Raw genomic sequence first — 60948 nt, forward strand, 5'->3', positions numbered from 1 at the left:
AGGAGTTTTTGTTTTTCTATAGTGGCTAAAATTTGGCTTGGAAAGGCATTTGGAGAGGCTGTTGGAGATGCTCTATATTTAGCCAAAGTATTTCACTTGTGACTAACAATTCTTTATTTTTATGGCATATCACAAATTGGTATTTTGAGTTGTGGTAAAGTTAATCGTCAAGTAAATAGCTTGATTAAGATCGAGTCTATAAGTTAAAAACTAATAAGTACTAGCTAGATGGCAGCCACATGATTATGTACTTGGCTCGCTATATATGGGTTTAAATCCTAAACTTAGTATTTGTTCACAAATTTTTAGCTAACTTATATACATATAAATGAGATAATACCAACATGCTAATTATAGAATGTTTGTGATGTTGTCAAACTTTTCTTTGTTTTTCTTAATTTGTCACGGCACAAACCCATTATGAGGCATATAAACCAAGTTTGTCGGCCTTGGTACAAATTTGGGACACGTTGCATATTTTCTATTTTATTCAGCTTAAGCTGGCTTCAGTCAAAGCAAAATTCAACGAGGTAGCGTGTACTTTGCCAGTTTGATGTAGACGCACTTTTTTTATTCAAACCCAAACAAGTTGGATAAAACAAGCAGGAAATAGGCGGCTAAAACAAGCAGGAAGTACAGGTGGCAGATGAGTTCCGCTGTTTGTTTGTTCACACAATTTAGGCGTCTTGTGAGCTGTGAACGCGCATGTCCTACAGCATACGCAGATAATACACTCCCTTGGTTTTCGTTTAATGAGCGGATTATTGTTACTACCTTACCTACTAGTGTGTTCTAAGATAAATACTCTCTCCCTCCGTTAAAAAAATATAAGAATTTAAGACTTGATCATATATTTCCTAGTATAATGTATCTGGACATACCATGAAACGTCACATCCAGTACTAGATTCTTATATTTTTTACGGATGGGGTACATTTTTAGGCTCAAAATTTTGTCCCAGAATAAGTACAATCTTACGGTACTATATTCGCTTTATATTATAAGTTGTTTTATTTTTTTCCTATTTAAACTTTTTTAAGTTTGATCAAATTTATAAAAAAATATATTAGTATTTTTAACCCTGAAACAAATATATTCAATGTTAGATTTAACAAAACTAATTTGATATTTTAGATGTTGCTAATTTTTTTATTTAATCTTAGTAAAAAGTCAAACGACTTATAATATGAAACCGAGAAAGTATTATTTATCTCATCAATCACATCTAACTTAAATTTCTCTCATTCTACCCTTAACTACCTACTCACTTCCTATCATCTTTTATTTATTAGGGTACACCTAGGTAATTTTTCCTCGCTCTTAATTTCTCCTCTTACTCCTAAAACTAAGCAGGTACTCCCTCCATCCAAAAAAAAGGCAATCAAGTACTACGATGTGACATATTTTCAATAAATTTAAACATAGAGTATGTCTTTTGTTGCAGCATAGTACTCAGTTGTTTTTTTTTTACGGAGGGAATACATATTATCCAATATGAGTCAGACTAAATATTTTGGATATGTGTAAGGGTGTGTTCGGCACCCAATGTTCCCAACCCCTCTCATTCGTTTTTCGCGCGTATACTTTTCAAACTGCTAAACGATGTATTTTTACAAAAACTTTCTATACGAAAGTTGCTTAAAAAAAATCAAATTAATCCATTTTTTTAAAAAAAAACTAATACTTAATTAATCATGTGCTAATGGATTGCTCCGTTTTCTTATTTCCGTACTATGATGGGGTGCCGAACTGAGCCTTAAGTGTCGTTGGTAGTGTGAGTTCTGTACTTCTGTGTCGTGGATGTTATTATCCAAATAAAATTGCCTACTATGATTATTTTTCAAAGATGACATGTCACTGCTTTTATATTTAACTGAAGTAGTGACACGATCCAAGCGAAAAACAAAACATAACACAGTGTCTTTTATTATGCGTTATTTTATTTCATTGAACATTTGAACCGTAGCGACTAGCGAATTCACTCGATCGAATGACCTGCTGGATCCTATATTCCTATAGAGTGAGAGCTACTGCTGCTTAAAGCTTTGCATCGCTTTAACTAGGCAAACCTTTAACTATGACTAGAGACTAGGGACTATTACTAATTATTATTAAGATCATAAAAAGGGACTCATCGTGCTGTTCTGGCAGCAGTTTTGCTTTTGCTTCTCTTCATGTTCTTTTGGCGTTTCTCCCAGCTCTGCGGCGAGATCTCAGTCAGTTCCACGATTTGGCAGTTTGATTCTGTGCAATGGATTATAAATTGCTATGCGCACAACGTTGTGGTACAAAGAGATCCAACCATTAGATCTCTCTATGATTTTTTTTATCTTATTCCTTTTCTTTTCTCTTTAATTTTGGCATGTTGGACACTGCTTAAAAAGATTTATATTGTTAAAAAAAATTGGTTTTGAATGTTGACTTAATTGGAAATGTATATATGATTTACTGGCAAATGTAGCTTGGGGTTCGAGTGGACTAATTGCCTTTCTTTTTTCCTTTTTCTTTTTTTACAAAAGGCACAAAGGTTTTGCTTTTTGTAGAAAGCATAGAAAGTTTTGCCGGATGACGGCATACAGTGTTCAATGCAAATTGTAGCACACAGGCCGACCATTTCACACATTGGGCCAAAACTGATTATTGTGTTTATTTGGATCTGATGGTGGGCAACTGGACCTAGCTGTGCAAATCAGGAAACTGATATCTGGGCCTGTTTGGTACAGCTCCAACTCCTAAATATAACTCCAAGAGTTGAGTCTGGAGTGAAGCTGTAGAGCTGCCTAAACCCAGCTCCACAAGTCTAGTACATTTTGTGAGAGAGCTCCACCCAACTGTTTGGCTGAGCTCCAGCTCCAGGAAGAGTGGAGCTGGAGCTGGAGCTGTGCCAAATAGGCCCAGAGAAGAGTCGGATGACATAATACATGTGTGTACAACAGATGAAAAGAAAAACACAATCCTTACTTATTTTTACACGCGCGTAGGACATGGAAAACTAAACAACATACGAAAAACCCGGAAACCTTACTTATCTTTTAATTAGGCATAGATATAGATTTTTCCTTTTCTCTTTAATTTTAGCATCTAGTATCCTGCTAAAATATATATTTTAAAAAAAGGTTTGGAATGTCAGGTTAATTGGAAATGCATTTACGATTTTCAGGGATGAAGCTTGAGGTAGGAGGGGACTCGTTGCCTTCTTCCTCTAGCTGCCCTTCCCTGTTCTCGTTGGAGATCCACTGGGTGGTTTCCTTTTCCCCAGCCTCCACACTGAATCCGCCATTGCTTTCGGTTGTCATTTAAGTTAATTATGTATGTACTTGTACCCATGAATCTCATCATATATGGAAATGATAGGCAACTTATGTTTTGTCATTATAAATGGTTGGGACAATTTTTAAATCAATAGTCTTTCCATGTTCTCAGAAGATGTTGGGAGCCGTTGACCCATTTGTTAGTGTTAGTGAAAAACTATTTCTGAAAAGATAGTAACCTTATCTTGCTGTGGACCTTCAATGGCGGCAAATGGCATTGCCGCCATGTGCAATCTACTAACCATGTAGCACAATGCCATGTTCTAGGAAGGAAGATAATGACAATAATGCAGGTCTGGTTGTTCTCAAAAGAGAACCTTGGTTGGCAATTTGGTATAATTGGTTTTCATAATACATTAGTACTAACTATGCTAGAGAAGATACTCGGTCTATCTGGGATACTTCCATCGATCCTTAGTTGTTTCAACTTTTTTAAAAGTAAGATCATTATATTGCATAATGACCTAGCTTTTGGAAGAAAGCCAAACAAAAAGAATACCCACATTCATATACCACACCGATCCGCTGGGATTTCCATCTTACAAAAACACGATTTTTGCAACATAAAAAGGCATACTTTTATATTTAGGCATTAACATAGAAGAAAAAAACCAACCTTTTCCTACTAAAGAGCCATAAACCCTTGGAAAACTGGAGCAGACTAAATACACAAGCATATAGAAAAAAGATCATCAGGTGGTCTGTCCACCGGTTTCCGTTCTCTCACCTTAATTAGCATCCTATCACATTAGCTTTGCAACATGTTGTTTACCTCCTCTCTTTGCAAGCTCTTCTTTTTCGAAACAAACGGTATCGGACAGTGTGATACTCCTATCTCATATTAATATAGTAGAAAAAAATATAAGCCTATAATACTGTGAATCTGTAATTAGGAATGAAAAGAAAAACAAACACACCACCACATGCTGACAACACCACTGTGCGTGTGACCAGACACCGCTAGACCTACAAAGTAGCTGCCCAGCAAACTGTCCAAACAACTAAGAAACACGGTGACCTCTCAGACACCATCAGCGAGAAGGGTTGTAGAGGAGAGTGTGAGAGAGAAAAAGATACATTCATCCTCAACGGACCTGAGAAACGTTAACCCATCTCAACTGCTTTGCAAGCTTTCCACTTCTGCTTCTCCATGAACATCATCTAGTTGTTTCAACTAGCACTACTAATCTAGAAAGTTTAACAAGATACTTACTGCTACAATCTACAGCATATTTGCTTAATTTTGTTAAGCAGTAGGATTGTCATTCAGTTGTCACCCTTTTTTGACAAGTCAGCATATGAACAAATGAACTTAACCAAGAGCTGTCTAGTTCACATGGAATTATTAGAAAAATTGGAATCTTCTGATAACTACTTTGTTCTTCATGTGAATGACATATGATTGAGAAAAATAATTTGCATGGGATTTTATTTTGCAAATGTCATCGGCATAAAGGGACAATAGATGAACAATAGCGTCTCCTGCTATTCTGGAATCAGTTTCGTCATTTTACTGTCATGCTCTATTCTTTGGGCTGAACTTATCTTCAGAGTACCGCAACCAGTGGCGGACCCAGGATTTTTGTCCTGGGTGTGCCCATGCTAGCTATCAAGAGAGGCAAATCAAACACTATATGCACATAATGACACAAATATAGTCTTAAATTTAGGAAAGTATTGGTGTATCCTGAGGGTGAATTGAAGAACAAAATAACACAACTCACTTTGTTCAGTTACTTTCCCTCCCTGTTCTAAGGTTTCCCATCACCATTAGAAATGTGAAGCATAGGGCATGGCCTGATGAAGTAGAATCTAATGGTGCTTTGCTAAAGAAAGAAAAAGAATACCCATATTCTTCTTCGTATTCTAATCTGATTGATTCAACTTGATCTCAGCGTACAAATCACAAAAACATGTATTCAATTTTTGAAGTTTGTACTCTCATTGATTTCACTTGTTAGCTCATTCTAGTTTTCAATTTTCAATCAATCTATGTCTCCATCTGTTAAGAAAAAAAAATCAGAGAGACAAAGAACTGAAGAAGTTTGAGTATACTTGGACATGGACAGATAATGAGTGGAACTGGACCAGGTGATTTAGTCAGCGCCTAGTCCAGTGACCGGCAGCCTCTGCCACCGGTGCTCGCTGTCCGGCCGCAGCGCCACGACGCTCAAACCGTCCATGCGTCGTGCTTGCCATGAGGCTGCCGATCAATGATACAGTGCCACAGCGCGCCACGCTGTCGCAGCGCCACCAACGCCTGCTCCAAACCCTACCGCATGAGTGCTAGCCAAAGGGGAACAAGTTAACAACATCATCTTCTGGTGGGCTGTGCAACAACTAGACTTTTACTTCTTGGGCTTTTGCTTAGTTTCAGCCCACTGATGCATATTGCCTACTAAATCTTTTCCGAATTTTCTGGGTATGCCGGTGCATACCCGGCACCAGCAACTAGCTCCTTTTCTGTTCAGAATGAATTATTTTCAGTGTCCTATGAAAAATAAAAAAAATACATAATTAAAATTTATGTACAAATATTTTTCTATGTATAAATGGTGGTGGGTCTAATGCACACGTATGTATGCACGTGGCTTGCACGAGCGTGCCCTCTGGCTCACTTGTGTGAGGAGAATCCGAATCGGGAAAGCCCACAAGTTTTCTCTCTCTACCCTTCAAATAAAGCCCATGAGCAGGAAGTCCGAACCGAATCAAGGCCATGACCATGCGACCCACTTGCGAAAATGCAGTTTTTTTTTCTACTTGAAATAAAATTTACACAGAAAAAAATTGTACATAGAAACTTTGTAGAATAAATTAAAGTAGAAACATTATACATAGAAACATACGTGTAAATACAAAAGTATGGAAACTTTATACGTGAAAAAAAGTAAAACTTTATTCATAGAAATATTAGATATACAAACTTTATACTTAGAAATATTCAAATTGCAAAGAGAAAAAAAAGACAAACACCTATTGCGCCATGGGGCCATATATACTGCTTTGTTCTGTGAGACAAGCATGTTTGATGTTGCTTGTTTCAGCCCAAAATCCGCATGCACGAGAAAAAAAGAAATCAGACCGAGGCCAAAAGAGGTAAATAGGTGTATTCACCCTTGTGGCCTGTAATTTGCCATTAGCCTTTTTGTGTTCAATTTGCCTGGCATTATGATTTTAGCTTGTTCAAGGAAGTTCATCGTTCTAAATAGAGCATACAATCCTAACTCTGAACGAGAACCCAATTGTTCGGTTTCAAATATTGAAATTGTTGTTCTAGCTACTATCACCACCTAAGCATATAGTTATGATGGACCATTTTAAAATTATAGCTTTTCATTGTTTAACCTGTGTAATAGCTGAACCGGAATTTGATTGCCACCACAATCAAGTATATGTTCTAAACAATTAGATTATTGCAGAAATTTATGAATCATTATTTTGATCGATCTGATGTACTCATGTTGTGTGTTCTGCTAATTCATCCCTGACATCCATTGGCTAAGAAGGCACACAAGAGTATACTCTACACGATTAGATTAGTCCAGAATTTGCACAAGAGATACATCCGATTCCCGAATGATTCATCTCCTACCAATATTCGTGCACATAGAAGATAACAACAAATTTAACATGCCAACTCAACCGTACGTTCATAAAACATCCTACTACCTCTGTCCCAGAATGCATAGTAGAAAAAGCCGGACCGGAGACTGACCCGGTGAGCTCGTCGGTTCACCGGTTCACTGGTCGAACCGCCGGTCACCGGTTGGACCGCCGGTTCATTGTTAATTATTTTTTGAAGTCATAGTCGACTTTAAATGGTAAATAAAGTAATTATTCTCTTCTCAGCAGCAAGTTCCTCTTGCACGGTTGGCTAGGTGAGAACGTTTAAGTCATGCATGCCCCTTGCACGAGCTCTGGGGTTCGATTCCCCAACAGCCCAACCAAAAAATTAATTTTTCCCACATAGCTAGCACGGTTCACGGTCTGACCGCTCTGGTTTTAGGACGGTTCAATAGAAAACCGCCGGTCCAACGGCTTTTTAGCGGTTTACATACCTGGGCGGTCTTTTCTCGAAACCGAACCGTGCTATTTGTTGGTTCCGGTTTTTACTGGTTCAACCGCCGGGCCGGTCCAGTTTTTTATACTAGGCCAGAATGTAGCTATTTCTAGGTTGTTTGGATGGATTAAGGTTTTGGGTGTTATGACCATAGTGCCCTTCTTTGATGGAATCATGAATATGCTGGCACAAGGACACGCAGCTATTCCCCTGGCACCTGCATGGACACGCAGCTATTCCCCTGGCACCTGCATATCCAGAATAAAAAATGGGACTAACTTTTAAAATTCAAACCAAAGAAGTCTGGTGCCTATCTCCTCGTCTCCTCCATGGACTAGGGATATGTGGTGTGTCAGTGCTGTAGGATGCAATGCACTGGATGTCAGCAGGGGTAAAACAGGTATAACAGCCTCTCACCTACCTAGAAATAGCTTTCTTTTGGACAAATTTGAATTCTAAAAATAGCTACATTCTGAGACGGAGAGAGTACCTAGAATGCACAGCTGCAGTCATAACATATGTGTGGTGAAGTGATATGATGGACTAATTAAGGGCAAAACGTGTAAGACTGGAGAGTGATGCGTTCCCAGAATTGACAAAGGTTACTGCTTGCAGCAGAACATGCCATGTTGAATCTCGTCGCCTACCAAGCCTAGTTTCTCTGTGAGTAGATACTCCCTCCGTCCAATAAAAAAACAAACCGTGGGTTTTCGTGCCAACATTTAACTGTCCGTTTTATATGAAAATTTTTTATAATTAGTATTTTCATTGTTGTTAGATGATAAAACATGATTAATTCTTTATGCATGACTTATCTTTTTAATTTTTTTCATAATTTTTTCAAATAAGACGGACGGTCAAACGTTGGACACGGAAACCAGGGTTTATCTTTTTTTGGGACGGAGGGAGTACATCTATTCAGCACTCGAATCTGGGCCTTGTTTACTTATAGAAAAATTTTGGGTTTAGGCTGTGTTTAGATCCAAAGTTTGGATCCAAACTTCAATCCTTTTCCATCACATCAATCTGTCATACACACACAACTTTTCAGTCACATCATCTCCAATTTCAACCAAAATCCAAACTTTGCGCTGAACTAAACACAACCTTAGTTAACATGGGATATACGGACAAATATTTAAAGTATTAAACGTAGTTTAATAACAAAATAAATTATAGATTCTGCCAGGAAATTGCGAGACGAATTTATTAAGTCTAATTAATCCATCATTAGTAAATGTTTAATGTAGCACCATATTGTCAGATCATAGCGCAATTGGGCTTAAAAGATTCGTCTCACAATTTACACGTAAATTGTGTAATTATTTTTTTTCTATATTTAATACTCCATATATGCGTCAAACATTCAATGTGATGGGTGAAAAGTTTTTGTTTTGGAAACTAACCCAGGCCTTAGTGTTAGTTTCGTACTCTAAGTTGTGGTCTCCTGCTTAAGGTCTGCTGGAAACCCCTGCGCTCTAGTGGCCTATTTTCTTTTTTTAAGAAAAATCTCAGTAGTCAGTACATATCATATACACGGCTAAATGTGCTTGTTAAGTTGCTAATCTGATTTCATATGGACATATCGCTCGAATAGTCATATGATAATTACTTGCGTGATAGTATATCACACTAATAAGTATTCGTGATCAGTGATGTTCCCTATTTTTTTTTGCCGGGAGACCAGTGCAATTCCCTTTTAGCTTGACATATATTTCCTCCATATATGAATTCATATTCCCTCACTATTTATGTTCATACTCAAATCCAGTACTATCCCCTGTTTTCCAGAAAAAAAAAAAGATAAAGGATAAGGGACGAACTATCCATCCATAGCTCCATGCCAAGTGATCCACCTTCCGCAACGCCTGGTGTCCATCATCACAAATTCGATTAAGCAAATCAAACACTGAACTTGTTGGGCAAAAATCAAATATCAAGCAAGCATTTGCACTTGCTAGTTGGATAATCCTAGCCACAGTTGGTTCTTCAGATTGTATGTGTATGGAGCCATGGAGGTTAAGGTTTTCAAGAATCTGAACCAAGGCTCGACAAATGTGATTACACACTGCGATCACTGGAGGACATGAAAGCACTTGACAGAGTAAAGTGTTGAATTTAAGATCCTCATAATCAGTCTGAACTGAAGGCAGCACTACGAGCAATCACCTCTCCTCAAGCTTTGCAGCAGCTTTAGGTAGCCATGGTAATCTGGGTTTATATACCTAAAGGGGATATTATCAAGACAGCATGTGAGAAACTTTTGTTAATGATAGAACAAGGAATTTCATTTTTTGGTTGCGAGGAACAAAAGAAGGATATAATATGCACGTGATACCCATGACGAAAGAGAAAGTCAATAATCACAAGGTTGCAATTTGGCTTGAAAAAATGTGTCCTCCGGATAATATTTGCAGCATGTGGTACAGGGATTAATCTGAAGCTATCAACCTCTCCATCTGCAAGAGTTGGTAGAAGATTCATTAAATATTTTCATGCTAGAGTACCATTTGTAGGGAACAGAGAAGTATAGCATATGGTTAGGGTCAAGTTTTTGTTCTGCCAAATGGGAATGTTTACCTTCATTATTAGGAACAAAATCTGGAGGAAGTTTAAGGTCATAGCAGAAGAGAACATCCCTTTTGTATCTAAACCCTTCAATATCCATGTAAGAGATCGCTCCAACAGAGGTAGCACTAGCAAACATGGTAATTATGAGTTAGACTATGGGTACTTGCACGGCAAACACGATGAAGATCACAGAGAAATTTATAATTTTTCAGGCAACAGCGGTCATATTACTTGCTTGAAATGGATCTTGGGATTCCTGCTTCCTCTTCACATTCCTTGATAACATTCTCTTCACAGGAGATTCCATATGGCTAAAAGTTTTCAAGGGGAATCAGTGTACCAATCAATGTAAGTTAATAGCTAGCTATTCAGTTTCACAACAGAGAAACAACATGTCAGAGCGAAGCACTGAGCCACACATTTGAGACTAACACATCCCTACTTGTTTGATTGAATTGACTTTTTGACATACAAGACAGATTAAAACCCTTTAGAGAAACTTTATATGAACCCTAAAGAGGCCACCTGTTCATGCAGCCTACATCATTATAAATAATAAGAAGTATGATATTACAATTTATTGTCCCAAAAGCCAGCTGAAATTTCTCATCTAAGCTTTACCAAGAACATCAGATTAGCAGGTATATAATTGCCAAGATGCCCCAAAACGTTAGGAGCAAAAGAATCATATGGACAAGAGTTTAAGGCCATTTGAGGCACATCATTTGCACGTAAAACAAAATCCAGCAAGAACATGGATGTTTATGTTGCCCAAAGTATGCTGAAACTTTCTTTTCCATATATCTGATGTAGCTGGTTATGACCACAACGTTCAGAACATAATGAAATTTTATCATAGATTATTTTTTATTTGGAGATTACATGCATTATAAATATTATAGTGGAAAATGAAGTTTGATCGCTGACCCAGTGGTACAACTGGTGACCAGTGACCACTAACCAGACACTTCAGCCAATTCAATCTTAGGCTGGATCTGACAATAATCAAATAGAAGCTTAAAATGTTACGGTCTGATATATGCACAGTTCCCCTTTAATTGTTTACGAAGAAATGAAAGCATCAAAAGGTCCTATGCAATTGTTTTAAAGTTTCATAATTTACTAAAACAAGATGATAATTGAAAAATAACTACTGCTAATAAGATGGACCAAAAAAACAGAGTGATGGAAATGCACACCAGGCCACCAGCAACAAGATGATCAAGCATTCCTGGAAAGGTCTGTTTCGTATCACTTCTCTTAGCAATCCAAAGAAATTTCTGGCTCTCCTTCTCAACATACCCATTCATATGAACTCCATAAGCCTGCCATATATACATAACATCTCATCGATAAGGATTGAGCACTTAGACCATGTCAATTATCAAAAAACAAAAAAGCCAGTAAATTGCCACATGGCAGATATGATTAGCAGTGAGCAGCTATTTGGGATGTAGAACACTTCCCTACAATTCACTAACATATGCAGATAGGTGACACTACTGGCATATAATAGATTTCCTTTTAAAAATAAGGAAGCATGACAGAGAACCTTTATACCAAAGAAGGGAGCAGCAGCACGTTCCAGAGAGAAGTAAACAGGCATGCCATAAGATGATGTTATTGGATAGAGCTGTTAGATTGCAAAATATTATTAGAACGAGATTATAAAGAGAAAATGTGAAGTCCCCAATAAGGCCTAATAAAACAACAAGAATATTTAAAAGACAACTGTGGCAATTCAACTGAAAAATGCAGGATCCAACATTCAACAAATCAATAAATGCATCAGAATTTAAAATCAAGCGTGTTCATAAAAGAATCAAATGACCTGGATACTGAATTGTGGAGAGTACCTCATTTCGAATACCTGGAATCAGATCTCCTAGGCTTCTTATGACACTTCCAACAGCATTTGTTCGTTCATCTGGAGTCCTTAGAGATAAATGGAGAGTCACATGTTCAACATTATTGTTTCCATTGCTGCCCGAGGCAATGGTAAAAACATCACGGAAGTCTCTTAGATGTTCGACAAAACTGAAATTGGCATGAATGAGATAAGAACCTTGTAAAACCAATCTCACCCTAAAATATACACTGAATCATGAATATTGTAATTGTGATAAGTAGTAAAATATCATCATAGTCCACACTGCCAATGCAGAGACTGAATCCCAAATAATAAAACTTTGTGCTCGTCATGGTATGAGCTTACCTCATACAGACAAGAATATCGAAATTTCAATACAAAACATACATTTACACTTACTATGTGGACAAAAATAACTAGACACAGAAAGATGCGAAATTTGTACAAGTATGCAACTTAAATCTTGAAAAAAGATGCAGCCAGTTCAAATAAACGAGCCATAATCAGATAGTGTGACTGACCACATTATTTAAACAATAATGCAGATCAACCATAATATTTTAGGCTGCAATGAGACTAGTTACGATTACGCATGTTCCGCAGTATCTGTCATATTTATACCCTCATTTTCAGGGATATTTATATCCTGTTTGGCTCGGTTGATCATAAGCTGAAAAAGCAGAGTTCTATCCGATCAAGGATTATACTGACATGGAGTTGACTGAATGGCTGTTCCTCACGATTCGCAAAATTTGGAAGACAGAATTCGAATTATGAACACATTAGTCTCAAATTGGAAATAATAACTGCACTCACCCTTGGTGGATATACCCCACAACCTGATCCTCCACCATGAACTCCACGAACACCCCCTTCTTGTCCTGCGAAACCCCAACTAAAAATCCACACCTGAGGCGTTCAAGCGCGCGCGGTTGACACGGTAGGGGCAAGAAACTCACCATTCCACGGTTGCAGGTGTCGACCTTCCGGAAGTACCCGGAGAGGTCGGACTCGTCGCCCCGCCGGTCGTCGGCGGCGACGCGGAGGGCGTCCTCCCAGCCGAAGCTCGCCGCGGCAGCCGGTGGCGCAGCGGCGGAGAAGGAGACGGTGGACGAGAACGGGAGGTGGCGGCGTGCTAGGAGTCGGAGGTGGGAGGGGGAGCTCCGGCGAGCGGCGGCGGAGGCGGCGGCGGAGAAGGAGGAGGCGGCCGTAGCGGCCATATCGCCGGCAGTTGGCTCGCTTTGTTCAGACGGGAGAAAAATGTCAAATAGAAGAGAGAGGGGGATATACATACTCCCTCCAAATAGTGAATAGCTGCCAACTATTTTGTACTAGTAATGTTTCAAAAATGAAATTTGAAGTTTGAATTTGATCAATCGGCAGCAAGCAGCGACGGTGAAAATAAGAAATGAAGCGTCAAGTACTACGAGACATTGCCTTCTGGCCCAGTCATCTTGCTGCAAAAATTTTGACAATTTGATCCTTTACAAAAGCTAATTTCGAAAATGAACCGCGCCAAAAACTTATTCCAAATCTGAACCGGACCTTCAGCGCCAACTAACTTGGCGCTGTAGTAGGACATGTCAGCACCAGGTCAACTGGCGCTGAATGCCGTTCCATCGTGGATGGCTCTCCGAGTCGATCGTCCGACGTGTCAATTCTCAGCGCCACCCGACTCGGCGCTGAGATGGCATAGTTCAGCGCCAGTCGGTTTGGCGCTGACCTTTGAGTCATTTAGGCCCACACGGGCCGGCCGAGAGAGGTAACCTTTCTCATTTCACTTTCCTCCTCAGGCAAAGCAAGCAGCGACGGCGAATCCCCTCCAAGCCCTAATACTCCTCGATTTGTTGGGGAACCAAGGGGATTGGGAGGGGATAAGTGGTGGAGGTTGTGGTGTAAGGTAATACCCTCGAAACCATCTGATTTTCTTTGCAATTTGTGATTTCGTTGGGTGAAGAAAGAGGGTTTGAAGGGATGGGATGAGGGTGTAATTGATTCATCGGTTAATTGAGTTGGAGAGGACAATTTAGAGGGGAGTATGATGCATTGGTAAGGAACCCTAGTTGGAATGAGGGATTTGGTTTAGGGTTTAGTGGTTTGGTTAGGGTTTTGGATTAGGGTTTGGTAATAGGTTATGGTTAGTGATTGGTTAGGGTTTTGTAAGGGGTTGTTTTTAACATTGCCATGAAGTTCATAGAGAATTCGTACGACTGACCGTAGTGTAATAGTGCTTGTTGTGTTATTTAATTTGAAATGGTTGTACTAATAGACGTGATTATTTTCAATGGTGGTCGGAATTTGTAGATGGAGAGAGTTGTTCGTGTGCACTATGGTGGAAGTGTGAAAGAGTCGAGTCATGGTGGTAGTCAGTTCGAAGGGATGTCAGTGAAGACCATTGTTTTTCCATCTAAGCCTAGCTTTGAAGAGCTCGTGTGTCGTACGAAGGATATTTTGGGTTGGTGCGACGAGGTGGTTTGCATGCAAGGTAGATATGATGAAGGGGGAGGGCCAATTTCACATAAGCAAATGCTAGAGTTGAACGGTGAGACCGAATGGGAAGCATACGTTGAGATAGCGAAGAACTCACAATTCAAGTCTCTTGAAGTGGTTGCAACTAAAGAAGTTAGAGAAGTACGTAAGGGTTGTATAACGAGCCCCCGAGGTAGATGAGCCACATTTGTACTATGAGCCTAGCAACGAAGCAATGGGCAATGATGAATATGAATCAAAGAGTGGTTTGTCCACGAGGGCGTCAGGTGGAACCGTTGTGCCCGATAGTGAGAGGGAGGAGACAGAAGACTTCGGAACGGATGAACCGACGAGAAATGATGGAAGAGTAGAGGGAGATAATGACAAGTGCACCCGGTTTTCTTATCATTTTAGTTCGTTACAATCTACAACTAAACTATTCCCTTCCTGAAGTTTGCTCAACACATGCACATTTATGACATACTCCACTTCCAGTCCGCTGCAGGTACCATGTCGACTCAGGTCGCCACCTTAGCTACCCGAAAACCTTTAGGTGCTTCAACTGCGGTATAGGTAGAAGGAGCTGGTACGGAAAAACCTTCTGTATAAAGTTCGAAATGGTGAATTGAGGTAGGCGAACTAGAGGCTGAGCTTCATCGCCTTCGCTCCAGCTTCAACATCCTCCAAGCCTTTGCCACTGCCATCGTCGCCATCCTCATATGTATCATCGCCGTCACTACTTCTCGCTTCGCTTGATGGGACCGGCAGCAAGTCTGGCACTACTTTACTTTTGTGCATCCTTCTAATGCAACTACCGTAGTTCTAGGGCTAATGGTTCTCTCGTTGCAACCACTATAATGGTACTGCATGATTTGCCCTCCTAGTTCTGACTAAGGCCTAAAGACTATTGTAAAGACCTCTTAATGTATGCCTGTTATGTGTATGGACCTCCTAAAACCTCGTTATGTACTTAAGTAATGCTTCTATTGCCCTCAATGCTTTGCTTTCTTCTTCTTTTCATTTCGCAACGATGCTTTCCACACTCCTATTGCATCAAGTGCTCTGCCTTCTGACTGTTGTAATCTGACTGGTTTTTTATATATCTCTAGAAACCAGGACAAAAGGCAATATATTTGTAATCTCTCAACCAAGGCTCAGCGCCAAATCGTCTGGCACTAACATTCGCCGGCTCAGCGCCAAATACGTTGGCGCTGAAATGTCCGACAGAAGCACATCTCAAGTTTCCCACTTCAACGCCAAATAAGGCGGCGCTGCTGTTGGTCATCTCCACGTCAACTCCGGTGGCGCTGAGGTTCGCCACGACATCCTACCAACTCGGCCACCCATCCACAGTGGCATGGCATTCAGCGCCAATTGACCTGGCACTGATGTGCCTGACTTCAGCGCCAGGTCATTAGGCGCTGAGCCTCCGATTTATTTTTGGAATAAGTTTTTGGTATGGTTTATTTTCAAAATTAGCTTTTGTAAAGGGTCAAATTATCAAAATTACTTTTCAAGAGCTTGTCTTCTTTCTCTATTCACCGGCCCTAGTAATTAGTTGCTAATTAAGGCCCTTTAATTGAGCTTATGATTATTATAATCTGAATTATTATGAGTAAGTTGAAACAAACAGATAGCTTATTATGATAGATTATTATAATCTATAAGCCATATTACTATAATCTGATAATTCACTCTAAATGTGCTTTTTTAAGATAATTAGCTAGGTTCGTAGTACTAGAATGCCTCTCATCCTGTACTAGATTCTTATATTTTAAGACGGAGGGAGTAGCTAATGACTAACACATAATCCAAAGAAACAAACAGCTAATAACTTATTCTGTGTTGGCTTATTATAATCCAGTTTATAGTAATCTCGCTCAATAATTTAGATTACAATAATCTTAAGCTGAGACAAACAGGACCTAAGTGTATACGATTAGTATTAGGTTCAGATTTGGGGCCCTGTACACGTGCACATGTTGCACTGCCCAATGTACGGGACTGCCACTAACAGAATTGAAATAACTTTAGATACTATATATAGTTTTAGTTTAAAAAAATAACCTTGGTGTTTTGTAGTAAACCAAGCCGATTAATGTTTATCATTTGGCAAAATTTGGTTCCGCACCATATATGGTGCAGTTTAACAAAAATGCTATCGCGTGATCGGTAGCGCGCAACTAGCTGGCGCGATCGATTCGTTTTTCCTGTTTTACGCATCTGGCCGACAGGATTGTTTCCGCTTTCCTTGTTTTGATTGGCGTTAACAACTTTATATTTAGTGTTTTAGTGTTTCCCTCCAACACAAGTGAACGGCGCACGTGAGGACTAGAGCGAAGCCACCTCCGTCCGCCTCGTTTGTCGCCGCCGCCTCCTATCTCCACTGCGCCGAGCTCCCCCTCCGGCCATGGACGTCCTCCTGCAGTCGGCAGCCACACCCTCCAGCCATTAGCCACCTCCTCCGTCCGCCTCGGTTGCCGCCGCCGCCTTCTCTGCTTGTGGTGATTTGTGGTTGAACTGTGAGTCTGGACGGATAAATGGGTATGCCCGCAGGCATATGGCGCCCGCGGGCAATGGGCATGGGCAGTGTCCCGTGCCCGTCATGTAGTAACGGGCATACCCACGGGTATGAATTACCTCGCGGGCACGGGTATGGACAGTTACTACCCGTACCCGTCGTGCCCGACTGCCATCCTTAGCCGGGCCGATTTAGTGCCTCCCCCCTCCCCAAAAAAAATGCATTGAATATTTTCCTTTTTTAACTTATATTTCAAATTCATCTAAAAAGTTTCTATATGAAAAGTTTGTGTACAAACTTTCTATACGAAAGTTTACATGTATAAAATTTTTATATAGATTTTCTATTTTTTGCAAAATGTTTCTGGGTGGAAATTTTTAATTGTTTGTATAATATTACAAAGTAGATTTTTAATATTTTTTATATAGAATATCTAACAAGAATTTTTGGTCTAGTTAAACAGATACATAGACCTTAATTGCGATCTAATTTGTAAGGGTGTATTGTATATGTGCTAATGACAAAATAGATAAAGCGTTGTGATAGTCAGTTGGGCGTGCGTGATGCACATGGGCCTACCTTATTTGTGTGGGCCGTAGGAATGTGACCGACCACTTCCTAGGAATATCCTCCACTACCCCTAAAAGTTTACATATCTGTCGAGAAATAACTAAACATGAAGGTAGCAAATGCAACATGCCAACTAGAAATGAGGTTATCGGAAGAAGTGAAGGATAAAAGGAGCCAGTGTGCCGCTGCTCGCTTGAGCTTGTGAAAAATTCTCCTTTCACACGTAGCCTATTGGCATATCCTTTCAAATTAATGCCCAAAGTGGTTTGGATTTTCTAGCTCTTTTGCCTCAACAAGGTGGAAATTTCACAACTACCCTAATCTTCTTCCTCTGCAATCCCTCTGCCCCGTACACCAGTGTAACCCATTAAACCCAGTCCGTGCGCCGTGGCACGTCAAACTTTATACATATGCGTAAAAGAAGTTCATATACGAACTTTATACATACAGTTTGAAAAGCGTTACAAATTCAGTGGTAAATACTTTAAAGTACTTAAATATCTCTAGTACGATACTAGTAGTATTACTTCGTGCCTCGTTAGTATGCAGATCTAGTTTGTGCCTCATCGATGGCTTTGGCTTGCGCCTCATCGACAACTCAAGCTCATTCCTGTTCAGTGATTCTAGCTTGCTTTTCATTGGTGGCCCTAGGCCCTAGCCCGTGCCTCTTCGATAGCTTTGATCTCTATTCTTGTTGCTTCACTTGCGGGATAGTTTCATGCATGCGTCCTTCTCATCGCTCTGTTCTGAGCGGTCGAGACATCTGCTCCTAGCAGGACGACGGTTTGTTCTGTTTTCTAGAGTCCAATTAAGAAAAAATAAATAAAATTTTAAATATTTAAAAATTTTGCATTATGTTGTGATCTTTGCTTGAGTTATTGAAATATCACTTAAAAACAAAACTATGAATAATTAAATCTCGAAGCATAACATGGAAATTCGATCACATAATTTAAAAATCTCAGGTAAAACAAAGTTAATGCAAAGAGAGAAACTAAATACCTAATTTCTAATCCAATTAAACTACAAACATATGATCAAAGATATTTAAAAGACCAAGAATTTATATACCTATTTAATTCCCTAATCCCGGGTACTAATTGGATGCACAAACCAGATAATGGGTTAATCAATGTAACAATTCAAATACCATCTAATAAGTGGAAAAATTAAATTAATCTCAATACAACAAATATTATTACAGTAAATATTAGGGAGAATTGCAAATATACCACTACTTTATCCCCTAACTCGAAATAGCCATTAAAAAAACACAAACTGCAAATTTGCCATTGGAATAACTTCCAATTACCATTGTTTGCTTTGATCTAGTATAATTAAGAGGATATAAGTAATTAATAGAAACAAAGGGAAAAATCAAGGCAACAATAAGACCGGTTTGCCCTTGGCCAAGGATCAATCGATCCGCTCCTGCCTCTATCCCGGGGACAACACTCATTCATTACACTTGAGAAGCTCTAGATCCTCAAATCTCATCTCTTCTTCTAACTCGAGAGCAAATCATCTGAAAATCGGTCACAATAGGTAGGAGATGGCAATGGAAGAGTTATAGTAGATGGATTTTGGGGGTTAGGGCAACAAGGCGAAGGCAACATCTCATTACTCTTGGCATATCGGTGTGCTTAGCCAGTCTCATAGGTGAATCCGGTAAATCTCTCAAGAAGCTTGTGGGAGGCCGGTGTGATTGTGAAGGTTTCGGGGTTCACCTTTCGGGGTGGAGAAGAACCACCAAGAAGAGAGCACCCATGGACTTCGTGATGATGTGAGGTAGCAAAACTCTTGTCTAGAGTGCTCTGACAAGATTAGTGGAGATTGACGACTCTCTGATACCTCGCGCAAAAACTAGTTGTGTCTTTTGTGCTTGCAAATTCCTATCTTGCTCTTAGTTTTTCATTTGCTATTCTTATTCCTTCCAATACTTAATTTGATATATAATTGTAAGGACTTTCAACAAGGTTGCAAAACCTTGGCTACACTTTTGAAACTATACATATAGGTCGGTGAACCTAGACATGGTTGTATTATTTAAACATATACATCTACCATTTCTATAATGTATAATATATATTCATTTACATATCCCGCAGCAAAACACGTTATCAACTAGTATTTATAATGCTAGAAACATTAACTTGTCAAACCCATGGTTGGTGGCACAAAATTAGCGAAGGCTATTGTTGGGGACAGCTTAACTGTATCACCGAATCATTTTTTTTTCAGATAATTGTAGACGATTATATTTCTGCCTCTACATCGATATCATCGATATGAGATCTTCAATTTCCACTGGTGGAGAAACCATTTATACTCCCGGTTGGTAACCCTTCTTTAGTCCCGGTTTTCCAACCGGGACTAACAATCCGGGACTAAAGATGACTATCTTTAGTCCCGGTTGAAATAACCTGGACTAAAGATGGATCTTTAATCCCGGTTGGTGTTACCAACCGGGACTAAAGGGAGAGTAGCGGCAGTCCCATTTAGGTCTCCTTTTCTTTTTTTTTCATTGTTTTTTAGCCAGAGTTTAATCCCTATATTTTCTTCCAAATCGAGTGGGATGCATATTCCCAAATCAAAGTAACATTCACATCACAAATCTTAAGTTACTTGTACACACAAATCAAATACATCACAAATCTTAAAAAAATTACACACAAACCAAATACATCACATATTATACATCTCAGATCCATACAACAAATCACAAAATTATACATATCAGTGAATCACAAATTGTCAAAAAAAAAGAAAAAAATAATGGATGCCGGTAGCGCCGCCTGCCGCGCTCGCTACTCGGCCCGTGCACGGCGCCTACTGCGTGCGGCCCCGCCGGGCGCGGCCCCGCTGGGCACAGGAAGGGAGGAGGGGGAGGAGGCGGCCCTCGCTGGGCATCGGATGGGAAGGGAGGAGGGGGAGGAGAGGGCCAGGATGGGAGGAGGAAGGGGAGGAGGAGGAGAGGGAGATGGATCTGAGGAGAGGAGAGGATGGGAAGGGAGGAGGGGGAGGAGAGGGCTGGGATGGGAGGAGGAAGAGGAGAGGAGAGGCCGGTGAGAGGATAGGGAATAGGGATTATATACTACACGTGAGAGTAAAGATCTAGGAGATCTTTAGTCCTGGTTGGTAATACCAACCGAGCGCCCCTCTGACAAGGGACTGACAGGGGATGAATCGGGACTAAAGATGATCTTTAGTCCTGGTTGGTGGACTAAAGATCGTAGAATGGCTGTGGGGTTTTAAACCGGGACTAAAGATCCTCTTTAGTCCCGGTTCTTTTTGTAACCGGGACTATTGTGGTTTTGGGGTGACCGAGCAAAGATCAGTTTTCTAGTAGTGTTCATCGGATATGTTGTCCTTCTACTTGTAATATAATACTACAACCATATCTACATTTCTCAAGTGGCTGATAACCAGCCAGCCTATTGGTCCACTTGTCACAGCTAAACATTTAGATAAATGCGGTAGGAAAGAAAAGTTAAGCCTTGCTACAAAAAATTCAGCTTCCATAAGCTTCCAACTGTACAGCTCTTTGCAACAAACATTGGGACTTCTAGAACCGATCAAATATATATAAATCAAAACTAAAAATAAGTCCAGTTAAAGAATCCAGATCCATAGATTTCTAGATTCTAGCCCTTTAGGCCATTCCCAACCCAAGAAATTAGATATAGTTTCCATAAACTCTACATCATCAAGAAACTAGTAATAGATACTACTCTTCCAATGCAAACATCACTATTCCATACTTAACTTTAATGCTACTTATTTCACATGATGTTTTGGATGTTATGTAGAAACCATGTCTCATGCAAGACATGGTTTCCTTCTCTTTTCTCATTTATTCACTTGTCACATTATTTTTTATCTTAGGTAGTAGCTTATTTAATGCTATAAATATCATCTTAGTTATTGGGTTGAGAATGGCCTTAAAAGAACACCACACTCCCAGAGGTATTCAACTATCCCAAGAAAACTCAGAATTATTAAGGAGGGAAAAAAAAGCATCCAATAAAAATGAGCAGCAGGCTCCTCGGCTACATCACCGTGTAGCACAAAGTCAACCGACCACTACAATTCCTCCATTTTTTTTTCATGTTATCTTCATATATTGTGAATCAAGGGGTCTAAGTGTACTTTCTCCCTCCCCAAATATAAATTAGTGTCTAGCTCCCTTTCTTAGAGAGATCAAATATGGAGTGAATTAATAATACCCTTATTAAATGAAATATGGTAGGGAAATGAGAGAATGGTTGGAGGTTAAGACATAAACAAAATAAATAAGGGATGATTGATACGACACGTCGACACGTAGGGAAGCGGCGGGGCTTTTAACTATTTGCCACTCTTACGAGTGGTGCTTAACAATTTGCCACTAGGCCCACATGTCATAGACACATGAGGGTCCACATATTATAGACACGATGTGACAAATCGTTAATTGACATGTCACAAGAGTGACAAATAGTTAAATTTCCCGGAAGCGGATCCTCTGCCTTTGTCTCCGAAGTCATGACCGTGTAGTTCGCGTTGTATCCACCGTTCAACCAATCCGGCGGCTCTTATTTGCTTGATGTGCTTACTGCCTGGCTGGCCCATCAGCTCTGTAGAACCACACGATGTTTTGTTGCCAGAGTTTTTTTTAAGATAAAAGGTATCACGGAATATAACACTCCAATTCTTTTTTTTTCTGTTCTTGTTCTTCCCTTCTCCGTTGCAAAAGAAGCATGCAGTCAACTGAAGATCCAATTTTTACCATAGACCAATTTCTGTATGGTGAAGGAAGAAAAGACTAGTAGAGAGCATTATAGATCGAGCAGTAAAATAAGACTACTCCATGCTTGTTATTTGTGATACCTTAAATATTGCAGGTTCAAATTGCTGAAGATTTTTGCACTGCAAAGTTATTTTAGTTTTTTATTTTTTTGAAAACTACTATTTATTTAGTTATGGAGCTCGTGTTCCAAATTTCCAATGCATCGTCTTTATTTTTGCCAATCATACGGTCTAGTCACATTTGCTATTGTTTAAAGTTTGTATGAAACTCAGCTAATACTTTGTATGGAATGGAGTCGTGCGAAACTCGGTCCTTATTTTGGACTTTCTGAATGGACTTTCACTTTTGAGTGGTAGTTATGTATTCAGTTTTGTGCTTAAATTGAAGTTCACTCCTCGTCTGCTAGCGGTTTTAAAAACGTCTACGCGAAAAATAAGGGAGAAGAGCTTGGAATAGTTAGGTCCCGAACACAGCCAACAACGTACAGCAAAAGGCCATCGTGAGTTGATGGGCTGGCTTGGCCTACTTCGGCAATCAGCAAAGGCACGTAAATAAGAGTCGTTGGATTAGCTCAACGGCTGATATTACCCAACTGCACGGCCGTGACTTTGTAGCCAAAGTCAGATGATCCGCTTTCGACACTTAGTGGTATATTTGGTAGAGCTCTAGCTCTAACTCCATCTTTTCTAGAGCTCAAGTCAACAAAAAATAGATTCAACTCTACTAAAAAGAAAGCAGAGCGGGCCACAATAACCTAAAAAATGAACTAAAGAGGTGGAGTGAATCCAAAGGCCGCCCACATGCCACAGCTTAACTCCAAATTCCGCTCTAGGACTGAGGAGCTGGATCATACCACCTATATATTTGTGGACATACAAAGGATAAATATTTTGCTAAGGACATCCCGACTATATGGTTTTATTGGATATATAGAGTGTCTTCCCACAAAAATTACATCGTGCGATGTCATATAACTAAAACTGCAAAGCCGGAATGTTCTGTAGTAAAATTTACTTATAGAATATTATGAATTATCGAGGGCAAGGTTTGAAAGTTTACAATTCCCATGACTTCTTCACCTGCAATCAGTACTTTAAAAAAAAACTTATCAACTTTCTAATATCTTTTTTCCGAGACCCTTCTAATATTAAATTCCACCTACTTTCTTAATACTTTATAATATTTAATTAACTCAAGTAATTGTTAGAAACTCAACATCTATAACCAATCGTCGTCCATCAGAAACATAGAGCACACACAATACCGTTTTAACATTCACTACTAAAAAACCGCTTTTGCAAACGGGCCAGAGCGATCTTCGCATGCGGTTGCGCCAACCGCATGCGCCAAATCGTCTGCGAAAATACAAATCTTTGCATGCGGCCAGGGCACCCACATGCGAAAATTGGATTTTCGCATGCGGTCGCTTATACCGGCCGCATGCGAAAATAAATTCAGCAAACAAAAAAAAATAAAATCCAAACCCCCAAAAAAATAAAAATCCAAAAAATCCCAAACCCTAGCCCACCGTCCATGCCGCACGCCGTCGCCGGTGGCGGATCCGTTGCCCCCCCTCCCCCCCCGGCCGTCGTCGCCCCTGTCGGATCCGTCGGCGGAAGCACCGGATCCGTCGCCCCAGCCGCCCGCCGTCGTCGCCGCCGCTGCTTCCGTCTCCCCCGCAGCCCGCCATCGTCGCTCCCGCCGGATCCGTCTCCCCAGCCACCCGCCGTCGTCGCCCCCGCCGGATCTGTCGGCGGTGGCACCGGATGCGTCACCCTAGCCTCCCGGCGTCGTCGCCGGCGGCGGATCCGTCGCCCCCGCCACCCGCCATCGTCGGCGGCACCGGATCCGCACAGTGTGGCGGCGCCACCCGAGGCGGCCAAGCCGCCCCTGCCGCGGCGGCGTTGAGGAAGAGGGAGGGTCGCCTCATCATCGTCGGTGAGGAGGGGATGGCGGGCCGCCGAGCTGAGGCCGCCAGCCGCCGCCGTACCCGCGCCGCCCGCTGCCGCCGCCGCTGTAGCCGCTCCCTATGGCCGCGGATCCGGCCCTCCCGAGGGCGGCGCCGCCGGATCCGCCAACCGCGTCGATGCCATTGCCATCCGCCGCCCGGCCGCTCTGAGAGAGGGAGAGGGAGAGAAAGAGAGAGGGAGAGAGAGGAGAGAAAGAGAGAAGGGAGAGTAATAAATTAATAGAGAGAGAGAGAGGAGATGAGGTAGAAAAATTTTGAAGTGGTGGGAGGGAAAAAAGAGTGAAGGGAGATAAAAAAATGGGGTGGTATTTTTTGCATGCGGACCACTTAAGGAGCCGCATGCGAAAATGCAGACCACTTAAGGAGCCGCATGCAAAAATAGTTATTAAAAAATAATTTAAAAATATGAGAACTTGGAATCAATTTTTTTAATACTAAATGAACTCAAATGAAAACGTTGCCAAAAACAAAGTTGTAGAACTCGTTGAGATCTACCAATTTTCTTTTGGTCATTTCTCCATCCGAGTTTGATTGAATAATATAAAATTTGAACTTTATAATATAAGAAATTCAAATAATTCTTTTACATAGTAAATGATTTCAAATAAAAAAGTTGTCAACAACAAAGTTGTATAACTTATCAAGATCTGTAACTTTTGTATTGGTCATTTTTCTATACTTTTGTATTGGTCATTTTTCCATATGACTTTGTTTGAACAGTTTGAATTTGAATTTCAAAATATGATAACTTCAAACAACATTTTCAAATACAAAATAATTTCAACTGAAAAAGTCATCAATAACAAAGTTGTATAACTCATCAAGATCTATAACTTCTATTTTGGTCATTTCTTCATCCGATAAAGTGATTTGTAAGATTTTTCACAAAATATACATCTCTTATATAGTTTTTAAAAACTATAGAAGAGATGTACATTTTGTGAACGATCTTACAAATCACTTTATCGGATGAAGAAATGACCAAAATAGAAGTTATAGATCTTGATGAGTTATACAACTTTGTTATTGATGACTTTTTCAGATGAAATTATTTACTGCTTCAAAATATTATTTGAAGTTTTGAAATTTAAATTTTTAATTGATAAAACAAAGTCACAAGAAAAAATAGCCAATATAATACCAGTAAGAACACAATAACATGATAGAGCATGATTTTAGAAACATTTAGGGAAAAAAATCATCCAATTTGGAGTTCATATGAGTGAGATACACTAGTTTCAAATTTTTCAATTTTTATTTTCGCATACGGCTTCTTAAGTGGCCCGTATGGAAAAATTGATTTTTCCATGCGGCCGCTTAAGTGAGCCGCATGCAAAAGCTCATTTTTGCATGCAGCCATCTTAAGAAACCCGTATGGGAAAATCGATTTTTTCATAAGGGCCACTTAAGCAGCTGTATGGGAAAATGACCCTCGATTTTTGCAGACGCCATTAGTTATGGTCCGTATGGAAAAATGATGGGGCCTCGTATAGAAAAATCACTTTTGTAGTAGTGATTCCAGGAAATTATGATCATAGAATGATATGCAATAAATACAATTTCTGACGAAAGCTGAACTTATGCTAAACATATCTTAAAAAAATTTCATGTTTCAAACACGAGTTGAACAATGTATAAAGAAAGTAGCGTCCGGGCGTGGAGCTTCGGCAAATGTCGCAATCCTACTTCTTCTTTCTTTCTTTAATGCATAGTAGAGCTTCTGGTTCACTTCAAAACAAAAAGTGGCTTTGCATGTAGACTTTGGGAAAGTGAGCATAAGGTCAAACCTATTAGAAAATTTCCTTTAGTACATCTACCTCTCTCAATTAATTTTTATATATTTCTCTTATAATATATCCAAACAGTTATTTTTTTCTGCATTTTGCAAGTTGCAAATCTAAAAACACAAACGTTCCTACCCAAATTAAAGCTCACGTTTGTCAATTCAATGTTCACTAAAATATAATGTGGGTCGCATGCAAGATTTTTTCCCTTATACCACCCATACGATGAACACATAGTTTTTTTCATCACCTATAGTTAATTTGACATATAATATTTTTCATCCACTAGCTCTCTACAGCTTATATATATGTGTGTGGAAGTCTATTTGACTTGTAATATAACTCCATCTCCCATGCCTCTTATGCCACTAGATCTCCATCTCCGACGATGTTTTCCTCATAGCTCCTGCATTCGAATTTCCATTTCAGCATCCAATTGGAAGGTATTATCTCTAATGGTTCTAGCCTTTCAAGAAAACAAAATAGCTATAAACTAGATTTCATCTTGAGCATTGTGTTCCTCCTTTTTCTCAAATTACATCTTTTTTTTTCTAGAGAACATTAAAAAAAAACAACTTTCATATGGTACCATTTCTCTAGAGAGAATCTCTGTTCTTTACTTTTCATAGAGAAAAACTTTTCTCTCAGTATTAAGGACTAAGTAGTCTTTTATCTCTTGTTTAATGCCTTTGGCTAGCTAAAAACTATACTTATTTAGGGACAGAGGAAGTAATCTGTTTTGGCTGTTGAAAAAACTAATGCGCTTACTATCTTGCAGCATTCCATCGCTTGTCCTTTTTTCACCAAATCAGTGCCAAACAATAATGGAATTACAGCCGATGGCTTAGCTAGTTGCTCCTACGGTCGGCATAGCCATGAATAGTTTGTTGAAGCAAGCAGCTTACCCCTTCAACATCCGTAGGAGTGTGCAGGATCTCATCACGCATACGGATGATCTGGTCGCCAGGAGACACGACATTGCTCGACAGATCGAGGCTGCTGATCGGGACGGCGGAATGATCCCAACCCATGAAGCACGGCAATGGCTGGACAGAGTGGAGAGTGCCAGGCTCTCTGCAGACACGATCCGTGGACGCTATGAGCATAGATGCAGAATGTTCGGCGGCTGCTCCCTCAATCTCTGGTCCAACTACAGAATCAGCAAGCGTGCAGCGGAGAGGCTCGCGATTGTGAGATCGTACGAGGTTGTTCTGAGCCCGATCACAATCGATCCCCCCGCACTCGCTGCGGTGAACATCCCGATCGAGTCTGTCCAGATTCATAGCCAGGAGAGTATACTCGAGGAGGCGCTCCGGTGCATCACCGAGGGGCCATCGGCGATAATCGGGATATGCGGTCCGGGTGGAGTCGGCAAAACACACCTCCTAAAGAGAATCAACAACAACTTTGTCGGAGACTCTACCTTTCGTCTCGTCATCTTTGTCACAGCGACAAGAGGGTGTTCGGTGCAGACGATCCAGACTCAGATCATGGAGAGGATCAACTTGAATCGAGACGGTGATTCGGTCACACGGGCCAACAGGATAGTGCGATTTCTCAAGGCGAAAAGCTTCCTCCTATTAGTGGATGACCTCTGGGGAGGAGAGCTGGAGATGGGATCAGTTGGTATCCCATATCCCCTTAAGAACGAAGGCCAACTTAAGCAGAAAGTGGTAATCACAACAAGGTCTCCAACCATATGCGAACTGATGAATGTGACGACACATGTAAAGGTGGAGGTGTTAGAGGACGACGAAGCACGCGAGCTGTTTATGGAATATAATGGTCACAAGGGTCTCTATTCTGATCCCCACATCGGAGATCTTGCCAAAGAACTCGTGAAGGAACTGAAAGGTGTTGCATCACAGTTGATACATTTCGGCAAGGAAATGCGCGGGAGAAAAGATCCGAAGCGGTGGGAAGATGCCATTTTTGTAGTGAAGACATCAGATACTACTCACCTGCAGGATGAGGACCAATTATCTCTGGTAAGTGTGCTGTGAACTCTTATCTTGGTTAAGGATTTTTATGTTTGGAGAACTATTCTCTATGTCCTTAAAATAAATCAAACTCCCACATCCCCAATACAACTTTAGTAGTGAGGAAACAAAAAAAACTACAGTAACCTTCATTAATAAAAAGTAGGTGGGTTGATAGTTAAAAAGTATTGAAGGGATAAAACTTCATGTTTCGTGGACTGGGGATAGGTAAGAAGCTAGCAAGTGATTTATTTTGGGACAGATCGAAGTATATTTTACATTATTGAATATTCTTCCATCCTCCAAATCAATTTTGGTATCTTGAGGTACTTAGGGGCTGTTCAGATTGTAACCTAAATAAACCTTACCAAATTTTGGCAATTTGACAATATTGCCAAGTTTTGGCAGGATTTGTTGTGTATTACCAAAGTTTGATAAAAAAAATAAATAGATGCACATCTTTGACAACTTTATTTTAAAAATGGTATGGTTTAAAATGGTATTAATCTAAATAACCACTTAGTACCTGGAGGTAAACAAAATGTGGTACCTTCCGGTACTTTCTCAAGATGATAAAATCATTCTTATACTTAGAGCAGCTTTACGGTTCTTGAGGAGGTACCATGAGATACCAAAAATTTAGTATAAAATTTGATACCTCATAGTATACAAGTACCCAGAGGTACTAAATTTACAATAGAAAAAGTGATACCTCATGATATACTTATGTTTCTAGTGAGCACTCGTTAATTAGCCTCCCCCGGTACAGCCTGGTCATCCGATCCTTTGTGTTTTTATTGGCTAATTGGCTACCATGTCATCACCAAATTGGCAAAACCATTACCATGTTAGCACTATGACCAAGTTATACTGGACCCGCGGCTAGTAATTTTTAGATGGTTTGAAGAGTTAAAGGGTTGAATCACATCAAGTTTTAAATCTTAAGGAGGAAATGTCAGAAACCGACAAATAGCCAAACAATAAACTGTGACCTATCATAGCTACATGAGCATTGAAAAATGATCACCAGACCCTGTCCACACACAGGCAAGGAAAGAGACTCCTATCGAAACAAAGCGTTAAAAAGAGAAGGAACGACATAACTCTTTACTGGAGTTCAACTGTAATTTGTCTTTGATATTTTGACTTAATCTTAGCTTAGCTCCAATCCTTAACATTAACTCAATTCTGTTCATTTTGCTTTCAAGAAAGGAACAATTGTGAGGAATCTCAAGGTGGCAACCGAGAATATGCTTGCGAGGAGCAACGAAGTCCGCCAAAAGATTGAGATTGCAGAGCGAAATGGCAAGACACCAACGAATGGGGTGATCTCGTGGCTACGTAGAGTGGATAGCATCACATCTTCTGCAGAAATAATATGTGGGCAACACCAACTGAACTTAGATGTTAGCCAGAGTGCGGCTGAGAAGCTTCATGAGGTCCAAGAATGCCTTGACAATCAGCCCAGCGATATTGTTGTCGATGTTCTCCAAACCCCTACCGAATACATCCCAATCCAGTCTTTTGAACTGCGAAGCCAAAACATTGTTCTTCAGGATGCTCTCCGGTACATTGCGGATGATTCAGTGGAAATGATTGGAATACGGGGTGCAGCTGGGGTGGGCAAAACACATATTCTAAAGAAGATCAACAACTCATTCCATGAACATTCTGACTTTCAGTTTGTCATTTTCGTCACGGCCTCAAGAAACATCAGGGAACAGATTGCAAGGAGGCTGGGGATAAACCAAGACGACCGTGACGCAAAACTTGTTACCAGGATTTCGAAATTCCTTGAGAAAAGAAGTTTCCTTCTGTTGGTGGATGACCTCAGGGAGATTCTTGACCCAAAAGAAGCAGGCATCCCATTTCCCCTTAGAAACTCAAGTGAAATTAGACAGAAAGTGGTATTTACTACAAGATCAGAACATATATGAGGTCAAATGGCAGTGAGCAAAAAGATAAAAGTGACTTGTTTAGAGCAAGATGAGGCAATCTATTTATTTAGACAAAATGTTGATATGGGGATTCTTCACTCTAGCCCTCGTATTGAAGAACTCGCTAATACTCTTGCTAAAGAACTGAGTGGCCTACCATTGGCCTTGATAACTACAGCAAGAGCAATGTCCTCAAGACATCATCCAACAGGATGGGAGGATGCAATTCGTGAGATGCATGATTTGTTCCGTCATAAGGATAATCCCTTAAACATGGAAAAGGGTGTTTACCAACCGATAAAGTTCAGTTATGACAGTCTGAGAAATGATACATTGAAACAATGTTTCTTGACATGCTCAATGTGGCCAGTGGATCAGAATATTCGAAAGGATGAACTCGTTCAGTGTTGGATGGGTCTAGGTCTAGTGGATGAGCCTAATATACGATCTTCATACAACGAAGCATATAAGCTAATTTGCGACCTTGAAGCTGCATGTTTATTAGAAAGTGGTCCAAACAATGATGTTAAAATGCAAAATGTGATCCGTGATACCGCTCTTTGGATATCTCATGGCAAGTGGGTTGTTCACACTGGAAGGGTAAGCTCAGGTCCCTTCAGAAATGCAGGACATTTTCCAAACATTTTCGAAATATCGCCTCCAGAAATTCTAGTGGAACCATCACCAGCAAACTGGGATCTATTCAATAACTTTCATTGGGACAAGGCTATGTGTGTCTCTTTGATGTGCAATAGCATGACAAAACTTCCTACCGTTAGCATTGATCAGGATCTTTCAGAACTCAAAATATTATGTCTTCAACAGAATTCATTGGATGCAAATATTGCTAGAGTTATTCAGAGATTCATTGCAGTTACATACCTTGATTTGAGCTGGAACAAACTCGAGAATATACCAGAAGAACTATGCTCCTTAACAAATTTGGAGTACCTCAATTTGTCATACAACTTTTCAATATCTGAAGTGCCCAAGTGTCTTGGATTCCTCATTAAACTCAAATTCTTGTATCTGCAAGGTACCAACATAAAGACAATACCAGACGGGGTCATATCTAGTCTGACAGAATTGCAAGTGCTAGACTTGTTGAATATGTATTTCGGAGAAGGAATAACGATGTCTCCAGTGGAGTATGTCCCAACAATATTACCTGAGTTGGGTGCCATAAATAACTTGAAAGAAGTCGATATTGTTATTGAAGGCTCTTTCCAGTATGAATTACTAAGCCACTGCTGTAACCTCCCGTTAAGGCTAGTTGCTCTACGGAAAATGGAACAGTCATGTGCATTGTTCCGGCTGTCGGAAAGTATTTTTCAAGACAACTTGCTTGGAACTACTTTAAATTACCTGGAGGTTTCAGATAGCGACATGAACGTAATAGAAATTTTCAGAGGCGCTGAAGCACCGAATTATTGTTTTGAGGCTCTCAAGAAGATCGAGTTGTTTAATCTAAAAATGTTAAAACATATAAAGTGCTTCCGACTAAGTCCACATGATATGTTTCCCAGCCTCTCTGTTTTGAGGGTGTCCTTCTGCGACCGGCTAAAAAACATCTCTTGTACAATGTATTTGTCCAAACTTCAACATTTAGAGGTAAGTTACTGCAACAGTATCACGCAAGCCTTTGGGCACAACATGAACAAGTCAACGGTTCCGACATTCCCATGCCTACGGTATCTAAGCTTTGCATACCTGGATGGGTTGGAGAGGATTTGTGATTCTGATGTGACGTTCCCACAGTTAGAGACCCTGAAATTTACAGGTTGTCCAAATTTGATGAGCCTTCCATTCAACAAGGGAACAGTACCCCTGAATCTGAGGGAGCTACAATTGGAAGATGTGAAATTATGGAAAAACTTGATATGGGAAGAAGAAGGTATCCTAGATTTGCTGGAACCCTATCTTAAAATCAAGGTTAGTCCACCTACCACTTGTCTTAGGCACAAAACATCGTAACTAGATTAATATTTTCCCTACATGTGTGTAGACTACAAATTTTTCATACATAAAAAACATGTATTTTTTTAAAAAGATAATGTGTCTGTTCTTTTTATGTTTGTGCTAAGCCAGTAAAATATAACTTCTATAACAGAGAGCAAAATAAAGGCTATATGTATGGATAAATCCTTAGTATCATGGTTCACTATTTGGAAATGCCAAGATAATTCAGGGGAACCAAAATTTAGGAAACAATTCTCTGAATTTGAACAGTTCCCTTTAAATTATATGACATGGCATAGTCCAAAGTGAAAATTATTTCAATCGATCCTGATGTAGAATAAAAGTACGTAATAAACTCGGTGCAAAGTGAAACGAGGTACAATCTATGCAGTGCAAAGTGCAATTTACTAAAAAAAAATATAGCTACAAGCACATCTTACCCATACTCACCAGTAAACCTGACATGTGGAGAATTTCAAAATTTTCGGTCCAAAAATGTGAGCCCTGTGTACGATCACACCTTTCTACTGTATACAATCCTGTGGACTGTGGTCAATAAAATTAACAAGGTTTAAAAAGTTTCGAGAGATGCAAAAAAAAAACATGTTTCACAATTTACCTTTTTATAGTATTGCAAGCTAGACTTGCAGCAACCACAGGCATTTCCAATTTTCCTGTCTCACCCTGCAAAAAAAAAAAAAGAAAAAAAAAAAGAGAAACTCTGTGTATTGATCAAGAGGGTGTACAGATAAAATGCAAATTCATTCTAGCCAACGTCTGCTGCTGTTTATGGTATCTGAAACTGGTAATCTTTTTCATAAGAGTATCTATCTGTTTGCAATTGTACCTTCAAGTGTTGAGTTTGACTCCTGCTACAATCTTCTCAATTTGATGCAGGAGTTGCCCACTGAAGAGGAATTAACCAAAGCACTTCAATCTATGCTTCCGTTCTATCCATGAAGTTCTCATTAGCATGGGGGCCCAGCACCAGGCCAGCACTGTGTACGTTAGTTACTGTTGAGAACATGAGATGTTGCCTCGTTGGGAGTAATTCTACGGTCCTTGAGGAGATACCATGAGGTACCAAAATTTTAGTGTAAATTTTGGTATCTCATGGTACCTCATAATACTTAAGTACCATGAGGTACCAAATTTACAATAGAAAAAATAGTACTTCATGGTACCTCCTCAAGGACCATAAAATTGCTCATTAAGTGTATCTAGTATACAGCCATCGGTGTAAAATGGGATATACTTCTAGCATGGAGATTAGATTAATGACTAATTACCTGTCGATTTTATTATCTCTACTGTATTCACTATGTTCTGATATTTTTCACAAACGCGCAAAAGCTTTACACATCAATATATTAGAAGAAGAGTAGCATACAACTGTGACACGCTGAGGCGATCACCGGGAGGTCGAAGAATAGCATACGCTATTTTCTGATATACTGTACTTTAATCAAGTGACCACTGCCTGAACGTTTCACCTCAAAGCATAGAGGTAAAGAAACACTCATTTTAAAAGCCAATATCTTAAGCGCGTGTTTGATTTGTGGACGGAGAGGGATGGGTTAGGTCCATCCCTGATTTTTTGGATGGGATGATCCTATTTTCTGTTTAGTTTGAGGGATGAAGTGAGTCCTATTCTTTGTTTGGTTTGAGGAATATAAAGGGATGGAACGATCCCTTTTCGATATATCCGCCAGTTTTCTCACGAATAAATATATGCATAATATTTCCTTTTGATCCAGTCCAACCCAATTAAACACCTAAAACACGAGATGGCCCCAGCCCAACCCACCAAATCCGTCGAACCAAACACACGCTAAGTTATTCGTTATAGATGGTTGAGCTTCTAAAAAATAGCACTGGAATTTGCAATTCAATCGGATCAACATGATGAACATTGGCTGGGTTAGGATTTTCTGTAGAGTTGACTCGGCTTGAAACAACCGGCTTATATAAGAGCAAAATCAATTGTTTTCCACTTCATATTGCTGGAGCAAGTAAATTGCAAGGCTGAAATAGGAATCAAGAAGTGAAATACTGAAATTCTCAGATCCAGTAACTATACTAAGTTCGTAATAAATAAACTACTCCTAAAACACTAGTAGTGGATACGTACGTTCTCACGGCGATCGCCGGCCGGATGGGGAGAAGTCGAGGGAGTCGTCCCGGTCGCCGCCTCGCCGAGGATAGATCAGCGTCGGCACTCTGCACCGCGACGAATTGCCGGCGGCGTCGACGGCTCGGCCTCGGCGGTCGTGGCCCTCAACGCGGAGAAGGCGAGAAGCCGCCGCTGCCGAGAGGCTTCCTCTCACCGTCGCCGACCCCCCCGTCTCCGCGGTCTCCAAGCTCCGCCGCTCCCCCGCGTCATCTCCTTCCCCCGCCGCCTTCGTGGAGTCCGTCGGGCCGGAGCAGATCACAACCACCTCTGCTTCCGCCGCCCGCCTCCGACGCAGATCCAACGGCTGAGCATTAACGGTTCGAGCTGATCTTAATTGCAGTTAAGAAGGGATCAGAACCCGTCGATTAGCCTAACAAGTTTAAGTAAAAGCTAAATAATACTCCCGTATTTTAATGTATGACATCGTTGACTTTTCGACCAACGACCATTCGTTTTATTCAAATTTTTTGTACAAATATAAAAATATTTATGTCATGCTTAAAGAACATTTTATGACGAATCAAGTCATAATAAAATAAATGATAATTATATAAATTTTTTGAATAAGACGAATGGTCAAACGTTGGACAAAAAGTCAACGGTGTCATACATTAAAATATGGAGGTAGTAGTAGTTAATTATTCCCACACCGGGACATTTGATTATTTGTCAGGTGCCACTCTTTAGGTAGATTTGCCACTTGCTATCTATGACATGTGAGCCTTTATGTGTCTATGACATATGGGTCTAGTGTGAATCCTTTAGAACCACTCGTAAGAGTAGCAAATACGTAGTTAATTATTCCCGCGCCGAAAACGTGGCTACACAACTCCACTCTCAGTGCTACCTAGGGGTGAAAACGGTCACAGAAATTCCCGATCGACCAGACGCCATTTCCGTTTAAGGGGTACCGTTTCCGACCGTACCATTTTTAGCTATTTTTAAATTTTGTTTTTTTTCTAATTTCTTCCTGCAACGTATTAATGTCGATATTGAGTAGTTTAAACGATAAATATGGTCAATTACCAGCCGATCGAGCATCGTTTCTAAAGAGATGCTACCGATTCTGACCGTTTCCAATCGTTTTCACACCTAGTGCTATCCATCCCCTTTCGTAAAAAATTACAGGAAAATGCCATCACACTACCCCTTGTATCTAGCCGAACCGGTTCCCACCCACTCATCGTCCTCTCGTGGCGAGAAAGGAGAGACGAGTGAGGCGGTGGCAGTGACTGCGGCGATGCACGGTGGCAGAGCTGCTCTCTCCCTCCTCCTCTCGGCGCGAAGTTTTGGGCGGGAGCGCACAGTGACGGCAGCTTTCGGTGTGCACGCACCACGGTGACGGTGGCAGGGTTTGGAGCATGGCAATGGCGGCGGTGTGCAAAGGATTTTTCCAGATCTGTGTACAAGATATCCCCCAATCCTAATAAACCAGTTTGATACTTCAGATTTAGCACATGAATAAATACATATGTACTCCTTAGTAGCACTGACATTTGTATGGAATACAATGAAACGAGAAAATTAAATCCCTTGTATACCATTGAAAGTTCATACATTATCAAATTAAACCCCTTGTATACTACTGAAAGTTCATACATTATCACTTAAACCTTGTGTTGAAATTTTTATGGAAAAGTATATATTATTAATTCTACGGATTGTAAACAATAGAAAAAAAATATAAGGGTAGTATTGTCTATCTACCCCTATGATTTCCGAAGCTGCTCAAGTTAGCCAAACACTTTCAGAGATACCTACAGCTCCTAGAGGAGCTAGCTCCCACTAGAGTTGGAGTTTGGAGTTAGGATCTAGGAGTTGAAGCTCTACTAAACAATTTTTTTTTAGATAATGGAATAAAACATCCCGGCCTTTCCTCATCAGAGCTACAGTCAATTATTACAAAGTATCACTCAAACAATGATAGTTCAAATGAATTAAACACACCCAACAAAATAAAAGATCGAACTAAGATAAGGAGAGCACATTTATTCAAGTCTATTTGTGAATCTCCATCATAGTTTGCAAAGAGTTGCATGACCGTCGTCTCAAGCCTACGACATGCAACATTCATAAGCTTTCCATCATCTTCACACATTTGCAGCTGTGCCCAAAATCGAAGCCAATATGTTGCCCTAAAAATTATCTGCATATATGAGATAGATGGTGATTTATTAAAAACCATATCATTCCTACTCAACCACAGAGCCCAACATATGACAGAAGCTCTTACAAGTATAAGTTTACTCTTCTTCTTGTCTACCCCAAAAGCCAACCATCAAACATATTAGATATGGTAGTAAGAAGGTATAAACCAAAAGAGAACTGTACTGCTCTCCAAACAAATTTTGCATAATGACAATCTATAAAAAGATGTTGAATAGTCGTATTTTTCATACAGAAACAACATCTTAAACTGTCATTCCAATTTCGTCTTGCCAAATTATCCTGGGCTAGCACAACCACTTTAAATAAGTACCACATAAAAATCTTAATCTTAAGTGGCATCTTAAGCTTCTAAATAATATTATTTCTCTCAATATAACCATTATTAATTAAAGCTAGATACATTGATCTAACAGAAAATATTTTATTCTGATGAAAATTCTATCTAAGGCTATCAGAGGATTAATATATGTACAATAGAAACACACAATTCATACCAATATGCAAGATTCTAACAAACTAATGATCTCCTGAAGGAAATATTAAGTGGAACAGATCTTATAACATTAAGTGGAAACATTGATGTACTAAACATGGCCCATCACCATCATCGTCGCAGCGAGAACCAAAACGAACCAACTCCAAATCCCACCACGCTCTACCTGAAGCGGCAGGGCTGCCACCAAAACCAACAAAAACCCCCCGCCGCCGCTGTGGTGGTGCTCGCCGCTCATTCTCGCGCCGCCGCCGTTTAATCCTCGCTTCCCCACCCACCACTGCGACCGCCGCTTTCCCCTCCCAGCCCCAAATGCTCCCGGCCACCTCCACCGTCCCACGCGCCTCACTCCTCCCCCACTCTCGCGCTGCCCCGCGCCACCGCCTCCGCGAAAGGCTTCTCCCCGGGACCATGGTGGTGGTGGCGGTGATTCGGGCGTGCAGGGTGACGACGGGCCACCGTCAGAGGGTGGGCTCGGTTCGGGCGAGCCCCAGGGTGGGCGGATGGGAGGAGGGGGTGGGGGTGGAGTGGCTGGTGGAGGTGGCGCAGAGGACGGCGGACGCGGCGAGGCCGAGGGAGGTGCTCAGGAAGTACTTCCGGCAGCGCATCGAGATCATCGACAAGGAGGATCAGACTGCGTGATATTAATCCTTGGGAGTTCCAAAACTGAATATTGTCATTTGAGCTTGCAAACTGAATGTATTGACTGTGAATTGACTGAATATTCTTGGTTGTGCTTGCTAACTGTGAATTGACTGGATTTTGTTCCAGGTCCTGTCACTATTGCAGATAGAGAAGCGGAAGAAGCAATGGATTCAGTCATTCTGAAGAGCTTCCCTTCCCATGCCGTGTGAGCTTTGCCTATCATGATTTACAAGTTTTTGTTTCAATTATGGCTTTTGATTCGTATATAACAATGTGATTAATAATGTTTTCTTTACTGGGTATTATTCAGTTTTGGCGAGGAAAATGGTTGGAGATGCATAGAGAAGTCTGATGATTATGTTTGTGTTTTGGACCCCATAGATGGAACAAAAAGCTTCATAACTGGTATTGAATCTTAACTGCTATCCTTGGTTGGCCAAACTAATTTCAATGTAACTATGACAATTGCTTACTTGTTTATAGGCAAGCCTCTATTTGGTACGCTTATTTCACTCCTGTACAATGGGAAGCCGGTATTCTAATTTTCTTTGTCCATGCCAGGCTATCTTTATTTCCATTGTATTGCTTCATTCTTGTTCACCACTATGTGAGCAGAATATAAGGTCCCGTTTGGCACAGCTCTAGCTCCCAACTCCAACTTACCTGGAGCTGGAGTTGTGCCAAATGGTACAGATTCTATATTTTTTGGAGCGGAGTTGGCAAAGTTACTCTACAAAATTGTACTACAGGGTGGGGCTGGGTTTTTGCTGCTCCACAGCTCCACTCCACCCCAAAAGACCCACTACCCTTTAATTGTTTAGTGTATTTATGCAAAAATACCACTGAACTACCCCTACGGCCCTACCCACCTCCTCTCCTCCCGTTCTCACTCCTCCCCCATCTTCCTCCCGAGTCCTAGCTGCGGCTTCGGCGGCGGGTGTCGGCTGCAGCGTCGTGTTGACAACCAAATTTGGTAATGCTATGGGTTGGATTTGGAGTTAGAAACGAAGCCGATTTGGAAAAAGCCCGTTCGGGAAAGCATAGTGCATGTCGGGTACGAACAACATCAGCTGCCGCACAAATCGGCTACGATAACATCAGCTACCGCATATCGGCTAAGCACTGGATCCAACGAAGTCAAGCCGACGCTGCCAATTTCAGGAAAGGTAGCCCCACAGCCGTCGCCGGGTTGAATGAATGCCTCCATAGTTATCGCCACACAAGGATAGGAGTCCTAAGAAATCAGAACTTTTTCTAGTTTTCTTAGAGATATTTTGATAAGGGTCCACCTGAAGGACTCATTCGTATTTTAAATTATGTTAGAGATAAGAGTCGTGTCCAGCAAGGACCTATCATGTACCTCGGGTATAAATATAGCCCCACCCCATGTAATCAAGGGACGACAGTTCAATACACTTCGGCGCATCGCCACCCTTTTACTTTCATTGTTTCGACGAGTTCTTGCTTTCGAGTTGGGCTGCATCGGGTTCGATCTCCGACGAAGAGGTAAATCTTGTCATGGCGGCTTGCATTCTTGGGATTAGTGCTTACATCTTCATGACACTCTAACCCTGTCCACGCAAGCCACTGAGTTATTATATATATCGCATAATCTAGATTGATCTCGTCATCTAAGCTTCATCTGCTAGCCTCTATCATCGAAAATGGCCGATAGGCTTAGGTTTCGTTATTAAGCTAAATTACGTGGTATATCTACCATCTTGGATGAGCTTCCATTGATTTGATTAGATCTTATGCTTCTCTTTACACTTAATGTTGCATCAGTTAGGTTCGATCTATTAAGTTCTATCCTGAAGCGTTTCATCTAATCTCTTCCTTGGCTAATAATAGAGATAGTATCAGGGTTTCAGTCGATCTTACCTGTTTCAGTCGTTTTACTTCCTTTTCTAGCTCTAGAACGTCTAAATCTGCCCCAATCTTTGCCGTTCACATACCTTGGATTGCCCATGGGTCTTTCTAAACCAAAAATTGTTGATTTTGCACCTCTAATTGATAGGGTGGAAGGTAGACTTTCGTCTCTCACTACCTTTCTAAATTATGGACAAATACTAACAATGGTTAACTCAATACTCTCATCACTGCCAACATATTACATGAGTACGATTAAGCTGCCAAAGAAGGTCATCATGCACATAGATAGAGCTCGTCGACATTGTTTATGGAGAAAAACAGCAGAAGTTTCAGCAAAGACTCACTCTTTAGCAGCCTGGGATATGGTTTGCAAACCAAAGAATAAAGGAGGTTTAGGCATAATTAATCTTGAATTTCAAAACTGTGCACTTCTTCTGAAACATCTGGACAAATTCTTCAACAAGCAGGATATTCCCGGGGTCAAGCTCATCTGGACCAACTACTATCCGGACGCAAGTTTACCACCCCATGCTTGCAAAGAGATGGGGTCCTTTTGGTGGAAGGATATCATCAGATTAATTCCTCTTTTCAGAGCAATCGCACAAATCACCCCTCATGGAGAAGACTCTGCTTTATTTTGGAAGGATGACTGGCATGGTACTGATCCATGTTTTGCTGAACAATTTAAAGTCCTTTTCTCTTATGCCGCCAAAGAAGACATTTCCATCTTTGGTTTCATGAATGATCAAAATCTCACAAACCAATTCTACCTGCCCATCTCACCTCAAGCTCTTCAGGAATGGAATACACTGCAAAATCTTATTGCACATGTGTCTTTAAATAATGAGGATGATCACTGGGGTTACAAATGGTCACATCCTGGTTTTCAATCAAAACAGGTCTACTCACTGTTCTATGATCACCTCTCTGTAGATTTGCCTCTCACTTTCATTTGGAAGAGCAAATGCACTTTGAAGTTGAAAGTTTTTCTCTATGGCTTCTGATGGTAGACAGGTTGAACACAAAAGATATGCTACAAAGAAAAAACCAAGCTGTCCCATTTGGGCCAAATTGCATCTTGTGTAGCCTCTCAATTTTGGAAGAGTTTATGTATCTCTTTTTTGGCTGCCCTTTTGCCATCAGATGCTGGAACTATTGTGGAATCCAATGGCAACCAAATCTGAGTTTCATGTCTATGATCATTGAAGCAAAAAGGAATTTTTCCCAAGTCTTTTTCGTTGAGGTTGTTGCGGTAGCATCGTGGAACATCTGGAGAAGAAGGAATGATTATATCTTCAACAACATAACGCCCACATTCAACTCCTGGAAATCTCTCTTCCGTGAAGATTTTACCCTACTTTTGCATAGGGTTAAAGCTCAAGACAGACCACCCTGGAAATCATGGCTAGATAATCTATAATTTGTACTTTTAAGTTCTATTTTCTTCTTTCTTCTTTTCTCCCTCTCAGAACTTTTTGGGACTGTAAATATCTTCTATTGGCAATGCATTTCAGTAGGAGCCTCTCCTGCTGGTTTTTCGTCAAAAAAAAATTATATCAAGATCCCATCCTTTCGAAATATATCAAGCTTCCTGATCGCCAGATTGGCCTTAGCTTCTTATATTTCATCCATGCTGGTATCTTGGTATAGGGTGGTATCGGAGTACTAGCCGGTACAAGTTAGGTCTACCCCATCGGCTATGCTGTGAGTATGCTTAATCTTTACTTTGGAGCACGTTTAGATATAGAGCGATTTATACTGTCTCGATGCCACCATCGATCTATCCTAGTTGCTCGATCTAAGTGTATCCCATCGGATAGATTACATATTGTTGGCATCTACAGCCGATCGAGTACGCCAAACAATCCCCAAATTTTCACTTGCTTCCGCCGATCTGACTCAAGTTGCATCGGCATGGCCCCAAGCGATATGTCATCGGCAATCTTGCCGATCGGCTATTGTCGATGGATTTAACTCTTCCTTGTTTTTCTATCTTGTTGGTTGCAGGATCAAACCATCTGGCATGCTCAGAACCCGAAGGCAATTTTCCTGGACCAGCACTGGAGTTAAGGAGATCTCCCAGGCCGCTGCGCGTTGATTTTTCGAGTCAACACATCGGTGGTGGCAGGCCAGAGCGTGGAATGACCGACGACGACATCGGCGGTGGTAGGGTAGCACGCGGGCGGAGGGGTGCGGGATGAGCGACGGCGACGGTAGGGCGCGCGGGTTGGCCGATGGCGACGGCTGCACAACGGCGTGCGGTGATGCATGGGATGAGCGATGCTGGCGGCAGGGCAGCATGCAGATGGCGGTATCGACGGAGGCAGATGGCGCGCTGGTCGGGTGGCGGCGCACGATGGCAGCGGCGGCAGGACCGCGAGACGCACCCCAAGTGTTCAATGAAATGATGACACGTGACGTGGTGGCATGGAGCTGACTAATCTAGCCAAACACTTTCACACCTACCTACAGCTCCTATAGTAGCTAGCTCCCACTGGGGTTGGAGTGTAGTGTTAGGAGTTGGAGTTTGGAGCCCTACCAAACGGGGTCTAAACTGAAGATGGGCTGTAGCTTTATGACATGAAAAACTTGGAGTTTTAAGATTTTAAGATTTGATTATGTTTTCTCTTTAAACTAGGGTATTTTTCTTCTTAATATAAAACTTCAACATCGTCCTAACCGTTCAGAAAAAAAAGGAAACACTTAAAGTTTAAACTAGATTGGCATATTATCTGTAATCAATCTAATAGTTCACACGTATAATAGTTAACTATAGATAGTTTTACTAGTATATATCTCTCTTAGATTGATACAATGGTATATACTTCATATGGTTTTACTGTACTTCGGGCACCATGATACTAATTGTTGATACAATGAAATCACTCTTCACCAGCAAAAAAAGGGGAATCAAAACTGGCAATAATTTCATACAAAAGATCTCCTACAAGCTAAATGAAGGATGCCCATTTGCCAACAGGATTAACAATAATCGAACAGTTGCGGAGAACTCAACTATACGTATTGTTACGTTTACATCAGTAACAAAGAACTCAAGTATTTAGTCCAGAACAAACTCCAAATATTCCAACTGCGTTTCAGCAAAGAAAGCAAATGGTTTTGCTCGCTCATTCACGCCGTTCGCTCGTCCCACCTGGGACGAGTTCGTCCGCCAGTTTTGGCCGGATCTGTTGGTGCCAGATCTGAGAAGAATATTCCTCTTTAGAGACCAATCCATCCCACTCACCCCTGAACTAAACACCCCAAAATGGGTTCATCCCATCCCATCCCATCCCATCCCAGCAACCAAACACTACCTAAAAGAACATGGATATTTTTGGCTGAGTTCATTTTCTTGAGGTTCCCAACCTTCACTCCCTCCTTTTCTTTATCGCGTGCATATTTCTTAAACTATTAAATAATATATTTTTAAAAAATAAAAGGTTGTTCTAAAAATTATATTAATCTATTTTAGAGTTTTTTAGTTAATATATTTCATTAATCATGTGTTATTCTACCGCCCTGTTTTCCATGATAGGAGGGAAGGTTGCCAAACACGTCTTTTTAGCTAACGGATGAACGAGATTACGGGAGTAAGGGTGAAGAATCTAGATCGACCAGTGATATTCACGTTAGCAATACTGTGTATAGCCAAAACGAATGTATAACTGTGGTTCTATCCATTCATATTTCAGATACAAAATCCGTATACAGCTGCATTCTTGGTGATGCAGGAATCTGCATCAAGTACTGTGCAAGGCAATGCCACTAAATTAGCAAGAAAAAGAATTGAATTAGCTGACTGACTATAGCAATGTTCCTACAACAATTTTGAACTATATGCAGAAGGGTAGATTTATACCAATACTGGTCCAAAAGAAGAGAACGAATCTTTTCTAAGCTTTCTCTGTATGACTGACCGACTAGATCTACATCGATCTCGACCTGTAGTTCTACGTTGCATGTACAACTGAGTTCACACAGACCAATCGACGTTGATCAGTGTGAATGACCATTCTGCTTGGTGGAGTCGGGCGAGGCGTATCCGAAAGGATTCTTGCTCGCCCAGTTCCATTGGTCTCTGCACATTTCTTCGATGCCATATTTTGCCCTGAAGGAACATCGACACTAAACCATGAGAAAAACTAGAAATTTACAATCAATGATCATCTTCTCAATGTTACTGTGACTTACTTCCACTTGAATTCTCTCTCTGCTTTAGCAGCTGACGAAAAGAGAATCTCAGCATCACCAGGGCGTCGTGGACCAATAACCAAAGGTATTTTCTAAAAAGATAAGAATATATGGATAAGAAAAGAAAGAACAACAACAAAACAAATCCATTGAACTCGTGTATCATATGCATAGGCTAGAACTCATACAACTTTGTAAAGTCCCTAAGCCTCTAATGCAGTAATGCCCTTACATAACATAGTGGATAAACCTAAGGATCGCTTCCGTACCAGCAGTTCAGAAGAACTGAGCAGAAAATTTGGTAACCAGCAGAACATAACATGACAAAAGGACAGGCAAGAAACAAGCACACTTGTCCACATATATCAAATCAGTCATACCTTTCCAGAAACTTTCTCAAATGCATTAACTATCTCCAACACCGATGTTCCCTTTCCTGTTCCAAGGTTGTATGCTTGACATCCTGCAAATAGAAATAAATTTTAGAAAAAGATTTAACAACAAAAAAAAGTGACAGTTCTGAGCATCCAACGCTATTTGAGTTCTAAAACAGTGCTGTAATTCACCGGAGACTCGTTTTGGGGAACCATTGCACACATATAGCAAGGGGTGCATGGAAGAATTTGCCCATAAAATAATGAGTTGAGATGTCACGAGCCCCGGGAATGACATGAGAGCAGTAAATTGTGCAAACCTATCGAGCTTTCAAACAGCTTCCGTAGTGCAGCAATATGTCCCTCAGCTAGATCAACTACATGAATATAATCACGTACCTGCAATCATGCCAAAAAGAATTCCTTGATGGATTAGAATATTCAACTAAAAATATGCACTTGTCAGTCTACAGTCTCTAATTTTGAAGAATAATATCTATAAATCTATGCAGCAGATGCCAATAAAACTATAATATGTTAAAGGAAAACTACCACACAAAGAAGGTTGCGAACAGGTTAAACGAAAAATCTTTTTATTTCTACTTATTTCATGTCTCTTCTACTCTTCCCCGTCTGGATTCTCAAGCATGCCATATTGGCACAGCTATATCATATGGAAGAGGATTAGAAACACTAGAAATGACCACGATGTAACATGCTTGTTAGTAGGACATCTTATATCTCTGAGGACTGACTTCAAGGGAAGAACTACTTTACAGCACTTCTTCCCCTGGGCTGGCAAAGGAGCTTTTCAACACTGAATATGGTATCTGATAAGCCACATTGTTACTTCCCTTAAGTCATGCAAACAGCTTAGTTCGGTTATTACTTGCAGGAATGTTATATTTCAAAAAAAATACGGCTAACCCTCTTACTAGATGCTATATAAAGGTTAATACTCAAATTGAAGAGGTTGAGATAAAGTAAAGAAGGTAACTGAATGTAGCTCAAGGAAGATTACCCCTGTCCCATCTTTTGTTGCATAGTCATTTCCAAATATTGTAAGTGACGGTCTCCTCCCGACAGCAACTTGCTGGACGAAGGGCATGAGGTTGTTAGGAATTCCACATGGGTCTTCACCAAGGTATCCACTGGGATGAGCTCCAACAGGATTGAAGTACCTAAGTAAAATTATGCTCCATTCAGAATCTGAATGGTATATATCACGGCAAATCTCCTCTGCTATGAGCTGCAATTAATATATATGATCGCAATCAGCTAAGTATTTGGTGCAAACATTTGCAAATATAGGAAAAGACATAAGCACACCTTGGTTCTTCCATATGGATTGTGTGGAGTGAGAGGAAACTCTTCTGTGCAGGGTGAGTTTTTAGGTGATCCATAAACTGCAGCTGACGACGAAAACACCAACTACAAACATTTGACCACATGAGAAAACAAATGCATATGTCAGCATCAGTCTTATACAAGCAACAGATACTCTGGTTTAACCTCAAAACAAATCATTGACAGTTGGCATGATTATTAACAGAATGATTTTCAGCTACAGGTATTAAAAAAAAACAAGGATACTATCACCATGCCTAGTAGCTTAGTAGGTGCACGGTTCATTATACGTAGTATAATTTACAGAAGTTGGAGCAATGACTAAATAAAAAATGATGTTAACTGCCAATGAAACCTAATGAAGTCTCTACCACATGAATTGGATTGGAAAGCAGAGAAGCAAATATTTTATTTTAAAATATGATCTGTTTTGAACATGGTCTGAATAATATGAGTTCCAAAAACATATCAGCTAATTGTATAGATGCATTGAATCAAAAGGAATTACTTTAGAAGACATCCTCATGGAGTATAATAGAACCACAGATATGGGAGGGGTAATTACCTTTTTACATCCATGGGCTGCCATAACTTCTAGAAGAATTATTGTGCCAGCAACATTATGGTCATAATAAAGCAATGGCTTCTGCACACTTTCACCCACGGCTTTCAGACCAGCAAAATGAACGACAGCATCAAATCTAGAAAAGACATATTTAGGAATTTAGATACTTTTACTTTACAGAGATGTTACAAATTGCTACTTTCGAAAAGTACAAAACAAGTAAAAAAGTGAAAAAGAATAAAAATAGATTACTACTTTATAGCGTGTTTTACCTTGTCGAAGAAAAAACCTTTTCCAGTCCACCCTTATCACGAATATCAACCTGTAGAAGAAGAGAAGTTAATAGTGTTGAATTCAATGTAACTTAAGGACTTTCAAAAATTTTTAGTAGGATCAAGGTTATGTAGGGTTTCAATACATAATGTAACATTGACTTCCAGATGTACATCAAAGTATTTAATCCATTCCTTTGAAATAACCATGTCTGAAGACAAATGTGATATTCTACACAACTGGCACCAAACCTCACACCTATTCTAGCAAGTGCGATAGGAAGAGCAAGAAATTGTTTTTTTTTAACTGCCAGTACTAAAATAATTCAGAACATTGAACGCACTAGCCTGGCAGACGTCGTTTTGTCCATAGCAATAACAATAACACCAAATAAGGTCACTGGAACCAACTGTATCGATACCGCAATGCCTATGCCATACAATTATGTTAAACAATGAAGGCAATGGCACAACAACTTGCAGATCTTCCCAATTGGACAGTTGCAAGTAGACTCATCTACTAGCCCCACAAATGTGAGTTCCACTATTAAACATATGTTATTAAAATTCCCATTCATCCCAGAGTACAAACTTGAATAATCAAAATTATACTAATTGCCATTCTTAACAAACAATAACACACTAATTTACCTAGTTACAGCTCAGTAGTAAATATCCAAATCTTTCAGATCATTCAATATAAGTTTCAATACATAGACCACCCATGACCCAACCCATTAAACTGGCACGAACGAAATATACAAACTCTATAGCCTAAAACAATGAGATACCAGACAGGTATACATGTCCAGCCACATGGCATTATGCTTAGATCAGATCTCTTCCGGTTTTCTATTGGATAAAAGAAATTTCTCTTCTCCGTTATCATCTTCGAATCAATACTCAAGGCAAACGACCGAAATTCATGATCGTACAGAGCAATATGAGAATTTACGGCAGTTATATTCAACTAATATACAATTACCATAGATACCCCGCACATCACGATAAACCAATTCATACGGCTGTAATCCAAATCACTTCACATTTGTTTGACCCTGACTGAATTGTAGTAGCCATCTCGGCCAAATTCACGCCAAGTATAACAGGAAGAAAAAAACCACCAAACTATCTCCCATGAAGATTAACCCACCCTTATTACCCACTAAACAATCAAAATAAACACAAAAACCGCCAAATCACTCGGGCTCAGGTCAGCGGGAGGGAGAGATCTGCCAACATTGAAACGGGCCCCAAATCCTCCCATCGGCCGATCGTGCTGGTCCCCAAAAAAAAAAAAAAAAAAAACAAGCGCAAAATCACGCAAACCCAAGCAGCCAAAAGCCGCGAACAAACCAACCAACCCCCCGCCACGCGCATCGCCTCAGGGTTTCAGTACAGTATTACCTTGTGTAAGGAGAGGTTCCGCGCCTTGTCCCCGGCGAGCGCGGCGACGCGGCGGACGGCGAGCTCGGAGGAGTTCCCGAGGCTGTCGGCGACGACGACGCGGAACCCCGCGGCGAGCAGCTGCAGCACGGTGTGGCTCCCGATGTACCCGGCCCCACCCGTCACCAGCACCGTCCTGCTCGTCCCCGCCGCCACCGCCACCGCCACCACCTCGCCCCCCGCCATCGATCGAGCGATCGATCCCCTTCCGCGCGTGGATCTGCTGCTACGAGGAGTCGACGAGGCGCGGAGGAGCGCGAGGCGAGTGGGGGGAGAGGGAGAGAGAGGGAGAGGGGGAGAGATTTGAACGGGAGGTGCGGCCTGGTCCGCGAGCAGCCGGGGAGCGGGGGTGCCGCGTGCCGGTGGACAGGAGGGGGAGTCGGGGGGGTGTGGAGTGGGGCCCACGCGACAGTGATGGGCGTCGGGGGTGGTGACGGACGTGCGTGCTTGGCTTGGCTAGTTGGCTTGTCGGTGTACTCTTTTGTCTTGGCTTCGTTGCTTGCTTGGTTGATTGATTCCTGGAATCCTCGGCATCTTGTGGGATTAGTATTACTAGTCGTCGTAGTCTCTGAGGTGCTTGTTTGTTGTTTTTTCTTTAGATGCCTAATAATAATGACTTTAAGTAGACTTCTTTTCAGTTTTGTGCTAGGACGGTGGCTTCCTATTCGTCTCTTTCTTTGCCTTGGAATTAGAATTAGATGGAAGTGCTATGTAATGTTTCAGTTCCATGTATTTATGGCTTCTTTAAATCGTAGGATTGAAAAATAGAGGAATAGAAAAAACACATGATTCTAACATAAATACAAGTGTAAAATATGATTCTGACATGAATACAAGTGTAAAATAGAGTATTGCAAAATACAGAAAATAACTGTTTGATTGGACCGTATAAATTGGATGAGAGAGATAGTCTCAATAGAAATTTTCCAAGAGGTTGGTGCATCCTGGGCCATGGTACGGGGCCTGGTTAAAAACCCATGGACCAAGATATATTTTTCACTATAGGTAGGTCAAGATATATCAATACAGGTGCGCCCTTTTATATCTCAAATAAGAGAGAATGGAGTATATGATTTTAGGGTCTACTACTTGAAAACTTTCTGTACTAGTAGAAAGTAAGGGTGGTGGTAGTGAGAATCTATCACCCACTACTCCCTTGTAAATTGCAAATAATTCCTGAAACTTCTTAATATTAAAACTCAATCAAATTTAAATGGATAGCCACATATAATATCAAATTAAGTTGAATACTCTCTGAAGATTGGTAAAACATTTCATGAAAATTATTTTTTGTCTATTTTAGGTAATATTGTAATATTTTTATCCGTAGCAAAGCACTGATATTTAGGCAGTTTAATTAGAACAAAGTTGGTGGACTCAACCAAAAATATGTAGAAGCAAAAACTAAAATGACATTATGGGTCCAATATCGTAGCATAACAACAAAGTCGTATGCAGCTTTCGATGACTACCTGTGATGACTCGTCTTGCGAATACGCTAACAAGCCTGCCTAACTTCTCTTTGGCCTTCGTGGGAGAGCTCATGTCGGTGGGAGTAATTTAAGGTTTTAAACATGTGGGGAATTTAGTTTAGTTCTTATACCAATTCATAGAAATTGGATTTTATATACCAAAAACTCCAAAAGGAACAAACTCGGTGACATTCGTTCTTCCAAAATAAGTAGCCCTCTAATCTAGGCGACAAAGAAGAATGGGCGTCTAACTCTACAGTAAGATGCTGTAGGTTAAAGGCAAGTAGCCCAGCCAATTGGGTGTCACCAAACCACAAACACCCAAATCAGCACTGTTGATCCATACAGCCACTGGTATCTTTGGACCTGGTCACCTGGACAGGACAAACATTTTGTCTTTAGCTTGACCTAATAAGCATTATTAGCATACACCCAATCTCACATGTGCCATTTTCCAAGGTTGGAACAGCAAGAGGATGTTGACATTCCTAAAGTACAACTCTATGGCATGACATCCATCCATGATCCATGTGTCCCATCATTGATTTTGCAGAATTATTCTCAGATTACACTAATCAATCTTAATAGGATTTGGAACTTTGGGAATGTTGACATTCACAAAGTGATTGCTGCATAGCTCATTGGGCAGAATAGGTGTGTGGTGACCTGTTGCTGTAGTTGACCCAAATACACAATTTGGAACTTAATTAATAGATGTAGTCATGCATAGGGCAGGTTTTCCTCACCTACTAGAGTAGTATTTCTTATTTTAGGATTTGATGATCCACAGAATGCCAGCAACTTCTGAAACCCCGAACCTGCATGGAACAATGATTGAGAGTCAGTACAGGATTCAAGCTGTAGGTGGTGCTAGAGTAACTCAGGATAATGGCGACTATGATCTATGATGTGCTTGCCTGATAATCAGCAAAACCTCCTGTAATGAAGGTCCCAGATTGATGTCATGTCAAAAGTGATTGCTGGATAGGATTTTTTTTATTCTACATCAACATGAACGAAAATGCACGTTCCGATGAGAACTTTTGCCAATCATATTAGCAACAATTGGTTTCCACTGAAACAAGACAGTATGGAATTGCAAAGCAACAAAATACTGCGAATAGTGGGACATAGTTCCATCTTCATCCCTGCAATACGGCAGCTCCAACAGATCATCTATTTATCTGTTGAAACCTTGTGCCAACAATGAGAACTTCACAATACTGGGAAAAACAAGATCAATGATTGCACACAATAAAATGCCCACAAAGTTACTACCTAATTAGGCTTTCCTTTCCCATACACATGCAGATATACACCCCCGAAGTGAACTTTGTGCTCTTTATTTACAATCTTGACATCAAATGTTACATCAGAATATACTTACGTTTCTACCGTACTGCAGAAACTTGTCACTGCAAGCATCAGGTCTCCACTTTCTGTCATCACTTTGGTGAACTCAAGGGTGATGAAAGCAGATTATCGCTTTCATTGCAAATCAACAAACTACAATCCATGAGCACGTCTTTTATGTGCATATGAGCAGATGAAACAAGCAAACATGCTAGAGAAGAAGACGTGTTCTATACAGTAAATCTCGAGCTAGCTATACCTCTTCCTGCCATCCTATCAACACGTCGGCGGCCAAAGGGCAAGCCAAAAAATGATCGAACCACACCCCCAATCTCGGTCTTGCAGAGTGGGCACACTGCATTTATCTTGAGCCATTTATCGACGCATTGCACATGAAAGAAGTGGGTGCAAGGAAGCTCACGGAGCTCATCATCATCTCCGTACTTAGTAAGACAGATGCAGCACACCTGCAGATATCAATAGATGTTAAATTATATGTTATGACTTATGAATCAAACTAAAACAACTATAGAATTATTTCGAGAACCCTGGTTTCAAGTTAGTAATGGCAAATTGAAATGAGCTACAAAAATAATAATCCAGACAGTAAGTCAGGTAACTTGGAAAATTCCAAGAGGTCCCATGTTACTGAAGGAAATGAATGACATTTAGAAAAGGACTTATGAAAGCGAGTGTAACTACAACTGTTTGAAGATACACGAGAAAAAAGAGACTGTAGTATAATATAAACTAAACTATTTCTCGTAAAGCGGAATATTTCCCTAAAACACTTTTGTTATTGAATATTTCCCTAGAACACAGTATGTTTCACTGAGGAAAAAAGGGAAGTCTCATTGTTATCTGAAAAAGATGTGTAAAAGCATCATCACGAGCTAGACCTTTTGTTAAATATATTCCAAATAAGGTAAGGCTAAGACAGTACATATTACTACATAACAGAGGCTGCTTAAGTATTCACTTGTGAATGGAGTTATGGTTACTTCCTCCGTTTCACAATGTAAGTCATTTTATCATTTTCCACATTCATATTGATGTTAATGAATCTAGACATATGTCTAGATTCATTAACATCAATATGAATGTGGAAAATGATAAAATGACTTATATTGTGAAACAGAGGGAGTATTAAATTATATAGGTACATGAAGGTCGATACAAGGAATCCCATCAATACTTGTTTTAGGGAAACCCCCTCAATACTAATTGCAAATCAAGTATCATCAGACATGAAAATGATATGAAAACGTGAAATATACTCACAGCATCTTCAGCTGAAACAATCCTTTCCTTCTTAGTTCCTGGGCCCAGGATGCCACCCTCGCTAAGATTCTCTGAGCTTGAAGCATGGTCAACCCACATTTTGCTTCGTTTTGGCTTGAATTTGTAGGTTGGCAGTGCATCAATTAGTTCTTGAGTAGCTCCTCTAGTATGACCCAAATCCTCTTGAAGGCGCAGAAGAGAAATTAAGCATGGAAAGCAGCAGCATATGGCTGCACACATGACGAAGGGAATAGCATATCCAACACAACTAAGTGCAAGGAATGCTAAGCATAGCCTAGCAAGAGGCAACAAAGTAAGGCATGAGTTGATTGAGTTCAGAAAAGCGAGTTGATTGAGTTCAGAAAAGCTATGAAAGAAACAGATCAGAAAGAAAATACCTATACATATTGGGAGCTTCCTGAGAATCTGACGAAGTGCTGTGCCCACCAAAAATCCACACATTGCCAACAACAAACCATACAGCAAAGAAACAGTCTACAGCTGTCTTGAAATGATAAGCCAATATGCTAGGCCTGTAATGTATAATCACCTCAGTTAATACATCCATATCAAATTTAGCACAAAACTAAGTACTATAAGATCTCGCATCACGCATTTCTTCAAATTTACTTAAAAAGTTTTAATACTTTAGAGTAGACTAGTACAATTTTCCCAGGACCAATTCCAGTTAAACAGGACACATTACGCTCCACAATGTTGAATGCTTTTGTCAAGCACAACAAATATAGAAAGGGAACATCCTCCCACCAATGTAATGAGGCATCTGCAGCGAACATTGTAATATTACACCATGAAGAGGTCAACACAACTGTTCCAAATTCCTAGGTCAAAGAAACAAGAGCATATATATCTTCTACACTTCCAGAGTGACTGAGAAAAAACAAATTGCAGCAAAAATATATTGTAGAATCCATATCGTGGTACTACGCACAAATAGAAGGCTCAACTCAAGAACATAGGACTGTGGTACCTGCGTGATCCAATGGAATATCAAAAATAAACTAATTAGGATGCCCTAAAGTTGGTAGTTTCAATCGATTCAACTATCAGTTTGTTTGTTGCATCTTTCAGTTATTGGAAAGCATACATATGTTTATAAGATGCAAACGGATAGTAGTTTCTTCAAAAACTGCATAGGAGTGAGACTGCATACACGAGTTCACATACAGGACTTTAGGAAATTCAAGATAGAAAAATAACATGGAACTACAAATTACCTTGGACACGAAATTGTGATACATCCAAAATGCAAGACAGTACCACTGCTACGCTGATTGCGTCCTTCTGATGATTGAGAGGAAGTCAAATTAGGATAGGCTGCGGGTGGTTGTTCAGGTTCTTGTTCCGAAGGTCTGTTTCGATGGGCACAGCGCCAACAAATAAGAGGAATGCTTGCAATGCAGCCAATTGTGTAACCAATTATCCATGCAAATAAAGGGGCATGCGGATGTTCGTCTCTTGAAAAGACAAGGACGAAAATAGCAGCTACAATCTGTAGTACATATATGACCAGTTCAAACGAGATCCACAAACCAGAATTCCAAATACTTCTTCCATGACCATACATACTATCTCTTCTAGGAAAGGATAAATTTCTGGTGTTATATGCAGTGGGCGAAGTTGATGCTGAAGACTGTGGTGATGGGGTTTGTGTGCTTGTTGAAGGCCTATCATCCTGGTGCGAATCATCTGAATCACTGTGCAAATCTTGATGACTGGTTGATGTTGATGCAGTTTCTCCATGTGATACGTTTATAGCATGCTCATGCACATCATCACAGGTAGCATGCTCCATGAATATCTTGGATTTATTGATTTCCAGCTTAGCACTAATCAAAAAAGGGAACACACATGCTCATCATGGGTAATCATATGTGTTTCACCATCCTTTCAAGTAGCTACCAATGGCTGGCATACTAGTGTATATACAGCTGAGAATAAAGTTGATTCTCAGTATAATATACTGAACATTAGTATGTGCATTATAAACTTCATTTGCTTCATGGAAGAGCCCAGCAGAAGAAGCCTAAGCTACAAATTTAGAAAACAAATGAACTTCTTATACATCCTTGCCCATATATATAACATAACTGTAACTTATTCATGCATATAGTATATCACCATGAACAATAAAAACCTGTAAAATAAATAGTAGAAGGCACTCAACATAGTTAACAAGCCCAATTCTTTTAAGAACTCTCATCATATTTGATACTTCTAAAAATATATGCAAGCATACCATCGGTCTGAAAATCTAACTTTCTAAGAACTATTATATTTAACCTTCCAGAATAGAACAGCCATCCTGTTAATGTATCATGGGCATGTGCATGTAACGTACACGTCCAAGTCCCATAAACTTTACTAGTCCCCAATGGTTTCCAATCTGAGTCTTGACTAGATTTTAAGTAGCATGACAAGGATTATTCACTAAATTTTGGACAGCCTGTTGAATAGAAGAGTTAATACCATCCTTGAACAACCATGTATTTGAATAAAAGAGTTAATGCCACCACTCATGTACGTTTTGCATGATTATTTGGCAAACAAATTAGTGCAATATTTGGGAGAACTTCAAAAGACCCTGATACTGAACCAATAACCAGTCTAATTGGAAATAATATTTGAAAGAATTAAGAATCTAATCAGTTATGCTCAACACCACGGTTCTCCAATCATAGAAGCCTTCCTATGATTTAGTATCATGCTAACTGCTAGACCGATAGTATATCCAACGCGAAGCAACAATGATCAAACCAATAATTAACTCTAGTTCCAGCGATGGCAACTAAATCCAGGTACACCCGTTTCTACTTCAAGTCGCAATTTGACTTTTAGCCAAAGAACCAACATCCATTATTCATCTAAGGGACATGCAATTATGTAATGGTAATCACAAAAGGCAGTAGAAAAATTATAGCCCCGTAAAAATAAAAACATAAAAAAAAAAGGTTTCATTCTCAGAAAAAAGCTAGGAGCATTCTCCTCTGAATCTAAAGATGAACCATGAACAGAACAACAGGGGCGAAAATTTTTTTCGAAAGCTAAAGTAAACCAAGTCGCCGACACCCATTCCTGACAAAAACCACAAACCAAAAATCCATCCAAACAAAACCCTAAAAGATCCCAAATACCCCATCCCTTAGCAACGAACTCCCATACCACAAACGCACTAGCAGTTCCCAAACAACCCCCAAAAAAAAATCCCCAAAAACCCAAATCATCCCGCACCTCTAGCACACTACTACTAGGACTCGATTCAAGAGCTTGAGAATTGAACAAGGAGGAGAAAGAGAGAGAGAGCAGAGACGAACTCAATCACTCACTCACTCACCGGATCGATTCGGGCGCCGAGCCGACGGGGATTTCCCCTACCTCCTCCTCCTCCAACCCGCGGTGTGTGGGTTGGCCACGGGGGAGAGGCGAGAGACTCGAGAGGGGGAAGCGGAAGCGGAAGCAGAGCAGGTGTCCCTCTCTCGCGAAAGCGACGCGGCTCGTTTTCCTGTGGCGCTTCTCATCTCCGGTGAATGGTTGGGGTTTGGGTGTGTGTCCCCGGCTGGGTTCCCGTGGGCGCGGTCCATGGAAGGGGTGGTCTACGAGGGGGTTGATGCGTGGGAGGTCGGTCCATGGGGGTAGTCTACGCAGGTGTCGGGTGAAGGGGAGCGAGGAGCAGGTGGCCGAAGAGGTTGTCGGTCCGGGTAACTGGGCCAGGTCCGAAAAGGCCTAGTCCAGGAGAAACCGAGAAAGAGTCTAACTAAAGGAATAAGTCTACACGACATCCCTCAAACCGCAAAACCGGGTAGATATAACCCGTGCTCCAACTCACGAAACGTTGTAAATTGACTCCCTCAGCAGTATTCGACGGTGTTTTTTTGCTGACGAGGCTCATTGACTTGGTCAATCGGCTGAGTTAGCACATGAGGGCTCATATGTAATAGATATTTAACTATCTGCCATTTTTAGATGTGGCAATTAACTACTCCCTCCATCTACTTTTGATAGTCATATTTCATCGTGGCACACAGACTTATCATCCATTTAAACATGCTACTAGTTATTTCTCGTAAACAAACGATTCATTAACATTTACATTTCTCGATGCCCATGTAGCCAATCTTGTGTGGAAGAATGGAGAGTCACGCATTAAATCCGAGAAAGTCATTAAAATGATAGGTTATTGGATTGAAATATGCCTATAAAAATAAAATTTTCAGATTTGGAAATATGCCTTTCAAAAGTATATGGAGGGAGTATTTGCCACTGGACCCACATATCATAGACAGATGTGAACCCACATGTCATTGAGATAGGGATGGTAAATAGTTAAATGCCCCTATATGTAGGGAGCGTATCCTATACACACAGGCCCTCGCGTGTACACACCGTGTACACCAACTAAAAATTATCACAAAAAATTCTAGGAAAATTCATACATGTACTTTCAATAGTATTACATCTACGTGCAAAGTCACATCTTCAAATTCATTCTACATAGAGAATAACAAAAAAGATAAAATTCTGACAAAATTACAACCTTAAAACTGTCAGATTTTTTGTTTTTTTTTGTTACGGCTAAAATATAATGAATTTGATGTTAAGATTTTAACCCTAGGTGTAATACAATTGAAAGTATGTGTATGATTTTTTCTAGATTTTTTGGTGACATTTTTTAGTTGGTGTGCACGTGTATACACGTGAGGGCCTGTGTGCATAGGATATGTTGCCCTATATGTAAGGCTCCACTCATCTTCCTTCTCACCAATCTCTTCTCTCTTTCCTCCCTTCCATCTTCCTTTCCTTGAGCTTCCAGCAGCAGCTCAGTCTGCTGAGAGGGCATCGGCGGCTCCTCCACTCCTTTCTCTCTCTCTCTCTCGGCCATCATAGACAGTAGGGTGTTCTACTGCTGTTGCTACCTCTCTAGCACTTACTCGGGACAGAGAGCAGGGTGAACGCATCGTGCACTCACGCTAGCTTCAGCCCTGGCGATTCCCTCTCGTGCACGACCTCTCAGTTCGCCTCTGCCACTATCGGATTTTTCCTCCTTTTTTATGCCACCAAGGGAAGGCTCAGACCCAGCACAGTGGGATCCAGCCATGCCGGGGGTTGGTCCAAGTGGCAATGATGCAGTGGACATCCATGGGCATCATACAACCCAACAGCAGTAGTAGCAGCACCCCCTCTCCTCGCGGGTAGCAAGATAGCAAAGGGGAGCAACGACAACTGGCGGTGAGCACTCCCCTCCTCTCCAACCATGGAGGAGGAAGGTGCTCATTCAAACGACTCCTCTTTGGCACACCATGGGCAGGCCCGGCCCTGGGGAAGGGGGGGGGGTCGAGCAGTGCGGTCGCACTGGGCCCCCAAATCATAGGGGCCCCTACCCCAACCCCTCCCCCCCTCCCCTCCTCCGGCGGCGTTCCTGGCCCAGCAGCGAGCGCAAACGAAGCGGTGGAAGGCCAGTGGCGCGAACAGATCACATGCACGGGCACGGAAAGCAAATAGAACAGATCGCAAGATTGCCGCTGCCTGCCGCCCATGTCCTCTCCTCCCGGCGAAATCACGTGCAACCAGGCCACCAGGGTAGCCCGCATCGTCGCGTGTCGCGCCGGCGCCGACGCAATTCTGCGGTGCCGCTGCTTCTTCCTTGTTGTAATTTGCTTGCCGCCGGCTGCCCTCAAGTACTGGACGAGGAGGACGGGACAGTCACCGATGGCTGATTCAGGTGAGTGCAACACCAATACATCTTTGCTATTGCTAATTTGTCATTGCAAAATGAAAAATTGAAGTTTTGTAACATTGCGATTTCATCTGTAATTTGATATGTTGGCTTTTAAATTCAGATTTGTTATTTTGTAGTGTAATTTATATAGGTTAAACCACTATAATAATGTTATTTTTTCGATTATTAGGTCATGTCGTCGAGAAAGTATGCATCGGGTAGCGATAAAATGAATTAAATGGTTTGGCAACTGTATGCATTGAGAAGAAATTGTTGGATAAAAAATGATACCATTATCAATGACTTCGCATCTAGAAATATATAAAAAAAATTAGGTAACATGTACAATGTTTTCTATATAAATGTTAATTTTGAATATAATTTAAATGTTTACGGTAATAATTTAGTAAGGGCCTCCATGTTTAGTTTCGCACCGGGCCCCTGAAAAGTCAGGACCGGCCCTGACAATGGGGTCAGGGAAGCAACGATGCTTCCGCCCGCTCTTCTTCTTGGCCACTTAGCATCGGAGATGCTGTTGACGATCCATGTGGCGCCATTGCTTACTCGCGGGCACCATGCGGGTGAGGCTTAGAGGTGAGTCTAGCCAGAGGAAGATCTGAGCAAAGAGTTGCTACTGCACGCTTTCTGTATGCCGCCGTCTCCCTAGTGGCTGCTGTTGCTAGCCGCTGCCGCCGTTGCCGCCATGCTATGGTGAGAAGAAGGCGGGGGAGGGAGAGTATAGGGATTGGGGGAATAATAGTAAGAGGACCGGCGCTGAGTGTCGGATTTGCAAGGCCGCTGCGTTGCCTCGTTGATCCAGGAGGTGGATTCGGAGGCCGACGAGCCCATCCCCCGCGCATGCCACGATCTGCAAGCCCCACCCCGCCTCCCCTGAGCGTGCCGTGGCAGGCGAGCCCTCCCCTCGTGTGCGTCGCGGCCACCGAGCTCACAGAGCTCCATCTCACTCGCCGCCGCCGCCGTCCATCTGAGAGAGATAAAAGGGTAAAGAGGAAGGAAAAAGAGTAACTGACACACGGGCCCAAAATTTGTTTTTACTGTTTTACTCACTCACATTTGGGTTGTTCCATTTAGGTTTGTTTTTATTTAGTGCCAGATAAGCGTCACGCCAATCCAAGTCAACCTGCCATGTAAGTGCCGCATAGAATGAAATCGCCCGGGGAGTCGATTTGCAACTGTTTTGTGGTTGAGAGATGCGATTCAACCAGACATAAGTTCAAGAAGGCAAATAGACTTATTCCCCAACTAAACAGCAAAAACATATGGTATATATTAGTATTGGCCCATCCACACATGTTTTTTAAAAAATAAATACAATCGACAAATAAAATTTAAATTTTAGAACTAAAATTAATTTAGAGCTATAACTGTAATTATTTTATCGTAGTTTTTTAGCACTCGTCTTGAAATCGCTATAAATACATATATAAAAAAAATTTACGTATAGATTATTTTTTATCAAGCTACGGTTATAATTGACTAATGACGAAACCATGAAGCATGTTAAATGATGCCAAACATATTTAGAGCTATATAAAAAGATTGGGAGGCCTGTTGGCACGCGTGCTTGCTGATTAGCCATACATGGGTCTAAACCTAAACCATAATGATATTTTTTATGTAACTTACCAACATATAGTATTTATCTAAAGATTATTGTAGTGAAAATACTTGTATCTAGAATACCAGAAATCTTAATATTTTCCGTTTTTCTTATACATATATTGTTTAGTACCTCTTCTGTTTGAAAAACGATAACTGAATTGTTTAAGATCTCACCTAAGAAAGGCATGTATAGTTAGGGTTACGATATTTATTGAAAAAGTTCAACTCTTGCAAAAAAAAAAAAATGAAAGCTAAATAAAATATGGAATTGTTATAATTATTATGTCGCAATTTTTCGCAAATGAAGAACATATGTACGAACAAAAAGTAGTTTTTCAACAAACATATATATGAAAAAAATGATAAGATAAATATAATATATTACTACACAAACATTTTTAAATTTTATTTATATAATTTAAAAAACAAATATGGCTGTGAATATGAGCATGTTTACATTTTAATTTGTACATTTATATCTACCTATTCTAGGCAGGGCAGGCGCGCAAACTGGGCGGCCATGGCAGCTCACACGGGAACTGTATCATCCCCAAGTCGTCGTGCACCCTCTCCACCTCCGTCGTCTCCAGGTCGACGGCGAACCACCACCGTGCAGGTGCAGGTGCGGCCTCCTCTTTCGTCGTCGTCCTAATCCTCGGTGACAGGACGACGAACCCGGCGCCCCTCGTGATGACATCCATTGGCCCGCCGCCGCCGAAGAAGGACGCATCGTACCCCGGCAACCCGCGGGTCGCCTCCGACAGCCGGACGCTCTTCTCCACCGCCCACTCCTCGACGTCGTCTTCGCCGCCGCCGCCGCCGGCGACGACGGCCGCCGGCCTCCTCGCCCTCTTGATGAGCACCGTCAGGATGCCCCCCGTCGTGGTGAACATGCGCGGCTCGCCGTCGCGGCCCTCGGCGATGTACAGGTACACGCCGGGATCGATGGGTTGTTGTTGCAGCGTGAACGACGACGACGAGAACTCCGCCGTGCTGCCGTCGAGGACGGCCATCGTGCTCCCTTCGTGGAAGTACCACGAGCCGCCGGCGCGGCCCATGAGGCTCATCCGGTGGAACGGCGGGATGGCGTGGCCGACGGACGTCTCCCTCTTCGAGTGCGCGCCGGCGGCGCCGGCGGCGAACACGGCGGCGCGCGCGAGCCCGGCGCCGCCGTCGTCTCGGTAGAGCTCGTAAACCACCCTGAAGTTCGACATGCCGATGCTGCTGCTGCTGCTGTCCCCGGCCGCCTCGCCGTCGGTAGCATCCGTAGAAGAAGCAGCCGGTGCCGAAGTCCGGCGACGGGAGGATCCTCCGGTGGCGCCGCGTCAATGGCTCGCAGACGACCACCTCCGGGAAGCAGAAGGGGGCGTGTCCGGCGGCGAGGTTTATCAGGAGGACGAGGCTGCCGCGGCTGTCCGCGACGCTCCATGACGACGACCACCGGGAGGGCAGCACGTCGTCGTCCCTGAGGAAGGCGAGAGAGAAGCTGCCGGCGTCAATGGCCAGCGCCGCCGCCGACGGCGACGGTCGGAAACAGAGCGCTGTCTCCTGCCGTCCCATCGTCAGCGTCGCAAAGGGGGATTCCGCTCGAGAGTCGAAGTAGTAGCCGGCGACGGTGGGCTCGTGAGGCCGCGGAAGCGGCGGAGGAAGCCGGCGTCCGCGACGATGCGGCGCCATGACTTGCAAGTGGAGGCGGCGCGGATGAGGGAGACGGAGGAATCGAGCCGCAGGAGTACGGAATCGACAAGCTCGTCAGAGAGGTTCATGGTAATTTAGTTCAAAATTTACAGGACCGCGTTTTATTTTACAATGGCCTTGATAATTTGATATAAGTACTAGACAGTTCTGGATATATATACTAATTCGTTTGCTACTCATTTACGATAAAACAATCGAATCCAAAAGCATTGCAGTTTACGATTCTTACACCTATCTCTATCTCTATCTCTATTCTACTATTATAAAATTTAAAGATATTTTTTTCTGGTATTTTGGTACGTCATCCGTGTATGAGTCAGTTTTTTCTTTGCTTTCGGAAATGCATATCTGCATTTGAGTCGATTTTAAGTTCGTTCGTTTTTGAAAATACATAAGGACTCGTATAAGAAATCTCTTTAAAATAAACTCGCATGCTAACTTGAGA

At 41.3% G+C, this 60948-nt stretch overlaps 5 protein-coding genes and 1 pseudogene across 12 annotated transcripts; 2 read left to right on the forward strand and 4 right to left on the reverse strand.

Moving 5' to 3' along the window:
- Window positions 1–8770: 8770 nt before the first annotated feature.
- Window positions 8771–13096, reverse strand: LOC127783641 (nudix hydrolase 20, chloroplastic-like). 5 transcript variants are annotated; one of them, XR_008019368.1, is made up of 9 exons: window positions 12772–13096; window positions 12629–12693; window positions 11799–11979; window positions 11495–11575; window positions 11142–11267; window positions 10178–10253; window positions 9952–10067; window positions 9703–9830; window positions 8771–9596 (listed from the first exon to the last, which is right to left on the reverse strand). XR_008019368.1 is itself a non-coding variant. In XM_052310834.1 (9 exons), the coding sequence occupies exons 1-9, from the start codon at window positions 13030–13032 to the stop codon at window positions 9537–9539; spliced, it is 1098 nt and encodes a 365-aa protein (XP_052166794.1). In that variant the 5' UTR covers window positions 13033–13093; the 3' UTR covers window positions 8896–9536. The 5 variants fall into 5 exon arrangements, 4 of the variants coding, with proteins under 4 accessions (XP_052166792.1, XP_052166794.1, XP_052166793.1 ...); XM_052310834.1 differs by having other exon boundaries at window positions 8896–9596; window positions 10174–10253; window positions 12772–13093; XM_052310833.1 differs by having other exon boundaries at window positions 8902–9596; window positions 9710–9830; window positions 10174–10253; window positions 12772–13091.
- A 13693-nt stretch (window positions 13097–26789) lies between these two features.
- On the forward strand, window positions 26790–30878 carry LOC127783687 (putative disease resistance protein At1g63350). Its single transcript, XM_052310880.1, is given in 3 exon segments — window positions 26790–27902; window positions 29102–30430; window positions 30867–30878. Coding segments are annotated over 3 exon segments (2454 nt in total).
- Window positions 30879–36753: 5875 nt separating this feature from the next.
- Window positions 36754–42390, forward strand: LOC127784750 (uncharacterized). 2 transcript variants are annotated; one of them, XR_008019589.1, is made up of 3 exons: window positions 36754–37474; window positions 37580–37674; window positions 41149–42390. XR_008019589.1 is itself a non-coding variant. In XM_052312103.1 (3 exons), the coding sequence occupies exon 3, from the start codon at window positions 39237–39239 to the stop codon at window positions 40143–40145; it is 909 nt and encodes a 302-aa protein (XP_052168063.1). In that variant the 5' UTR covers window positions 36754–37474; window positions 37580–37674; window positions 37753–39236; the 3' UTR covers window positions 40146–40278. The 2 variants fall into 2 exon arrangements, 1 of the variants encoding a protein (XP_052168063.1); XM_052312103.1 differs by lacking the exon at window positions 41149–42390 and adding an exon at window positions 37753–40278.
- Window positions 42391–42778: 388 nt separating this feature from the next.
- LOC127784749 (UDP-glucose 4-epimerase 4) lies at window positions 42779–47699 on the reverse strand. Its single transcript, XM_052312102.1, has 9 exons — window positions 47301–47699; window positions 45894–45943; window positions 45622–45757; window positions 45039–45140; window positions 44731–44958; window positions 44030–44108; window positions 43716–43798; window positions 43336–43427; window positions 42779–43252 (listed from the first exon to the last, which is right to left on the reverse strand). Exons 1-9 carry the CDS (start codon window positions 47523–47525, stop codon window positions 43141–43143), a joined length of 1107 nt encoding a protein of 368 aa, XP_052168062.1. The 5' UTR covers window positions 47526–47699; the 3' UTR covers window positions 42779–43140.
- Window positions 47700–50071: 2372 nt separating this feature from the next.
- On the reverse strand, window positions 50072–54989 carry LOC127784855 (E3 ubiquitin-protein ligase At1g63170-like). Of its 3 annotated transcripts, none has more exons than XM_052312259.1 (5): window positions 54801–54989; window positions 52684–53295; window positions 51844–51978; window positions 51446–51740; window positions 50072–50631 (listed from the first exon to the last, which is right to left on the reverse strand). In XM_052312259.1, the coding sequence occupies exons 2-5, from the start codon at window positions 53259–53261 to the stop codon at window positions 50395–50397; spliced, it is 1245 nt and encodes a 414-aa protein (XP_052168219.1). In that variant the 5' UTR covers window positions 53262–53295; window positions 54801–54989; the 3' UTR covers window positions 50072–50394. The 3 variants fall into 3 exon arrangements, with proteins under 3 accessions (XP_052168219.1, XP_052168218.1, XP_052168217.1); XM_052312258.1 differs by having other exon boundaries at window positions 52684–53492; window positions 54801–54988; XM_052312257.1 differs by having other exon boundaries at window positions 52684–53497; window positions 54801–54988.
- A 4303-nt stretch (window positions 54990–59292) lies between these two features.
- Window positions 59293–60594, reverse strand: LOC127785473 (uncharacterized; annotated as a pseudogene).
- Between the last annotated feature and the right edge of the window lie 354 nt (window positions 60595–60948).

This window comes from Oryza glaberrima, chromosome 9, assembly GCF_000147395.1.
Source record: "Oryza glaberrima chromosome 9, OglaRS2, whole genome shotgun sequence".
Lineage (NCBI taxonomy): Eukaryota > Viridiplantae > Streptophyta > Magnoliopsida > Poales > Poaceae > Oryza > Oryza glaberrima.

What these genes read in the sequence shown, in the direction of transcription:
- LOC127783641 (XM_052310832.1), bottom strand. Translation starts at nt 13,032, where the DNA reads ATGGCCGCTACGGCCGCCTCCTCCTTCTCCGCCGCCGCCTCCGCCGCC. An exon ending in CTCCCTTCTTTGGTATAAAG is followed by an intron (nt 11,268 to 11,494) that starts GTTCTCTGTCAT and finishes TATATATGGCAG; the next exon opens with GCTTATGGAGTTCATATGAA. An exon ending in ATCTTGTTGCTGGTGGCCTG is followed by an intron (nt 10,254 to 11,141) that starts GTGTGCATTTCC and finishes GAAAACTTTTAG; the next exon opens with CCATATGGAATCTCCTGTGA.
- LOC127784750 (XM_052312103.1), top strand. Translation starts at nt 39,237, where the DNA reads ATGGGTCTTTCTAAACCAAAAATTGTTGATTTTGCACCTCTAATTGAT.
- LOC127784749 (XM_052312102.1), bottom strand. Translation starts at nt 47,525, where the DNA reads ATGGCGGGGGGCGAGGTGGTGGCGGTGGCGGTGGCGGCGGGGACGAGC. An exon ending in AAGGTTTTTTCTTCGACAAG is followed by an intron (nt 45,758 to 45,893) that starts GTAAAACACGCT and finishes TGTCTTTTCTAG; the next exon opens with ATTTGATGCTGTCGTTCATT. An exon ending in CAACAAAAGATGGGACAGGG is followed by an intron (nt 44,109 to 44,730) that starts GTAATCTTCCTT and finishes GCATGATTGCAG; the next exon opens with GTACGTGATTATATTCATGT.
- LOC127784855 (XM_052312259.1), bottom strand. Translation starts at nt 53,261, where the DNA reads ATGGAGCATGCTACCTGTGATGATGTGCATGAGCATGCTATAAACGTA. An exon ending in ATCACAATTTCGTGTCCAAG is followed by an intron (nt 51,979 to 52,683) that starts GTAATTTGTAGT and finishes TATACATTACAG; the next exon opens with GCCTAGCATATTGGCTTATC. An exon ending in GAAGCTCCCAATATGTATAG is followed by an intron (nt 51,741 to 51,843) that starts GTATTTTCTTTC and finishes GCCTCTTGCTAG; the next exon opens with GCTATGCTTAGCATTCCTTG.